The 72,089-nt window shown below is 39.1% G+C and overlaps 3 protein-coding genes across 7 annotated transcripts; all 3 read right to left on the reverse strand.

Annotated features, from left to right (window-relative positions):
• Window positions 1-8,422: 8,422 nt before the first annotated feature.
• Window positions 8,423-18,397, reverse strand: LOC110779046 (RNA exonuclease 4). 5 transcript variants are annotated; one of them, XM_021983576.2, is made up of 7 exons: window positions 18,171-18,397; window positions 11,110-11,261; window positions 10,866-10,999; window positions 10,531-10,757; window positions 10,235-10,441; window positions 9,204-9,284; window positions 8,423-8,906 (listed from the first exon to the last, which is right to left on the reverse strand). In XM_021983576.2, the coding sequence occupies exons 1-7, from the start codon at window positions 18,380-18,382 to the stop codon at window positions 8,612-8,614; spliced, it is 1,308 nt and encodes a 435-aa protein (XP_021839268.2). In that variant the 5' UTR covers window positions 18,383-18,397; the 3' UTR covers window positions 8,423-8,611. The 5 variants fall into 5 exon arrangements, with proteins under 5 accessions (XP_021839268.2, XP_056699476.1, XP_056699477.1 ...); XM_056843498.1 differs by lacking the exon at window positions 18,171-18,397 and adding an exon at window positions 17,641-18,084; XM_056843499.1 differs by lacking the exon at window positions 18,171-18,397 and adding an exon at window positions 17,036-17,498.
• A 1,246-nt stretch (window positions 18,398-19,643) lies between these two features.
• Window positions 19,644-42,766, reverse strand: LOC110780128 (peptide deformylase 1B, chloroplastic/mitochondrial). The gene is made up of 6 exons (XM_056843500.1): window positions 42,473-42,766; window positions 42,212-42,350; window positions 40,427-40,619; window positions 23,444-23,554; window positions 22,008-22,070; window positions 19,644-20,108 (listed from the first exon to the last, which is right to left on the reverse strand). Exons 1-6 carry the CDS (start codon window positions 42,702-42,704, stop codon window positions 20,007-20,009), a joined length of 840 nt encoding a protein of 279 aa, XP_056699478.1. The 5' UTR covers window positions 42,705-42,766; the 3' UTR covers window positions 19,644-20,006.
• LOC110787102 (uncharacterized) lies at window positions 23,561-40,417 on the reverse strand. Its single transcript, XM_056843496.1, has 2 exons — window positions 34,269-40,417; window positions 23,561-34,156 (listed from the first exon to the last, which is right to left on the reverse strand). Exons 1-2 carry the CDS (start codon window positions 36,576-36,578, stop codon window positions 33,485-33,487), a joined length of 2,982 nt encoding a protein of 993 aa, XP_056699474.1. The 5' UTR covers window positions 36,579-40,417; the 3' UTR covers window positions 23,561-33,484.
• Window positions 42,767-72,089: the final 29,323 nt, after the last annotated feature.

Below are 72,089 nucleotides of genomic sequence, written 5' to 3' on the forward strand. Positions count from 1 at the left end.
ATGTTCTAAATTTATTCAAGCATGTTCTAAATTTATTCAACGATGTTCTAAATTTGTTCAACAATGTCCTAAATTTGTTCAAGCATGTTCTAAATTTGTAAGCTCGTGTTCTAAATTTATTCAAGCATGTTCTAAATTTATTCAATCATGTTCTAAATTTATTCAACGATGTTCTAAGTTTGTTCAACCATGTTCTAAATTTGTTCAACCATGTTCTAAATTTGTAAGCTCATGTTCTAAAATTATTCAATCATGTTCTAAATTTTTAAGCTCATGTTCTAAATTTATTCAAGCATGTTCTAAATTTATTCAAGCATGTTCTAAACTTATTCAAGCATGTTCTAAATTTGTTCAACCATGTTCTAAATTTATTCAAGCATGTTCTAAGTTTATTCAAACATGTTCTAAATTTATATTTCGAAGCCACCAAATTGAACTCGATTTTATTTTTTGGAATTGAGAAATCAATTGAAATCGATTTTAATTGTTGAATTCAGATTTCGAAAATCGATTGAGAATGTCGATTAAAATTCGATTTTGAAACCTCCTAACAATCAATTGACTGATATTAGAATCAAAGAAATCAATTTAGAACATGAAACTGGATAAATTTCGGATTAATTTAGAACATGAATTCGGATAAATTGACTGATATTAGAATCAAAGAAAGCAGTTGATTTAGAATCTCAGAAAAACGAAATCGATTGATTTAAAATCGAAATCGAAGAATCGAAGAATCAAAGAAACCTAAATCGAAGAATCAAAGAAACCTGAGAGTTCGAACTCCGATTCGCGAACCACAACCACCGCGACCGGTGACGAATTTCTGCGAGCAGCGGCGAGCGGCGTGAGGAAAGTAGAAGCGGCAGCGAGAGGAGAGAAGAAGCGGCGGCGTAGAGGAGAGAAGAAGCGGCGGCGTAGAGGAGAGAAGAAGCGGCGGCGATAGGAGAAAGAAACAGCGGCCAGAGGAGAAAGAAACGGAGGCGAGAGGAAAGAAGAAGCGGCGGCGAGAGGAGAGCACAATCGGCGGCGAGAGGTAAGTAGCGGCAGTGGCTAGCGGCGGCGGCGATTGGTGGTGGTGTTCGAATAGGAGAGAGAGGGGAGTTGAAGAGAGAGGAGAGTTGAAGAGAGAGAACGTGAAAATCAGAAATATTGAAAAGAAAAACGTGAAAAAACAATTATATTGGTTTATTTGTTTATAAAAATCACGAAAATGCCATTATAGAAAGTGTTCTCACCGTAAGGAAGTGTTCTCACCGTAGGAAAGTGTTCTCACGAGAGCCTTCCTCTATATATATATATATATATATATATATATATAGGGGAGGGATCCGGTAAGAACACCTCCTTATGTAAGAACACTTCTTACGGTAAGAACACTTTTACACTCTCCATGTTCTAAATTTGTTCAACCATGTTCAAAATTTGTTCAACCATGTTCAAAATTTTCAAGCTAATGTTCTAAATTTATTCAACCATGTTCTAAATTTATTCAACGATGTTCTAAATTTGTTCAACCATGTTCTAAATTTATCGAACCATGTTCTAAATTTATTCAACGACGTTCTAAATTTGTTCAACCATGTTCTAAATTTATTCAAGTATGTTTTAATTTTATTCAACCATGTTCTAAATTTTTAAGCTCATGTTTTAAAATTTTAAGCTCATGTTCTAAATTTATTCGACGATGTTCTAAATTTGTTCGACAATGTTCTAAAATTGTTCAACCATGTTCAAAATTTATTTAACGATGTTCTAAATTTGTTCAACCATATTCTAAATTTATTCAACCATGTTCTAAATTTTTTCAAGCATGTTCTAAATTTAGAACAAGTCAACACATATACATATATAAATGTTCTAATTTTTTAAGCCCGTGTTCTAAATTTATTCAAGCATGTTCTAAATTTATTCAATGATGTTCTAAATTTGTTCAACCATATTCAAAATTTATTCAACCATGTTCTAAATTTATTCAACCATGTTCTAATTTTATTCAACCATGTTCTAAATTTTCAAGCTCATGTTCTAAATTAATTCAAGCATTTTCTAAAATTATTCAACCATGTTCTCAATTTTCAAGCTCATGTCATAAATTTATTCAACCATGTTTTAAATTTGTCCAACAATGTTCTAAATTTAGAACATGGAACCTAGTCAACACATATACATATGTACTTGTTCTGAAATTTCAAGGCTCATGTTCTAAATTAATTCAAGCATGTTCTAAAATTATTAAACATGTTATAAATTTATTCAACCATGTTCTAACTTTATTCAACCGTGTTTCAAATTTATTCAAGCATTTCTAACTTTATTCAAAAGTGTTCAAAATTTATTCAAGCATTTCTAAATCCAGTCAAGCATGTTATAAATTAATTCAAACATGTTCTAAAATTATTAAACATGTTACAAATTTATTCAAGCATGTTCTAACTTTATACAAGCATGTTCTAACTTTATTCAAGCATATTTTAACTTTATTCAAGCATATTCGAACTTTATTCAAGCATTTCTAAATTTAATCAAATATATTCTAAATTTATTCATGCATATACTAACTTTAGTCAACCGTGTTCAAATTTTATTCAAACATGTTCTAACTTCATCAGACAGTGTTCTAAATCCCGATATACGTTCAAACGGAGATCTGATTCGCGGCCACCAAAATTGAAATCGATTTTAATTTTTGAATTGAGAGATCGATTGTTTTTAGAATCGAAGAAATGGATTGATTTTATAATCGATTGATTTTAGAATCTCAGAAAATATCAATCGGCTGATTTTAGAATAGAAGAAATCAGGCAGAAATCGAAATCGAAATCTTAATCGAAATCTTAATCGAAGAAATCTTATAGAAATCGAAATCCAAATCGAATTACCAGCAGTTAAATCAATTGATAAATCAATTTCGATTTTCCGGTTTGGCGACTGCGATTAGAATTGCAGCGAGTGGCGGTGAGTGGAGATCAGAGGGCGGCGGTGAGTGCAGATCAGAGAGCGGCGGCGAGCGGAGATCAAAGAGCGGCGGAGAGCTGCGGTGAGCCGGATGTTGGTGGTGGCTACGAACGATTTCGAACACCAGATTTCGATTTCAAACAACAGCGACTTGCTGCCACCGACGGCGATTGAATGAGAAGACGCGACGGCGAGAGGAGAGAAGAAGAAACGACGAGAGGTGAGCAGCGGCGGCGGCGGCTAGCGGTGGCGGTGGCGATCGGGGAGGAAGTTGTTGGTGGTGTTCGAATACGAGAGAGAGAGGGGATTGAAGAGAGAGAAAGTTGCCCAGAAATAATGAAAATTAAAAGTGAAAAAAGGGAAAAAACAATTAAATTGGTTTATTTGTTTATAAAAATTACGAAAATGCCATTATAGAAAGTGTTCTTACCGTAAGAAAGTGTTCTCACCGTAACAAGTGTTCTTACGGGAGCCTTTCTCTATATATATATATATATATATATATATATATAGAAACACTTCCTATACCGTTGGATTGTTTCTAATCTGACCGCCCAAAATGAATCGATTTTAACAAATCTGGACCTTTAAATATTTTAAATGTTACATTAAAAACAAAAAAAAAACAAAAAAATCAGATTTTTTTCTCTCTCCTTTCTCTTTCTTTCTCTCTCTCTTCACTTCCTCTTATAGATTCAGATTTTTCTCTCTCCACCACCAACAGTCGCCGGTCGTTCGTAGCCACCACAACTCTGGCCGCCACTTCTCGCCTCTCTCCACCGCCTCTTTTCTCCTTTCGCCGTCGCCGGTCACACGTAGCCAGAAATCGCCGCCGGTCGCACGTAGCCAAAAATTGCTGGTGTTCGGAATCGCGTGTAGCCACCACGAACATCCGGCTCGCCGCCGCTCTGTGATCACCGCTCTCCGCCGTTCTGTGATCGCCGCTCGCCGCCTCTATCTCCACTCGCCTCCTCTCTCCGATCTGCACTCGCTGCAATTCTATCGCAGTCGCCAAACAAAAAATCGAAATCGATTTATCAATCGATTTAACTGCTGGTAATTCGATTTTGATTTCGAATTCTGTCTGATTTCTTCGATTTCTTCGGATTCTAAAATCAGTGGATTGATATTCTCTGAGATTCTAAAATCAATCGATTCTAAAATCAATTGATTTCTTCGTTTCTAAAATCAATCGATTCTTCGATTCTTACATCAATCGATTTCTCAATTCAAAAATTAAAATCGATTTCAATTTAGGTGGCTGCGAATCAGATCTCGTTTGAGCGTATGTCGGAATTTGGAACACTGTTTGATAGAGTTAGAACATGTTTGAATAAAATTTGAACACGGTTGAATAAAGTTAATCATTTCTCGTTTGAGCGTATATCGGGATTTGAACACTGTTTGATGAAGTTATAACATGTTTGAATAAAATTTGAACACGATTGAATAAAGTTAGTACAGGCTTGAATAAATTTAGAACAAATTTGATTAAAGTTAGAAAATTTTTGAATAAAGTTAGACATGCTTGAATAAAGTTAGAACATAACATGCTTAAATAAATTTATAACATGTTTAAAAATTTTAGAACATGCTTGAATTAATTTATAACATGTTGAAAGGATTTAGAAATGCTTGAATAAATTTTGAACACTTTTGAATAAAGTTGAATAAATTTTGAAACACGGTTGAATAAAGTTAGAACATGGTTGAATAAATTTATAACATGTTTAATAATTTTATAACATGCTTGAATTAATTTAGAACATGTTTGGATAAATTTAGAAAGCTTGAATAAATTTAGAACATGTTAGAATAAATTTAGAACATGTTAGAATAAATTTAGAACATGCTTGAATGAGTTTAGAACATGTTTAATAATTTTAGAACATGTTTGAATTAATTTTGAAACACGGTTGAATAAAGTTAGAACATGCTGAAAGCTTGAATAAATTTATGCTTGAATAAATTTATAACATGATTAATAATTTAGAACATGCTTGAATTAATTTAGAACATGAGCTTGACATTTTAGAACATGTACATATGTATATGTGTTGACTAAGTTCTAATATTCTAAATTTAGAACATTGTTGAATAAATTTAGAACATTCTTGAATAAATTTAGAACATGGTTGAACAAATTTAGAACATCGTTAAATAAATTTAGAACATGAGCTTGAAAATTTAGAACATGCTTGAATTAATTTAGAACAAGAGCTTAAAAATTTAGAACATGGTTGAATAAAATTAAAACATAATTGAATGAATTTAGAACATGGTTGAACAAATTTAGAACATCGTTGAATACATTTAGAACATGGTTTAATAAACTTAGAACATGGTTGAATAAATTTAGAACATAGTTGAACAAATTTAGAACATGGTTGAACAAATTTAGAACATGTTTGGATAAATTTAGAACATGTTTGAATAAATTTAGAACATGAGCTTGAAAATTTAGAACATGGTTGAACAAATTTAGAACATGGTTGAACAAATTTAGAACATGGTTGAATAAATTTAGAACATGAGCTTGAAAATTTAGAACATGGTTGAATAAATTTAGAACATGGTTGAACAAATTTATAACATGATTGAACAAATTTAGAACATGGTTGAACAAATTTAGAACATGGAGAGTGAAAAAGTGTTCTTACCGTAAGAAGTGTTCTTACATAAGGAGGTGTTCTTACCGGATCCCTCCCCTATATATATATATATAGGGGAGGGATCCGGTAAGAACACCTCCTTATGTAAGAACACTTCTTACGGTATATAGGGGAGGGATCCGGTAAGAACACCTCCTTATATATATATATATATATATATATATATATATATATATATATATATATATATATATATATATATATATATATATATATATATATATATATATATATATACATATATAGTTGCTGAAAAATAGAAAACGAAAAAATAGGAATTAGAATCAAAGAAGAACAGAGAAGGAGAAAGGAAAAATTATTTAAGAGTTTATAACGAGAACTGTGCACGTGTTTTTATTTCTTTTTACAGAATATTATAAAAAGAACAAATGAAAAGACTAAAATAACAAATAGAGAGACTAAAAGAACATGTCAAGTACCTTATCCCACAATAACATATGACTCCATCATTAGCATCATTCTGTTATGAAATATCGAGCACATTATTCATAATATCTGAAAAAATAATAAGTTAACATGTATAATAACAAGAAAAGGAACGCAATCAAAAGAACAAAGTATAAATAAAAAGTAATACGAAAAATAACACAATAAAATAAAAAGAACAAATTATGAAACGTAAATGAAATGAAAAATAATAAAAAAGAAGAACACAATAAAATAAAAGAACAAATTATGAAACGCAAATGGTCTATTTTTCTACTATAATGAAATTGTTCTTTTAATACGAGCGTATGTTCTTTAAATACGTTAAACTATTCTTTTCTGGAAAAAAATCGTAATGACATAATAAAAATCTTCAAAATCAACAATTTCAACGAAATTAGTGTGTTATTACATAATTTGATTCATTAAAATCATCAAAATCATCAAAACACGATTATTACAAAATCAAAATAGTCAAAATCATCAAAAACACGATTATTACAAAACCAAAATCATCAAAACATACAATTTATTATTACAAAATTGAAAAATTACCTCCCAAAATCTGATTATCAGCTGCAGAGTTCAGATTTGAAGAAGAAAAATCAATTTAATTTGATGTTGAAGCAGAAAAATCAGCAATATTTTGGGAATTTTCGTTACTTTCTCTCTCTACAATCATTTTAGAAAACCTATCACACTTTTTCTCTCTTCTTCACATTTTGAATTCAAAACATAAAATCCAGAAGATTATATATCGCATGAATAACAACGAATCAAATAAAAATGCGAAAAACATAACCGAAAAGAACAGAGCCTTTAATGTTATTTTGTTCAAGGGAACTAGCATTTTGACCCGTGCAATGCACGGGAGCAATATATACTCCCTCTGTATTTATTTAAGGGATACACTTGCCTTTTCCGGCCGTATTTATTTAAGAGATACATGCACTTGCCATTTTTAGTAACTTATCAACCCCGCCATCTAATTAAATAATATATCTACACCCTATCCCCACCCCCCATCCCCTAAAATGACATGGTCCCCACTTGTTTTACTTATTAAAATATCCACCCAACCCCACTTTTTTTATTACTTTATTTCATTTAATTATTTTTCTTAATACCCGCGCCCGACTAAGTGTATCTCTTAAATAAATACGGAGGGAGTATATATATATATAAAGTGTGAAAACTTTCATCGCTCGACATACAATTTTTAGGTATCATAAAATATAATTTTTTATGGCGCATTCACAAATATTTGATTAGTGTAAGATATAAATAAATAGAAACACTTTATGTTTATTACTCTTTTTCTATTTTAAGGTTATTATAAAGTCAATCTAAACAAAATTCAGGAGTAAAAATTAACTGCAGTGATAACATGATATACAATATAATTTCTTCTAATATAGCAATGAAAAGTGATTATTAATTAAAATAATAAAATAAATGGAAAAAATTAAGACATAGTCATTGAAAAGGTGGAAAATACATAAAACATCTTACCTTTGAAAATGTATGTTGATATAGTTGATCGTGTGAATGATATAACAAAAAATGGTTGGTAGTCATATTTATTTATAGGGGGGCATGAGAGATGAGAGGTTCATATAACTCTTATTATTTTCTGATGTTAAGAATTAAAAATGATTATTAAGTTATAAGTACTAATGTTTATTGATTTGTGGTTATTTATCTCTATGTTTTTATTACGGGTGTCTTTTGTGTTGTTTATTGTTTCCATATTCAAGGGTGTCTTTTGAGTTGCCATAATTTTAATACAAGTACTAATATTGAATACATTTTAATGAATCAATTAAAAAAAAAATTAAGGAAAAAAGATGGAGATGATAGGAAAATGGACACATGTCTTGTCACACATGTCACTATGGTTTGAGTTTTTAAATACTAGGTATAAATCGTTCTTTTTTTCTCGAAATTTAATAAAAACGCGCGTTTTGTGTTTAATGTGGGTCATTTTGATCCCGGTGCACCTAGAGCTACGTGCACACGCCAGCACCATCAAAATTGCGCCAAATTACTACCTTCTCTGGACTTGACATGACAAGAGTTCCCCTACTAGTGCTATATTCAATACCTCTAATTTGGTAATGGATGTGCCAAACTCTTAAGATTTCAAGTTCCAACCGTCAACAGATACTCCCTCCGTTCCTAAATAAGTGTCACTTTTGGGCCTCGGCACGGTGCTTAAGAAAATGGTAAAGTGTGTAAGAGTTAATGATTGAGAATATTTTTTTTGGGTAAAAGATAAAGTAGATAATTGTTTAATTGAATAAAGTACAAATAAAAGTATATGTGGGGATTGAGAAGTGGAAAAGTGTAGAATGTGTAAGTAAAAGCAATTATGATTTATAGAAAAGTGGGCAAAGTGTATGGAAAAGTGTATGTAAAAGTGTGAAAAGTACATGTCCAAAAATAGAAATGTGACACTTATAAGAGAATGCCAAAAATGAAAAAGTGACACTTATTTAGGAACAGAGGGAGTACTATACTAATAAAACCTTTCACTAGTATTCACAAGCTTTCAACCTTTTGACTCTGCAAAGTTGGGGCGGGACTTTGTGCACCATGTCCAAACACCAACAGCGATACTTTGACCTTGACATTTCAAATAGCTCATCAGGAGTCAGCTTCTCAAGATCTTTCATTTTGCAACACTCAAACTCATTGGTTTGAAATTCAGTAGCATGACACGCTCCAATAAAATCTTTGAGATGATCTTGTTCACGCATTCTCTTGTACAACCTCATTACAGAGACGCAGTCTTCAAATGGATCATGTATTCCCATCTGAATATCGTAACTGTATTTACAAAGTGCACAACCAAATTCCCATCAGAAACCAATTCAACTTTTGGTTTTAATATCTGTCTACTCATTTTCACTGGAACCCCTTATATAATAACATGTATCCGCCAAAAGGGCACTTTAATCAACAACAGTTGTCCACAGTCAGTGTGTCTGTGTTCATACAGCAAATAACAGCTTGGAGAAAACATCACGGAAAGGAAGCTGTGTCCAAATACCTTATATCAGACAGGAAATAAAAACATGAAAATAACTATGCAGTCAACACACAATCCCGTAGATGTAGACTTACCCAAGATACATTTTCGTCAGATATTTGAGTGAGTGGCTGACCAAATTTGTTTTCATGAGTGGATGATATTTGGCAGTATCCCTGCATTGCAAGGAAAATGATAATGCATTTCAAAACAATGCAGCAGGAAGGATTTATGAAAAAGAACCAGATGAAGAGGGATCATATACTTAGGTTCAGAATCTATATTTATTACAGCCCGTTGTGCTATAAGCATATATCAGAGACAGCAAACATGTTGCCTACTAACAAACAGAACTAAACTGCACAGCGCCGTGTGATTTTCTCATTCTGTGATGTCAATAATTATAAGAAAATGAAGAAAACAATACAAAAGATTTGAGATACATATTTGTTATGAATTGCGTATTTTGGTGGAGAGGCCATAAATAGGACCACGAAGAGACTTAAGCCCACATAGGAAGACCTTCTTCAGGTAGGACTAGGGCAATGTAGGACCTCAAAGAGACTTCAGCAAGCACCCATGTACAAAGTCATATCACATCCCCTATTTGGTAGAGAACACTACAGGCAGCATAATCTGCACATTTTGCAGTACCTCATGAATCTAAAAGAAACCCCACTTATTAAAATCTAGGGGGTAATACACTAATGCTTCATACATCTGATCCCAAACCTACTCCTTAGCCAGGAAGGAACTTTGTCAGGTGCACTTGGGGAAATTTTACATTATGATAAGGTACACATCATGAGTTGTCATATGGAATACAGATATAATTTGAGACTTGTGAGAAAATTTCCCTTCCATATCCAAATTTTAACTCTGCCAATTCCATATTCACTGTTCATACAGAACACAAAGGAGAACGAGGAAGATCGTAGACATAAATAGAAAACCAGATTTCCTAAGCAGCTACGACTATCCATGCAGGTAACAATAAATCTAATGATAAATAAAGAACTCCATAAGTGACAGCATTGGTAAGTCTGAATAAGTCAGCATGTATCATATTCTATTAGAAACATTTCACCAGCACAAAATTACAGAGTGTCAGAGAAAAAGAGGTTACCTGATCAAGTGATCAGGATAACTCATGTTTAAACAATCCAAATCATGTTCCAGAGAGTGACCCACAAGAAGCTTAGCCTTGCCACCATCTACCCTTGCCATTCCTATGGACTCTCCATTATATAGGATTTCCAGAATCTTCTCCTGCACTTCTTTCAAAGGCATAGCATCTCTTAGATGCTCTTCACTTAAGCCAGTCAAATCGGATCTGCAGTATTTTGCAAGAAATGGTACTGTCAGAAAGATTTTTTTCACAAACATGGTCAAACAAACTGACATGAGGGATTACCTATTTACCTGTAATCAGTAACAGGCATTTGAGGCTGTACATAAGCATGAAATAATATATCCTCGTTTTCATCAATAAGGCAAACCCTACCACATAGATTAAGAGTTCCATCACTACCACCTCCAACCATTTCACAGTCCATCGCAATTGCTTCATGAATCTTCGGGACAATATCTCCATTGCTTATGTCAGGAATTGAGGTTTTCAGTTCCATGGACGGCAATGATATTGTACCCTGCAGCCATCAGGTACCAAACAAATTTTATCACGGATATACATTACAGAAAGCTGGTCCTTTGGAACTATCTAACAGAACTTTACTTTTAATCAAAGATAAACTTACAAGGCGAGTAGGTGGGATTAAATGACATGTCCACTTATGCTCACTTAAAAAAATGCTGCTTTCAAATACTTTCATGCAAAGACCACATCCCAGCTCATGAAAGATTTTACTGCAACTGTCTTTTGCCAACCAACCTGAACAGTTGGTGAAAGAGATTCTAAAAACTCATTTAACAAAATAAAAATAAATAAACCAAAAAGATCGCCTGTCAGGTTGTCTAGCTTTCAGTATATATATAACTCACCCTTTGAATGCTCCCTGAGAGATTCAAATGATCTGCAGTGTTTCTTACAAATTCCACATTTAGGTTGGTGCACCGAGTGGTATGAGACCTTCATGTGCTCCACGAGATGCTCCTTTTTGTTAAATTGCTTATAGCAAGCTGAGCATTTATGCCTGTATTTTGATAAAATAGCCAACACATATTACATTTACCCAAAACAATGTCAGGAGATCCAGCAGATCAGCGAATCACATTCCTACTTGAAGGAGAATGGATGAGAAATATCTAAATAAAAAGATGTCTAATTCAACACTTAATCAACCAGATCACTCAAACTTCCTCGACCTTTGGTAAACTACAGTGAACCTGATAGACAAGTTGACCAAGGTCTGACATCCATACAATAAAAGCGAAGAGCGGCCACAAGAGAAAGAAACTCCACCCCTCCCTTAAAGCACTAAGAACTGGGCATGTGCGCATTCACTGAAATATATACCAAACGGTCTCTTACTCTCTTAGTAAAGTAAGTCAATGTCACATAATGAGCAACTATATCAAAATTCTGTGAGTAAGAAGTCTCCGTATACTAAAATTATGACAGCTTAAGTTGATACTATGCCAAAGAATCAATCCCCATACATGAGCTTAGAAATCAAGGAATTCTCGATTTCTAACCCCCCCCCCCCCCCCCCCCCCCCACCCCGCCCACACACACACACTACTTTTGTGATGAAGTTCAAATTCCAGCAGCACGTTTTGGACAACTTATGGCCTTTAACCTAACAAGAAAAACTACTCAAAAGATCAACCACCACAATGAAAAGAAGAAAGATCCAAAGAAGCCACCTTTCATCAGGCCCTTCCTGGCCCTAAACCATCTTGAAGAATGGTCATTCACTAATATAGACAAACAAGTAGAAGAAGACCCCACACAACCTGAAAAACCACCTCAACCAAATACCTAACGATTCCTTTGGTAAATGGTCATAATAGTGGGAATGGTAATAAATTTATGTGCAATTTTGTGCAAAAAGCCCTGTGGAACTCTATCCAAGTTTGATTTTCCTTCAAAATTTTCCATTTTCAATCAATACAACCTCTAAAGTGTTAATGGATGGTAATGATAATTTATGAAGGAAATGAGGTATTTGAGGATTAACTCACATTCGTACATTACTATGGATATTTTTCATGAGATTTTCTTCACAAAAGTACATATAAATTTATTACCATCTACCAAACCGACTGTAAGTACTCTACCACCTCGCCCAAAAATCCCAATCTGATTCAGGCAGTAACTTCCTAAAAGCTAGCTCGAAGATAACACTTTTACAACCTTGAAGACAGCAGCTAGGTGTCAAAGTAGAAAGAAAACGGCGCAACATTCTACCAACTTGTCCTCTCATTCATTGATTTTGTGTTTGCAAGTTGGAGAAATGCTCCAATAAATAGTACATGCTAGCCTCTAAAATGCTGCCACCTTGCTCTAATGAAACTACCTAGGAAAGACCTCATTCTAATGAGTCCAAAAAGACAGCAAGGCAATCATTCTAGGATCATGTGCTAGCTAATACAACGGTTCTATTCTATTGGGCTTTAAGGCCTACACTACTGCTACAGATCTTAAGAAGCAACACCCCTTTCAACACCCCCCCTCAAGCTTGTAACTCCCAGCTTGGAGACTGATGTGTTGGTGTGTAGGCAAGATCTTTGTGAAGATATCAACAAGTTGTTCCAAGAAGAGACATAGGAAGACTTGATTTCTCCTGACAAAGCAATGGCAACATGATTAGCAGCTATAGCAATGGCAACTTGATTATCACAAAGAATAGGACTAGTACCAACATACTTGACTCCCAAATCCTAGGAGTAACTTCTTTAACCACATCACTTCACACACTGTAATGGCAATGATCCGTACTCTGCCTGCCTCAGCTATCGACCTAGCAATAACACTTTGTCTCTTTGCTTTCCAAGAAATAGGAGATTCTCCTAGTAGAATGCAGAACCCTGAGGTAGATCTGCTAGTGTTTGGACAGCCTGCCGATCACGGTCCCAGTATGCAGTCAGTGCTTCTGAATATGAAGCCAACAGTATACCTTGATCAACACTTCCGGAGAGATTTCTTAGGACTCTCTTAGCTGCTTGAAGATGAACACAAATAGAGTTGTGCATGAATTGACTAAACACATGCACAATATAAGCAATATCAGGTCTGGTAATGGTAAAGTAGATTAACTTGTCAACCAGCCTTTGATACTCTTCAGGATCAGTAAGAGGAGTCCCTGTTGACATTGTGAGTTTCACATGAGTGTCCATTGGTAGCTTGAGAAGGTTGAGTTTCACATGAGTGTCCATTGGTAGCTTGAGAAGGTTGCAATCATTTAAACTATACTGACTCAATCAGTAGTATACTTTCTTTGAGAAAGGAAGATCCTTTTGAGGTTCTGTCAGCTTCAATTCCCAGAAATTACCTTAATTCTCGCATATCCTTCATATGAAATTGAGAGGCTAACATCTCTTTGGCTGATGTGATAGCACTCAAGTTGTTTCCAATTATCACTAAATCATCTAAATACACCAGTATTTACCACTATCTTGGTGCCTGTTTTAGACCATACAGAGCTTTCAACAATCTACACACAAGTTGGGGTTTACCTTTTGTAGTTGGTAACTCCACCTCAAACTTATCTTTTTCCTGTGTACCAGGTGGAAGTTTCATAAACACAACTTCCTCTAGGTCTCCATGCAGAAATGCATTCTTTACATCCATTTGATGTCCATCCCATCCTTGAAGAGCATCAACGGCTAGTAAAGATCTCACAGTGGCAAAGTTAGTCACTGGAGCAAAAGTCTCTCCATAGTCAATGCAATGTTGTTGTCTATTACCCATGATTACCGATCTAGACTTGTGCCTGTCCAACCCAACCCACATCTGTATGATACTTGGTCTTGTAAATCCATTTTGATCCAATGGCAATCTTCCCAGGTGGTAGAGAAGTAATTTCCCATGTGTTGTTGCTCTCCAGAGCATCAAGCTCTTCATTCATGGCTTGAAGCCAATAGTTTCTTCACTGCATCTTTGGAGAAAATAGGATCACTCTAAGGAGCCAAGTGACTCATTAGATAGTAGTATTGTTGGCTCACATTAACATGTGTCTTCTCTTGTATTTCAGTAGGAGATGAGTTGCTTGTCATGTTTGTGATATGATAGTCTGTATAACAAGATGGTGGTCTGTTACCTCTTTCCGACCTTCTCACAGGTGGATCTAAAATAGTTGGAGGTTGAGGTGATGTTTGAGGTTGTGTTTGAGGCTGTGTTTGAGGTTGATGGTTTTCCAAGACAACTCTCATAGGTTCATCAGTGTCAACCCAAGTATGTGTTGTGTTGGAACTGTGTTTGAATTGTTGGTTTTTTGTGACTGAGAGGAGGCTTAATGGAATATATGATATGGATACATTATTTCATAGAATCTGATATCTCTAGAAACAAAAGTCACATGTGTGAGTAGATTATAGAGCCTATAATCCCTTCTGAGTATGAGGATACCCTAAAAAGATACAAGTTACACCTCTGGAGTTCGTCAGTTGTTATGCTATGATTGCTAGCCATGGCTAGACACCCAAATGCTTTCATATGGTATTTGGGTCTTTCCTTGTACAAGACTTCATAAGAACATTTTTAGCCAAGATCTGACTTGGTAACCTGTTGGTTATGTGTGTGGCATTTAACACACAATCACCCCAGAAATGGAGAGGCAACCGGCTTGAAATCTCAAAGCTCTTGACATTTCAAGTATGTTTTTGTGCTTTCTCTCCGCTCTGCCATTTTGCTGAGGTCTATTGACACAAGAAGTTTGATGAATCCCTAGTTTGTCAAAGAAAGGTCTGCACTGCCTGACATCAAATTCCAGGGCATTGTCTGATCTTATGATCTTCACACTCCTCTCAAACTGAGTTTTGGCCATATTGACAAAACTCTCAATAGCATCATAGGCATCAGATTTCTGTTTGAGAAGATTCACCCAACTCTACTGTGATCATCAACCATGGTGAGACTACATAAAGTTCTTTCTTGTAGAGACTTTATAAGGTCCTCATATATCTATATGCACAAGATCAAACACCTTCATAGCCTTTAATTCACTCACAGAGTAAGGCAATTTAGGACCTTTAAGTACTTCAATTTTGATAATTTTAGACATAGGTGCATGGCCTAGTCTGTGGTGCCATAAGGTTGACTTGCTCAACACTGGTACATCAGTCACAACAGTTGGTACCTCCATGCAGCTACTAGCTTCCATTGCAGATTTACTCCCACCTTTTCCAGTTCCCATAATCTGATAGATAGATAGTATATTTATGTTAAATAATTAATTGACACTGATTTCTAACCTTTTCCAACACTTGCTCAAGGTTCTCATTCATCGGGTAGTACAAGCCATTTCTGGCTTGACCAACTGCTCTTACTTTCCCACTCTTCACTTTTTGAATTATGCAGAAACCAGAGTAAAAAGATACTTCTTGACAGCTCATGTCTTGAGATAGCTTGTTCACAGAAATCAGATTATGTTTGAAAAACTAGGAACATATAACACATGCTTAAGACTTAAATACTAGATGTTTGACCAGTTGGCAAGTTAATATGAGGACTGTTCTTGCTTTCACAAACGTTGTTTAAGCAATCAAAACTACCAGTCATTGATCTGACGCACCAGATCAATTATCTATTCTTTATCTATACTTTTGACATAATTGCAAGACACCTACCTGCATAACTGGTGCCCATCTCCTCATCTGTGTCAGAACCTCTATACTTTGATGGTGTTGGAAGTAATTTCAGCAACTGCTCAATCTGTTGTGTTGAAATTGTGGGCACAATTGTACCATCTGAGTTGTTTGACACATTTGCAGTTGTTTTGGGTTTGTTCTTGTTCCATTTCTGTTGCTGGAACTCTTTCTTATTTCCTTGTAATTGCCTTGATTTTGAGTAGACTTTCCACTTGTAGATTTTGGATGCCAGGCTGAAATCCTACCAGAAACCAACACTTATCAGCTGAGCGTCCAGCTTTTTTCCACAGCAAGTAGATCCTTCACTTGAACATTTGCTGAACATGGCCAAACTCTCATGTTGTTCCTTCATTTGTCCCAAAACTTGTCTCTGGGATTCTTCTTGCTCAAGAAAGTTGCAAGCCACTTCCACACTTCCACAGTTGGTAGTGGGAATGTCATTACCAACTGACTCCTTTGAGTTCCATAGACATCTTCTAGTCCATTTAAGAACAAGAAAAGTTTATGCTCCCCCATTTTGCTAATTCAGAGATTTAAGGAAAGCAGTAATTTCTATTGTCATTGTTGTGATTGGAGGCAAGCAGTTTAAAGACTCCAAACTCTTCCCACAATCCTCTCATGTGAGTGTAATAGTCACTGATGGACCTGTTACCTTGTTTCATTTCACACAACTGTTTGTTTAGCTTGTATTTTCTTGAAATATTTGTGAGTGCAAACCTCTGGTCCAGTTGTTTCCAGATTTGTTCTGCGTTGTTCACACACATGAAAGATTTTTTGGTTGAATCAGACACTGATTGCATGATCCAAGAGATGATCGTGCTATTACAATTAACAAATTTCCAATGCTTCTGCTTTTACTGCATTTGTTGCATCCTTTTTCACTGCACCAGTCACAAATTCTAGCTTCCTTTTAGAGCTTAAGGCTATTTCCATGGTTCTTTCCCATGATCTATAATATCCAGACCCTTGGAGTTTCTCAACACTCAAAAAATTGCTCCCATCAGAGGGGTGCAAACATAGTGGGCTGGTTACTTCAATTGTTGTCATTTTCAGATAAAAATGAGAGGATACAAGCTGAATAAAGACTAAAGACAAATTTGTATTGCTAAGAAATGAAAGAACAACGTTGTTTTTACTAAAAGGATTAGAATTCTACCATTTTGGCTCTGATACCATGAACACAGCAGCAAGCCTTCAAAAAGAAAACGGCGCAACATTCTACCAACTTGTCCCCTCATTCATAGGTTGGAGAAATGCTCCAATAAATAGTACATGCTACCTCTAAAATGTTGCCACCTTGCTCTAAGGAAACTACCTAGAAAAGACCTCATTCTAATGAGTCCATAAAGACAGCTAAGGCAATCATTCTAGGATCATGTGCTTGCTATTACAACGGTACTGTTCTATTGGGCTTTAAGGCCTACACTACTGACTACTGCTACTGATCACCCCTTTCAACAAACCCTTCCATCCAGCACCTACCACCTAAATGGCCTAAAGGGAATCATCCAAAATCAAAATCTAGTCATTCACCATGAACACACTTTATCAAGATGTTGAAGATAAAAACAGTTTGAAGCCTATACCAAAAGACATAGTCAAGATCTCCGCCCATTAACCAAATACGACTACCAACATTTCAGACATTTCTTGAGAAGACAGTCAAGTCCCTAATACAAATCATTGAGAAAACAGCGAAGATTTAGGGGGGAAAAATAGCACATGAAAAAAAAGATATAACGCATGATTTTAATTACTTACATAAATGATAAATCGCACAGAAAACTAAATCCTTCAGACCATACGAAAATCATTCACCCATTTTTTAGGGATTCGCCGCCGATCAAATGTACACTAATGATTTAAGTGCACGCAAAGCTTACTCTTCCCCAAAAATGTTTTTTTTTTTTTTTGACAATTCCAAAATTGATTTTCAGACACACACAGTTACAAAAAATATACAACTTGAAGTGACATTATCAAACCTAAATGGAAAATCTTTAAACAGTAAAACAAGAATTCAGCATGTATGTAACTACTCATTTCTTCTGATTTACCCCAAAACATTTTCAGGTTTATGCAGGAACCCAAAGTACACTCTTTTCTCAACGTATTTACAACACAGGCTCCCTAAAGAGAGCGACTTTATAACTAAACAAAGGAACCCCATTTCATGAATTGCCAAAAAATTGTCAAAAATTGCAAGTATTTCTAAATTCTGTAAAAGGGCACATTGATTCCTATTGAATAGGAAAGACAGTAAATACAAGGGGGTAAGAGAGAGGAGAAACCTTGTTTTGACAGATTTTGGAGGGTTAGTCTCAGAATCCATGGAAGAGAAAAGGGTTCTTTTTCCAAATAAGGAAGTAGCAACAATGGCGGGAAAGAAGAAGGGAAAGAGCCAGAAACACCTGATCGCAATATTCGGAGTTTTAAGAGACTCTAGTGTTAGAGCGATTTCCCTACAAATAGCTAAATCGAAAATTAATTCCTTAATTTGCATTGGTTTAAAAACTAATTCCCATGGCACCGTTCATGCAGCATCGGGTAAGAGCTTCGTATATTTTTAAAAAAAAATTCAACATAAAACCGCTAACGATATTAGCGATTTATATATTAGAACCACTAACCGCGGTAGCGGATATTAGAACTACTAATCGCGGTTTATTCTAAAGAACCACTAACAGTGGTAGTGGTTCTTTATGTTAGACCGCTACCACTGTTAGCGGTTTATATTATTATGTCTTTCCAATAATATAAACCGCTAACAGTGGTAGCGGTTCTTTAGTATAAACCGCTATTGGTGTTACCGGTTCTAATATATGAACCGCTAATACCTTTGACGGTTTTATGAATATTTTTTAAAAAATTATACGAAGCTCTTTCTCGATCCTACGTGGACGGTACCATGGGAATTACATAATAGTTTTTAAACCAATGCAAATTAGGAATTAGTTTTCGATTTAGCTATTTCTAGAGAATTTGTTCCTGTAGTCTTCATAGTGTTGTGGCCTTGTTGGCGGTGGGGAGGCAAGGTGATATGAAGGGACCTATCCCTCTATGCTCTAAGGGGACTTGTGAGAAAGTGAGTCTGATGAGAATTAAATCCTAATATTTTGTCAACGAATTCGTATAGCCAAATAATAAATTTTGTTGGGGGATAAGTCATCTACAACCCCAATCTTTACTCTCATCCCAAGTTTTCATTAGCACTCAAGTAAGCACAATTAGCACTCAAGTAAGCACAATTTTCATTTGCACTCAAGTAAGCAAGGAATCGAACTTTTGACAATTCTTTTATTGGTAGTTCAATGAAAAGCCTTATTTTTTGTGTGCAAATGGACCACAATGCAGGGATGAGAATCGATCCTAGGATCACCTAGAATCGGGAGGGAAACTCTAACCAACTGAGCTATCCCCACTCTCAATAAAAAGCCTTATTTGATTGTGTGTTGTTAAATGTTCAAACTTAATTCATCCGTGAAATATATCAATACATGTTTCCCTGTTTCTATAATTTATAATGCATTTATGGCTCATCCGCACAAAAAAAAAAAAAAAAAAAGACATAATTTAAATATGTACAAGCTAACAAATGTGAACTCCTCACTCGTCATTTTAAGTATTCTTCATTTCTCAGTTACTAGCACTGGCCAAGTAATGGAGAAGTTAAAAAAAAAAAAAAAAAAAAAAAAAAAAAAAGGCAACCGCAACACTCCTTGTTTAATCCACAGTTGCGTTTCTAAATCAATCTGATTAGAGGATTAGCGACAATAACTCAATCATTAAGCAAGCTTAATTGCTGTGAAACGGCCAAAATAAAGCATTATTACTGTACATAGTACTTGAATCATTAAACAGAGCATTTCAAGGCTGAATGTGTACTCAATAGTTCTCCGTAAATCCTTGTTGAGATAGTAGAGTGAGGTAAATGAACTGACAAAGCCAACCAAGGTAAGCCTTGCCTCGCTATCAGTAATTGTGATTCTAGAGAAAAAACTATCAACACGACTGAACAGATAATAGAGGCTCGAATTGGTGCTCTCTTCAACAAGTCATTTACAATGTAATCTGTATTTGTAAAGGAAAAGGAGCTAAGGACACAACCCAGTCTCCTGTATCCATAATCAAGACTTTCCAAAGCCAACACCGGTCTTGCTTCTTTTCCGAGTTTCAATCTTTTCAGGTCTTGGCAATCCGGTGCTTTTCTCATACTTCGTCTCTAATCCCTGGTCAGAATTTGACAAAGAAGTTATTCTAAAAGAATTCAAGTCTCAATAACTTCAAACATAAAGGGAAAAAGGCGCAAAACTTCAACATGGACCTTCAATGCTTCCTAAAATAAGCTTTGGTATAAATAGTAGAAAGGTCGTACAAGCTTCAGTTAATTGAAATCTAAACCGAGTACATCCACGGAAACACAATGTGCTTGATTACTTGTTAAATCCCATGTCTTGGGACTTGGCAGTAGCTTAATTTCCTAAAGTTACCTCAAAAAAATTACGATGTAGATTTCAAACACTCCTAAAAAGTTGCATCAATATACATTTAAGAAACAAGACAAAGGTCGTCAGTTGAAATGTCATGCGAACAAAATTCCACAAAAAATGTATTATTATATCTTTATATGAGCTGTTGCATGTAATACAAGGATTATAAACCAGAACAACCAGTTCCACTTCAAGGACTCTACACTTCTTTTGATTAATCATAATCAAAAGAGTTTAACAACCGGTCGCATTTTATCAATTATCATTAATTAAAGGCAAATTTGCAAAAAATGACATTTTATAACCCAAATTTTGCGAGAAATGACCTTTTATATATTTTTTTGTAAAGTTACACCTTAAATGTCAACTTTTTTTGCGAAAGACAGCCAAAAGCAAGTTTCCGGCATTGACTGACCTTTTCCGACGGTTAACCTGCACGTGATTTTCACTTGTTGCTTTAATTTGCTAAACACACCCATTTTCACTTCCTCCCCTGTGTTCTTCTTCCCCACTACGACCACTACCACATTCTTCTCCCTCTCCTCCTCAAAACCCCTCTTCCGTTCTCTCCTCAAAACCAACACAAATCTCAATCATCTACTACGCAACATCAGTATAAGAATTGAATAATCAGAATCAGCAGCAGTGACACCTCTATATGGTGGTGGAATCAAACACGATACCGCCAGAGCTAAAGACGATGAAGAGCATAGGGGAAGTGTACTCTGTCCAGATTCAATTGAATTTACAGAATTTAGGGGAAAAACCCTAATTTTTTGACATTAAAGTTCCACAAAATTACAACACAATCTTACCCAATTCTTCCCGAGCAGCGTCGAATTATGATGGGGATTGAATGAATTTTGTTTCCTGGTTGAAGTTAGTTGCAGAGGGCATTTATATTTTTCGAATTTTTCTGGGTTTGGGGAGGAAGAACAGAGGGGAGGAAGGAGATTTTCGAATTTTTTTTCAACTTTAGGTTTTAAAGCTTAGAATTTTTGGAGGGAAATTGGGTGAGTTTAGCAAAATGAAGTCACACGTGAGCAGCACGTGGAAGTCAATGACCGGAAAAGATCAGTCAATGCAGGAAAATACCCTTTGGTTTTCTTTCGCAAAAAAAGTTAACATTAAGGTGTGATTTAACAAAAAAATTATAAACGGTCCTTTCTCGCAAATGTGGGCTATAAAAGGTCATTTTTCGCAAATTTGCCTTAATTAAACTACCAAGCTTCAATTACCAACTCTCCAAAGTCCAAAGTACACATAAATCCAGAACATTAAAATGTGAAATGACGAGCAGCAAGCAAAACTTGAAAATCTCTTCTTTAAGCAATCATTAACGAGGCCAACAGTATTTAGATGAAGCATCTATTGATTATTCTTTAACCGCTTATCGGATTCATTTCACTGCTAACCTCATCTATAAGTTAACCTATTTTATGTCATAAAAAAGGGATAAAAATTTAAATCCAAAGATGATTTTTATATTTAGAACTAAAGAATTTTAGAACTCCTGAGTCAACCAAAATGAAGGGGGTGGGGGAATAAAGCCAATCAAGTGATACTTCTGAGTGGGACAAGCCAGAAAAGCCCCATGAGCACAGTGAAATGTGGGGAACATTCTGATAGTAAGATTACCTGTAACCCGTCACGTATTTTGTCAAGTTCTTCGTCTGTCATTTTCTCAAAGAAAAGGATGCCCTGAAAGTTTGATTGAAAGACCATAAGATGCAAAGACACATTAGCATAATAACAAAATGAATACCCAAAGAACACAAATGCAAGTCAGGTTATAGTTGCTATCATACAAGAGACCAAACTGCCCTGTCTTCATTGCCGTTTATTGTTTGTCTATGATCTTGCTTATGTTCTCTTAATAAACAGAAAGGAGATGGAGCCCCTGGGTGTTTCACAAGTAAGGCTAATTTGCCAGGGGCTTCTTGAGAGTCAAAAGCAGCTGGATTTCTGCAGAAACCTAAGATTTATTCAAACTTATAGGCATTCCCAGCACGTGTTGTATAGTTTTTAACAAATCTATCATTGCAGCATTCCAATTTCAAACAATGTTTTGATTCAAGAATATGCGAAGAGATAAAAACAATGTTTTGATTCAAGAATATGATCTGTTATCCAATTTCAAACTGTAGGGGGATTCTTTTGTCTTAGTCATATGATAGGATAGTTAAAAACATAGAAGAGATTAATACTCAAAAGGCCGTTAGTGTGGAAGATAACAGATCATGTCCAACCAAGACTATATGAGGTACTCAAAATGCTTTAGTTGCTCAAAAGGTCTGCAGCACAGAGAGAAAAAACCAGGAGGCGGTGTGTGCTCCAAGTATGAAGTAAATGAAGTGGGTGAAATTGAACTTGAGGAACGAATTTTCGGATAACAACATGATGGTCTATTTAGCTTATCAGGATTTGAATGGTGGAAAGCTTTTCGTACCAGATATACTATGAAAGGGAAACTTGGATGTATCAGTAGCAAGAAAGAAGAGGATACATTTATCTGAAGTATGAAAGGGAAACTTGTCTGAAGTACGATGAAATTTGGGGAGTTGGATGTTGTATTGACAAAAAATATATATACATATATCTATACTTCGTATATGATATAAAATAAAGAAAAATAAATAAAACAGGTCGTTTAGAAAAACAGGAGCTATAATTGGTTAGAAACACAACAAATTTCCAAATGCTTTTTTCTTCAGATGAGTGATACAGCTGGAAGTGAGACTTGAAAATTCTAAAGAGTTCCATCAAAGAACCAGTCAACTATACATGGCAGCAGGGCACGGGACACAAAGCATAGTTGACTTTATATGCTCATTCATTTTAACCGGCGAGAAGATACTTCATCCAAATTCATAAAAAAATTAATTTAAACAATATTGACACAAAAATGTATTACTATATCTTAATGATTATTAAGATAAAATGTGGTCAATATTGACCGGCGAGAAGATTCTTCATCCAAATTCATAAGTCAAAGAAGGTCAACCCCAGAAAAATCCCCACACCCCAAAAAAAGAAACATGGCAGAGAGAGCAGTGACATATATTATGGTCTACCTGCAAATGATCAAACTCATGCTGGAATACACGAGCGGGAAGGCCTGATAAAGTAACTGTGAATCTTGAACCACGGATATCGTTGGCATCAATCTTGACAGATTCTGGTCTCTGCAAATGAAGATTTTAGATATTTAATTCACATTAACATGTCAGGCCAACCTCTACAAATTTGTTAACAGAAATATTCAGTACAGCTGAAAAAATATAGAGGCATATACATTTAAATATTTCATTCACAGGACATTTCCTTAAAAATGTGGTTTCCACAATCCACATTAGTCGTACAATTGTACAAGGATGCACAAGCTGGCCAAAAAAAAAAAAACAGAAGGGGAAAAGATCTGTGCAGTGCAATATTACTGTTGAAATGAAAACCAGTCCAAAAGCCAAAGTTATGGCGGCAGTTTTTGCTCAGGTTAACCATTAATGCTAACCTAAATTCCTATGGAGATACAAATGCTGCATCTGTAAACTTCTATTATTTTGTTCACAACTGAGTTAAAAACACCTTAATAATTGGGAATTATTCTAAAGTAACAAATTTCTCTTTGGTTGAGGTGGATTCATTATGCACTGGCCCCCTAAACAGGTTAAAAGTCCTGAGGTACTAGTTACAAAGATAATTAACCATCTCCAAGTGTCTCTCACACTTAAGAAAAAACAGGAAAAAGAACACTTAAAAGAGAAAACACAAAAAACAAAAAATTATCAAGAAGAAATCTAAGAAGATACATGTTTGTCATTTGACTTCAGTTTCATCAAAGAGAAGATGGCTGAATGGGTAAGTAATAGAAGTTCTACATTGATGTTAGACAGCACATCCCTTCCATTTATATTGCCCAACCACCACAATATTACCCCAGCATAGATCATAAGAAGTTGAGCCAGGCACCAATATGTGATTCCAAGTAGCTTTTACATGTTAATTCAACAAAACGTCTGGTAGATAATCACTGACCAGCGCATAAAATGGCTACAAGCACCGCACATGAATTATGGTCTGTATTGCAATTTGAATAAGCCAATATCCATCTCCAAAAGTAACCAAATTCCAGACAGGTATCAAATAAGATTATTTCTATGGTTTATTACCTTGCTCCGAGATAGTTGAGATAAACCTCTGATGGGGACTTCACTAATGCCTTAGTTTTTCCCATAACTGTCGTTTAGTAATTTCCACCCAGTCAACTCATGCCTTAGGTTATTCAGTTTCCTTCCAGACTAACTCATGCCCCTAAGTTTCCAGAGACCATCGAGGAATCAATTGTGAGCCCCCAGTGCTCATATTCTCATGTTAGAACTTTAGAGGAGCTGTTTTTTATTTTCTCTTTTGAAATTTCAAAAGAACTTTACATCAGTGGGACTTTTGGACCTAGAGCACCATCCCCGAGCACCGTGCTAAACCAAGACCAAATACTCGGTATGGGCCATGGGTGGTACGTGGGTGGGATGTTCCAACATGCTCAATGTTATTCAAGGTAGTTTTTCACATCCATATTGGTGCCTGAACCCCATCCATTCAGCTTTTGACACCAGAGAAAATCCTTGTAGAAAATTTACGAATCGTATGCCAAAGAAGAAGCATAAATTCACTACTTCATGTAATTTGTGTCAGCACAAGTTCTTAACCCATCTCAATGTTCTTAACACAAGGATTTATAATACTTGATTTAACACTTCTACATACTTTATTCTATTTTTGGTAAACACATTTTACCATCTTAACCACCATTTCCCCACAATATTTACACATTACCACACTCTCTCTCTTACTTTACCTACCTTTTTCTTACACCCAACGTCATTTTTACTACATCTCTCGTTTATCTTAATCTCACACTCACTCTCTTTTTCGAACTTACCTAGGTACAAGACTGTACACTAACTGAGTAGAATATTAAGGAATGGAGAGAATATTATATATTATATAGGATTCATTCTATTCACCCGATTTTCACTTACTTTGAACTTATCTTATCTGAACTTAATAGAACTTATCAAATCTTATTTTAGTTATAAATTGTACTTCGGTAACCCTAACTTTTCTTGTATTTAACTGAACTTATGACAAAGCCATACTCTCTCGTCAGTTCTAAATAAGTGCATCACATGTGAAAGCAGATAGCTTTCAAGAGTTTATAGCTAGGATGCTCGGACTCGGGTACGGTGTCCGACTCGGGTACGGGTCCAAGGGTCGGATCCTGAAATGTCTAAAATTAAGGACTCGTGGACTCGTTCTTGAAGGGTCCAAAATATGAATTTGGACTCGGGGACACGGGTCATTATTTTAATTTTTGTACATGAATATTTACAACTACCAAAATTAATTAATTTGACGTTTTTAAAAAATGCAGTAAAAAGGGAAAAGAATGCAGTGCTGCTATAGAAAACGTAAAATAAAAAAAGCCTTGCTGTGAAAGTAAAAGCCTTTGAAAACGTGCTGCTTCTTAGGGAAAAGAAAAAACCCTTGCAGTAAACAGTTAAATACATCTCATCTCATTGAATGGAGCTATGGAAAACGTGTAGATTCTTGTAAAATAAAGAGCAGTAAACAGTTAAATACATCTCATTTAATTTAATGTAGCTATGGAAAACCTGTAGATTCACAGGGGCTTGTTTTTTTTTTTTTTTTTGAAGAAAAAGGAGAATTACAGATTACAATACAACTGTCAATAAAACAGCTGTCAACTTCTGGTCCACATTCCTTTTAATGAAGATAAAATTACCAAAAGGCCCAAAAAAATTGATAAAAAAGGCCAGCAAATTAGAATTTGGAACGACTGATCTATCCATGGAGTCTCTTCCATTCCGCAGCAAATGACGAGTCCGTTTTCTCTCCCAAGAGTCCGGTCCAGATTCCGCACCCGCGTCGTGTCGTGTCGACACCGGTATGGCGGGGTGTAGGGGCGAGTCCAGGCATCCCAGGTTTACAGATGGTAATATTATATTGTTGTACGGAGTAGAAGTAACCTAGCAGATCATCCATGTCACAGCAGACCATCGGACATCTGATAGGACAGATCAAGCAAAACAACCGCAGGAAGTACCTATTGAAAGTACCACAAGTCCTCAAGAACCTCACAGACCCTCAGGTCTGCGGGGAAACGACCTGCTAGACGACAACATAGATACGTCGTTAAGCAAAAGGACAAACAACAAGTACATCACTAGCGTACACGCGGCAGCATCTGAATAGGCCAAAGTACTGAATAGTACGCCTATAAATACTGCCGTCCCCATTCATTTGCGGACACGTTCAATACAAGTACAATTCTTAACCCTCTCTACTTTCTCTCTCTAGAGCATTATCTCATTTGCTGACTTAGGCATCGGAGGGGGTTTCCTCGGTTAAACCCCCGAGGTTAGCTTACGTTCGTTTTGTCTGACAGGACAGCATCACCAGGCAGGGCTCCCCCAGTTCCACACTCGGAACAAGTGGCGCTAGAAGGAGGGGGACTTCCCAGACCTTGCTTCTAAAAGACCTACCCTCTCACACAATGACTGAGTCAAGCGAACCGATAATCCAGCAGATAGAACCACCCACCTCAAAAAACAACCAGAGAACCACAAATGTACCCTTGTTCGGCATGCCTCAGAGTCTTGGTCCGCCAAGAGAGACACCACAATCCAGAGCTATGGCAACCCCTAGCCAGGGCCAGGGTATCCCAATTCCAACCAGTGCCTCACTAGCACGATTGGGGGCACAGTTCTCACCCGACCAGATGCGCACAGCAATAGAAGTCCTGACATTCCTTACTCAAACAACCCCACAAGCCCAGGTCATGAGAACAGCCCCAGAGGTTGAGGTTGAGCAGAGGAGAAAACGTCCCAGACCCCAACATAGTCCGAATGTTTGGAGGAGGAATCTGCAGCAGGACATGGAAGGGGCTGATAATCAAGAGTATGAAGCAGAGAGTATCACACCAAGCAGAGCCCAACCCCGGGCAAGGACTGAACAAGCACCCAGTCATAGACACCACTCCGTGTCAGGTACGCCCAATCCCATCCGAGCAGTAGTTAAGCCTGATAATTCTCCCTTCTGCGATGAAATACTCTCTGAAAGAATGGAAAAGATAAAAATGCCCACCTGCAAATACTCCGGAAAGACAGACCCAACGAATCACCTCTCTGCCTTTGGGGGACACATGATGCTATATACCAACACAGACTCTATGTGGTGTAAGGTCTTTCCTTCCACTCTAGAGGGGATGGCACAGAGCTGGTTTGGTAAAATACCCAAAGGCACCATAACATCTTTCCGGCAGCTAGCTATCTTGTTTCGCACCCAATACGTGGCAAACATTGCCAGAGAAAGGATGACAGGGGAGCTGATGTCAGTCATCCAGGGGCCTCAGGAATCTCTGAGGGAATACATATCCAGATTCAATATGGAGGCGTCGAATATACCCAAGTTGCAGCAAGGGGTAGCAGTCCTGGCCATGATGACTGGTCTGCGGGATGGAGAGTTCAAGAGTTATCTGGGCAGAAAATCATTCACAACCCTGGCAGAGGTACTGGGAAAGGCAAATGAATTTATAAAGAGTGAAGAAATTGGCAGAGCAACCTCACGTCGATATGCGGCAAGTGAGAACAATTACGGTAGTCAGAGCAAGAAAGAGCCATACAAAAAAGAGTACCCAGACAGAAGAGAAAACCCACAGCCAAGAAGAGACTGGTAGGGACCAGGCAGAGGCAAAGGTAACGAGTTTAAAACTGAGAAAATGGGGAAGTTTAATGAGTATACCCCCTTAGTGGCATCCAGAACTCAAATTTTTGCCATCAGCAAAGAAGACGAGAAGTGGCAGAGACCTCCCAAAATGTACAACAAGTACAGGGACCCAAAAAAGTACTGTGACTTTCACAGAGACCATGGCCACCTCACAGAAGAGTGCACTCATTTGAAGGATAATATCGAAGATCTGATCCGGAGGGGATACTTGACTCAATTCAAAGCAAAAAGCTCGTATAGCAGGACCTATGAGAACAGAGATAATGATAATAGGTCCGACAATAAGAAGGCGGAACCCAAGCAGAGCTACCCAGCAGACCAAAAGAGAATGGGCGACATTTTGGTCATAACAGGAGGGCCAGTTTACGCAGGAACCACTGTTAGCGGGGCCAAGGCCAGTGTGAGCGAATTCAAACACCAGGTTAATTACCATAATTCTGGCAGGTGGCCCGCCCCTCCAAAAATCCCGCAGTGCACTTTCACAGAGGAGGACTGTAAAGGCATAATATACCCCCATGACGACCCCATGGTACTAGCCCTGAATGTAGCAAACAGAACAATCCACCGTATTCTGATAGACGGAGGTAGCTCTGCGAACATCTTGTTCTGGCCTGCTTTCCAAGAGTTGCAAATTGATGAGAAATACGTAAAACCAGTCAATTACCCAGTAATCGGATTCACAGGAGCCACAGTGATACCAGAGGGGATAGTCAGTTTGCCGGTGCAGATTGGCCAAGGGAAGGATATCAAGGACATCATGGTAGACTTCATGATTGTGAAAGTCCCCGCAGCCTACAACGTCATTCTTGGCAGACCATTCATCCATGACGCAGGGGCTGTAGTCTCCACTTATCACCTTACCATGATGTATACGACAAATGATGGCCGCTCAGCCAAGGTAAAAGGCAGTCAGGAGCAGGCCAAGAAGTGCTACCACACTGCGCTAAAACAACCACCCAGACCCCCACCACTGGCAGAAGAAGAACTTCCCCAATCTCGAAAAAGAAAGAGAGCAGAGCGCAAAAAAGACAAGTTGTTAAGCATGGAAAACTTCGAGCATCGGGAGGAAGGTCTGTTGGAACCCACGCCAACTGACGAAACTGAGGAGATAGAATTAGAGGAAGGGTTGACAGACCGGACGGTTCGAATTGGCACAGACGTAGACCTATCCCTCAGAGTGAACCTCATCGGTCTGCTGAGAGAGCACGCAGACATATTTGCTTTCTCAGCGGACGAAATGCCAGGGATTGACCCCAGTGTCATGGTCCATAGACTGAATGTCAGCAGAGAAGTTAGGCCAGTGAAACAGAAGAAGAGAAATTTTTCGACAGAGAAGAATGTGGCCATCCAAGAAGAAATCAACAAATTGCTAGCAGCCAAGTTCATAGAAGAGTGCGATTACCCAGAATGGCTGGCTAACGTTGTGATGGTAAAGAAAGCAAATGGTCAATGGAGGATGTGTGTAGACTTCACGGACCTAAACAAGGCCTGTCCGAAGGACTGTTACCCATTGCCCAGAATAGACCAGCTGGTTGATTCCACCAGTGGACACGCTCTCTTGAGTTTCATGGATGCATTTTCCGGCTACCATCAGATCAGCTTACTCGAATCAGATCGTAAGAAAGCTGCTTTCATCACAGACGCTGGAGTTTATAACTACAAAGCTATGCCATTCGGCCTGAAAAATGCGGGTGCAACCTACCAGAAGCTTGTAGATAAGATATTCGCACAGCAAAAGGGTCGGAATGTGGAAGTATATGTGGATGATTCCATAGTCAAGAGCAAAAAAGAGGCCAATCACATCGCAGACCTGCGAGAAACATTTGCTACGTTGAGACAATACGGCATGAAACTAAACCCAAAGAAATGTGTGTTCGGTGTTAAGTCAGGAAAATTCCTGGGATTTCTGGTCAGTGAAAGGGGAATAGATGCCAACCCAGAGAAGGTGGAGGCCATACTCAACTTGCCAGAGCCAAAGAACATACGAGATGTGCAGAGATTAACGGGAAAGATGGCAGCACTCACTCGTTTTATCAGTAAATCTGCAGATAGATCCCTCCCATTTTTTCAGGTACTGAAAGGCAACAAAACATTCAAGTGGGAAGCAGAGCAAAAAAAGGCATTCGCAGAGGTAAAGAATCACCTAAAGAGCCTCCCAACAATAGCCAGACCAGAAGTAGGAGATGTTTTGCAGTTGTACATCTCGGCCTCCAAAAAGACTGTAGCAGCAGCCTTAATAGTGGAAAAGGACAAAGCCCAACAACCAGTATATTTCGTCAGTCACATTCTCAACCCCGCAAAGCAGAGGTACCCCCTGATCGAAAAAATGGCCTTCGCAATTATGATAGCTGCCAGGAAGCTGAAACCATACTTCGACGCTCACAAGGTACAAGTATTAACAAATCAGCCTTTGGAGAAATCATTGCGAAGGCTGGATACCTCAGGCAGACTGCTGAAATGGGCGGTAGAACTCTCAGAGTACGATATTGAATACAGGCCAAGAACGGCCATAAAGGCACAGGCATTAGCAGACTTCATAGCTGAGGCATCTTACGAAGAAGAAGAGGAGCCTCTGGGGACCTGGCAGATATATGTAGATGGCTCAGCCGCAGTAACGGGGTCAGGAGCAGGCATTATAATGACTTCACCAGAAGGTAATGTCTTTGAATATGCCATAAAGTTCAAATTCAAAGCCTCAAATAATGAAGCAGAGTACGAAGCAGCGATCGCAGGCATTCAAATGTGCAAGGCAGCGGATGCTAAGAAAATCGTGTTGAAAACAGATTCCCAGTTAGTGGCCAGTCAGTATAAAGGCGAGTATGAAGCTCGAGAACCGTCCATGCAGAGGTATCTGGCACTGATGAAAGAAGCAGTAGCCCAGTTGGAAAGCTTCGAGATCCAGTTGGTCCCCAGGGCAGAGAATAGCCAAGCAGATGCTCTCTCAAAATTAGCAAGCTCTTCGCTGCAAGACCTGGAAAGAACAGTGATGGTGGAAGTACAGGAAGAGAAGAGTATCGATAAGAGGCCTATGGTAAATGCCATCAGCACAGAGCCTCAGTGGTACGACAGTATAGTATCATACAAGCTTGGCAGGGGTCTCCCTACAGCAGAGCCAGAACAGAAGAAGATAAAGCGAAACGAACACTGGTTTGTGATCTACCAGGACAGATTGTACAAAAAATCCTTCTCCCTACCCCTGCTGAGATGCGTCTCAACTGAGGAATCACAGAGAATCATTGAAGAAATTCATGAGGGCATATGCGGTAATCATATTGGGGGTAGAACACTAGCTTTGAAAGCTCTCAGAGCAGGGTACTATTGGCCAACTATGGTGAGTGACTCGCAGTCATACGTGAAGAAATGCGACAAATGCCAAAAGTTCGCTCCAGTAATCAATCAGCCCTCAAATGATCTGCAACCAATCATCAATCCCATACCATTCGCTCAGTGCGGAATGGATATCCTGGGTCCGTTTACAGCCGCGAGTGGAGGAAGAAGATACTTGATCGTGGCAGTGGATTATTTCACCAAATGGATAGAAGCAGAGCCCACAAAAAGCATAACAGCGAAACGAATGAAAGACTTCATCTGGAGAAGCATCATCACAAGATTTGGCATCCCAGAAAGTTTGGTCTTTGATCACGGGACACAATTCGATTGCATACCGATAAAAGATTATTGCGCAGAGCTAAGAATCAAGTTTGCTTACGCATCAGTATGCCACCCACAGAGCAATGGACAGGCCGAGGCGGCGAACAAGCAGATCCTTGGAGCTCTGCGAAAGAAAATCGAGGATTTTAAGGGTGCATGGGCAGACCTCATACCAGAAATTTTGTGGTCCAATAGAACAACTGAGAAGGAGGCGACAGGAGAAAGTCCCTACAAGTTAGCCTTTGGAGCAGAAGCAGTATTACCGGTGGAGGTTGGCCTGCCCAGTTTCAGAGTGCAGTACTATGATGAAAGCACCAATGAACAACTCATGAGGGAATCATTAGACCTCCTGCCAGAGGTAAGGTTGCTAGCAGAGCTGAGACTCACAGCAAACAAAGAGAGAATGAGCAGAGCTTACAACAAAAGAGTCAAGCACAGGCCTATGCATGTGGGAGACCTGGTACTTAGACGAACAGCAGCTACAGGAAAGGGCAAGGCAGAGGGGAAATTCACTGCAAATTGGGAAGGACCATACCAGATCACAAGGGAGATAGCCCCCGGCTCATATCATCTCATGACAATGGATGGAAAAGAGCTAAAGAATAGTTGGAACGCCAACATGCTCAAAAAATACTATGTTTAGTACAAGTGACCTATACAATGATAAGGCAAGATAAGCCAAAATTATCCCTTTTTGTACTCCTTCTTACAGAATACATATAATAAAATGAGCTTGGCGGTTCCAAGAAAAGATAAAGTGATAAGCAAAGCACGACGTAACTTAGAAATACGCCATGACACACACATTCAACAGATGACTTGACTTGATCACTCAAGTCAGCTGAAGAACAGTGTCATGATGAATTTCTAAGTTAGAATATCGCAGAGCAATTTCTGAGTTTTGCCTTGGCTAAAACCAAGACAATTCAAAATTGGAAAACAGCCCAAAAGGCTAGTTAGAATATCGCAGAACAATTTCTGAGTTTTGCCTTGGCTGAAACCAAGGCAATTCAAAATTGGAAACAGCCCAAAAGGCTAGTTAGACTATCGCAGAGCAATTTCTGAGTTTTGCCTTGGCTAAAACCAAGGCAATTCAAAATTGGAAGCAGCCCAAAAAGCTATTTAAAATATGCAAAACAATTTCCGAGTTTTTGCCTTGACCAAAGCCAAGGCAATTCAAGGTTGAAGGTAGCTCAAAAGGCTAGCTAGAATACCGCACAAATGTCACAGAGCAGTCCCTAAGTTTGCCTTGGCAAGAGCCAAGACAATCCAAAAGGGGAGGTAGTAATAAAACATGCTATAAAGCTTGACTCTGATCAAGGCTAGAACTTTCAAAAGGCAAACAAGATATCAAAAATTGGCTAAGTACCTAGCAAAAATATGCATATCAAATGCCGGCGGCTATACCTTCATTAAAACCAAGGAAATAGATAAAGTACAGCCCTACAAAATGGCTCTGAGCAGTAAATACACCAGCCAGCTCAAAAATATCTAAGAAGAAAGGCAGAAATAAACTAACTGTAAATTGTTCCAAAAACAGAATGGCACAAACGCCACCACCCAACAGGGCAAACCCTAAATAATATTGTTTAAAAACTAAACTATTACATAACAGGCCCAGTCACACAAGAAGAACATGGGGATAGCCGCCACACCCATTATTCGTCATTGCCTGCAACATCATCTTCATCTGAGAAAGGCAAATCTCCAGGGTGAATGTTCTCGACGCAGAAGTCGGGCACATCACTAGGCTCTATGGCATGACCCTCAGCAGCTTCAGCCTCCCGCAGTTCCTTAAGAATGGTAAGGTGCAGGCCAGCAAGCCAATCCTCTTCGATCAAGCTCCAATCAAACTGCAGATATTTGCGCTTGATTATGAGAGAGGCCGCTTTCCACCCGCCATCATACCTCTGCGTTAAAAGGGCATACTGAGCGTCAGAGCGACAAAATTCTCGCATAGCAGCAGCCACCTCCTTCTGCACAGAAAGGCGAAGGTCTGCCAGCTCATCAGCATGCCTCTGCTCAACAAAGCTTAGCTGCTCCGCCAAATCCTCAGTACGTTTCCTCTCCGCCTCCACCTCCGCCTGAGCCTTAGCTAAATTCTCCCCAGTTAGGCGCAGAGCTACAACCTCATTAGCCAAGTTGTCTCTTTCGACGGATATCGTTTGAACATTGGCATTGGCAATAGTGAGGGAGGAGGATGCTCTTTCGTTTTCCAGGGTCAGGTCTCGGATCTGCCTGTCCTTTTCTTCAAGAAGAGCAAGATGTTCATCATGCTTCCTCTGATAGAAGAAAAAGAAGTCGCAGAGCTCCTTCACAGCAACCCCAGCCTGTAAAAAAAAAAAAAAAAAAAAAAAAAAAAAAAAAAAAGAGATGGCTAAGTACAAAAACACACAAAAAATGGCTAAGTATAAAAACAGCATAGATTCAAAAGCTTCTTACCTCTAGCACCTTCTGGCAGGCGTTAGCCCCATGGGTATACACACGCTCAAGAGGGCGGTCAGCTGGCAGTGTTAACCCCTTCAACATCCGGTACGCCAACGTTCCGCCTTTCTCTGGGAAGCTGGCATACAAAGACTCGTTAGCTCTAACATCCCAGTGAGGAACGAAGATGTCATCGCTAATCGGCGCAGGGGAGAAACAGGCAGCCAACTCAAGGTTCACCGCAGGGCGAACATCAATGGCCTCCTTCTCCAGAAATTCCCTGTTCCTAATGTTCACAAAAGCAGGAACAGAAGACTCAGGCAACCTCAGTTGCTCCTCCAAGTAAGCAGCAAGAGCAGCAGATGAAGTAGGAAGAGAAGCGGTGCTTTGGTTAGCAGGGGCAGAAGCTTGGGCCTGCTCCTGCGAGCGAGAACCCTCCCCGGTGCAAATGCGCTTACCTGGGCGCTGCACAAAAGGGACGTCCTGCTCCTCAGTCACGATCTCCACCTGCTCGGAGATAGAGGAATTCACGACTTGGTCAGGGTGAGCAGATCGCAATTGATCTGCAGCAGTTCGCGTAGCGTCAACAGAAACGCTTTCCGTCTCAGGACGAGGCCGACGTTGGCCCGCAATATTACCCCCTCCATGAGTGGTCTGACCACGCCGAGCAGAGGCAGATATAGAAGGGGTAGCCCGAGAAACAGGGGCAGAACGTGGCGTTGAGGTGCTCGCCCCAGCGGTTATTCCTGCAGAGCCTCCCCCTCTGCTAGTGCGGCTAGCCACAGAACCCCCACCTCTAGCAGTACGACTAGCAGCAGAACTCCCCCCTCGAACAGTTCGTCGAGAGCTTGCTCTGCGTCCGCCAACAACATCAGCTATGGTACGATAAGCGTTGGCGGGGTCTTCAGCTGGCTCGTTAGTCTGGGGGGTTCCATCAGCAGTTAAACCCAGGGAGCTCATATCAAGGTGTTGACGACCTAGCAGGACAAGGAAACATAAGAAAATGTTATTTAAACCCAGGGAGCTCATATCAAGGGGTTCCATAAAAAAAAAGCCAAGTACAAAAAAAAAAAAAAAAAAAAAAAAAAAAAAAAAAAAAAAAAAAAGAAAGAAAAATGTACCATGAGGATGAGTGTTGCACAAGTGCATAGCGGAAAGAACATCATTCCGCAGAATATACATCGACTGAGGCAGCCAGTTCTTGGGGGCACGGCCGACGTCCTTTCCGTTCGCGTCGCGCTTAATTACTGAGTCAAACCACTCATAAGCAGCGTCCTCCAAGTTATGACCAACCAAAACCTCCACACCCTCCATCTTGCCATTTGGAGAAACAAAGGTACGAGGCAGAGGAAAGTCAGCGGGAACTCGAAGCCAGAAGAATCGACCCTTCCAATCCCTCTGCCCAGTGGGGTTGCCCAAGCAGGTCATTTTGCCCCGAGCAGTGTAGGTGGTAAACCAACCAATGCTTCCCTCCTTGTTATCGCTGCTTCGGACACAATGCAGCCGTTTGCATAAAGAAAGGGTCTCAGGGAAACCCTTGAAGCGCACCACCCAGAGATAGCAAATTAGGGTCCTCACAGCGAAAGGATGCAGCTGCGCCAAGCAGACATTGAATGCCTTCAGAAACTTGACTAAGGTTGGATCAAGGGGAAAACGCAGACCGAAGTCCAGATGGTATGAGTACAGCCCAATATGACCAGGAGGAGGAGCGGTAATACGAGCATCATCTGCAGGAACAACCAACTCATACCCAGGAGGAAAGGCATAAAGCTCCCTTCCAACGCCAGGATAGTCATGCTGGCGAGCGGCCTTGAGCCAGTCCGTATCTGGCGCAGCGTTTAAAGGACCAAAAGAAACCTCAGGGCTCAGATACTCATCGGTCGGACCAACGGGCACATCCTCCTCAACATACAGGGGAAAGGGACGCAGATTCTCCACCTCCTCGAGGATGGGGTTTTCTACATAACGCTCTGCGTCACCAGAAGCACTGCCGGAACCAGTTGCCATCGGAGAACGTCTGCGGTAAACATGCAACGACCCATCAGTACTCCCAATAAAAGGCCCGTCTAGTTGATCAAAACTGTCCAACCAAGCTACTTCTGCCAGGGGTTGGATGTCTAGCCCAATAGGGGCATTAGGGGGAGGGTTCAATCGAACCGCACTGGCCAAATGCTCATGGCGCAGTTCTCTAAGACGTTGACGAAGGGCAGGAGTAGGCCCTGACACAACAGGCGTAGCCCTGCCAGCAACGGGGGACACGCCCCCAGAGGAAGAACCACTGGAGATAGATATCACCGCGGGCTCAGAACGAGAAATGGTATCATGCATAGACTTAGTCCTATTCTCTGCTATTGTCCTAGCCTCTTCATCAGAGGGTAAAGAGACAGAGGAAGGGGAAGAAGGAGAGTATGGCTCGGAGAATCACTCATATACCCAGGACTACTAGGGTTGGCACTATCAGAGGTATCAGACATGTTGACTGAAAGAAAAAAGAAGAAAGAAAGAAGAATAAACAAAGGGTAGAAGGAGAAAAGTCAAGACAAAACGACAGAGAAAAAAGAACAAAACGACATAGAAACATACATGTAATATAAAAAAAAAAAAAAAAAAATAAAAGAGAAAAGGAAGAGGAAGACGAAAAGCTCCAAGAAGCGCAGAAATGGCGAAGCCAAGAAAACACAAACACTCCCACATTTCATTCAAAGAACACATACCACAAAAAACTCACAAAAACTACTAAAACAGTTGAAGGTACATGCAAAACCAAAGAAGACAACAAAGGAAAAGCAAAAGAATTACCCGGAAAAGAGAAGGGCGAAGAGAAAGGTTCAACAATGGCGGACTAGAAACCCTCGAAGAAAAACGCGAACCCAAAGAACCTCGACAATTTCAAAAGAAAACACCACCACCAACGGATGCGCAATCACCGGAATAACAAGAAAACACAAGAAAGCAAAGAGCTTGGAGTTAGAGCGCTCGAAAAATGGCGAAATTGAGTTCGCAGCAAAGTGGAGTTAGAGGAGAGTAAGAAAATGAAGAAGGTAAGAAAGAGGAGAGAGAAGAAGAAAATGATTGAGACTCGTATTTAAAAGAAGAAATAAACGGCCAAGATTTGAAGACCCTTCGAGTCACCCACCTGGATGAAGGACACGTGGGGCGCAATAAACCATGACGGTTTATTTTCCTTTCAAAATGCTAACTACAGTAAAACCACGACGGTTAAAAAAAAAAAAAAAAAAATAAAAAAAATAAAAAAAAGATACGTACAGCCACTCACGCAGGTTATGACCTGAAAGAGCAGGTCTAACTCCAAGCAGTCAGCCCTACTCTCGGGGACTAGTTGTACAGGATGCAGCCAAAAAACACTGAAAGAGCAGGTCTAACTCCAAGCAGTCAGCCCTACTCTCGGGGACTAGTTGTATAGGATGCAGCCAAAAAACACTGAAAGAGCAGGTCTAACTCCAAGCAGTCAGCCCTACTCTTGGGGACTAGTTGTACGGAGTAGAAGTAACCTAGCAGATCATCCATGTCACAGCAGACCATCGGACATCTGATAGGACAGATCAAGCAAAACAACCGCAGGAAGTACCTATTGAAAGTACCACAAGTCCTCAAGAACCTCACAGACCCTCAGGTCTGCGGGGAAACGACCTGCTAGACGACAACATAGATACGTCGTTAAGCAAAAGGACAAACAACAAGTACATCACTAGCGTACACGCGGCAGCATCTGAATAGGCCAAAGTACTGAATAGTACGCCTATAAATACTGCCGTCCCCATTCATTTGCGGACACGTTCAATACAAGTACAATTCTTAACCCTCTCTACTTTCTCTCTCTAGAGCATTATCTCATTTGCTGACTTAGGCATCGGAGGGGGTTTCCTCGGTTAAACCCCCGAGGTTAGCTTACGTTCGTTTTGTCTGACAGGACAGCATCACCAGGCAGGGCTCCCCCAGTTCCACACTCGGAACAATTGTGAAAGTGGGGTAAGTGGATGAATTCTTATTTTAGTAAAAGGAGTCCATAAGAGATAAACAATAAATAAATAAATCTGAGTGGGGACTGGGACCATGTTAGGGGAGAGAAAAAACAAAATTGTATAAAGGTCAATAAAATTTAGAAGTGATAGACTTATTTAGAAACGGCTGAATAATGCAAGTGTTGCACTTACTTAATACAACATAGACGGGAATAATGTTAATACTCCCTTCGTCACAATTTAATCGTCGTAAACTTTTCACGGAGTTTTATGCAACAAATTATTGTAAGTTTATCTATTATACGGAGTAGTTAAATAGAAAACGGTGGGAGAAAATGGAAGAATTTTTTTAATTGAATGTGGGCCCATAACTTTTGGTAGTGAGAAGAGAGGTAATAAAATATTAGTGGGTCTATGACATAAAAGGAAGTATGATAATTCAATTGGGAGGACAAAAAAGGAATTGTAACGATTAAAAATTGGGACAGAGGGAGTATATGGCAGAAATAGGGCCAAAGTTGTTATGCTTTAACTGTTGCCATTATTTGGTTTTAAAAATAATTGGGTCAAAATGGGTCATAACATTTTTTTTGTTAAGGAAGGGAAGGGGTTTGGACAAAAAGGGGAAAAACGTTAACAAAATATATTTGAATTAGACAAAAAGGGAAGGGGTTTGAACAAAAAGGGACAAAAGGGGATTGGATACAACAACAACAACAACAAAGCCTTAGTCCCAAAATGATTTGGGGTCGGCTAACATGAATCGTCGTAGAATATCGTCATTGTCACCAATCAAACAAAAAAGGAGCAAAAAGTAATAAGAAAAACAAGGAAGAGAAAGTGGAATTAATGAAAGTAAGAAAGGGAAAAAATGTATATATATTATAGAAGAAATATTGTAAGAGATAATAAAAAATAAGTAAAGTTTAAAATAAATGAATAAGTAAAATAAGTATATTTCAAAATAGCATGTAAATTAAAAAAAATAAAAAAGAATTCTAAAAATAAAAAATAATAAAAAATAATAAAAAAAAATAAAATAATAAATAATAAAAAAAGAAAAAAAAAAGGAAAAAAAAAAAAATAGAAAGAAACAAAAACATGAAAGCTGTATAAATCAACTGAAGTCATCAATGTATATTCTCTCCCTCTACACTGTCCTATCCAACGCCATATTTTCCTCAATCCCAAGAAAGCTCATATCGTGCTCAATTCAATCACCTTCCTCCAAGTATTCTTAGGTCTTCCCCTACCCCTTGCAGTTCTATCACTTTGCCACCCTTCTATCCTCCTAACCGGGGCATCACTTGATCTTCTGCTTACATGTCCAAACCATCTTAAACGATTTTCCATCATCTTAAACTCAATCGGTGCAACCCCTACTTTCTTCCTAATAATCTCATTCCTCAAACGATCCTTTCTTGTATGCCCACACATCCAACGTAACATGCGCATCTCCGCCACATTCATCTTGTACACGTGACAATGTTTCACTGCCCAGCATCTGTGCCTTATAACAAAGCCGGTCGAATTGCCGTGCGGTAAAACTTTTCCTTCAATCTTTGGGGCATGCCTGAATCACTTAGGAACCCCGTGTCACCTTTCCACTTCAACCAACCTGCTTTAATTCTATGGGCCACATCGCCATCCAAGTCTCCATCATTTTGGATAATAGATCCTAAATAACGGAACGTTTCAGAGCCTTGGACAATTTTCCCATCTAAGGTAATCTCCCCTGTCCCTCTATCTTGGACTCCACTAAACTTACACTCCATATATTCCGTCTTGTTTCTACTCAGCCTAAAACCCCGAGATTCCAAAGTTTGTCTCCATAACTCCAACTTACTTTCCATTCTCTATCTTGGATCTTAAGAAAATATATTTTCATTAGGTTGGAGTTGGAGTAAACTTGCGATAAGTTTGGATCGGATTTGGACATCAATTTCTGACTCAAAAACACATTAAATTGCATATTGACTTGGTAAATTCCAATTTAATCATCCAATTAACATGCCTATACACCATGGCCTAACACTCCTATATTTATAAGCATTGACCCACAGCACATCAGCAATTTTAATGCGTGATTTAACACACTCAATTACATTCGATCCTTCACAAGAAACAATGTAAGCCGCAAATGCATCACTAGCATATAGCAGAACAGTTGTCATCTAAGGTTGTAGAAAGTACCTGTACGTCAGCGTATAGTCCAGGAAATGACAAACAGCCTTCATTAAAAAGTGTCGTCTTTTGCGAATGCTTGCTCACTCTTGGATTTATAAGAACAATTTCTTCCCCCTCACCGCGTTCACCAACAGGATTAAATACCATAAGCTGGACATTAATGCCTACTTGAGGAGCTGCGAGTCCAATCCCCTCAGTTCTGCGGAAAACGAAGCCAACAAGTATTGTTCACAACCCTGTCAATAAAATTCAAGACCTAGAATTATTGCTCACCTCCTAAGAAAAATATTTTGCAAGTTCTATCACAAGTTAAATGGCAGCATACACTGGTGGTGAAATAGAAGTCATGAAGGATTATATTGTGCCTCCTGATTTTTCTCTAATCATCATATATTAGCAGTGGCAAAGTAGTAACTCCCATGAGACGCAAAAGGTTGGAGCTCTAGACAGCAATATAATCATCTCTCAATCAGCAATTAAAAAATTAGTCCATCTATAAATGAAATGTAACAAATCAAATTTTACCACTCCCCCCGGATTTGGTATTGTCAGGTTCTACTATTGAGTTTAACAAATACGAAGTACATTTGATTATCACATGTCCATGTCTATGATAGCAGACTATGTCCTGCATCCTGTTATCCTTATGGTCCTCTTTCCACCCAACCCAACCTTGTAGTATAAGAGTAGTAAGAGTAAGAGTGTAAGAAGTATATCCGACACACGTACATCTTGGTTATTAAGTCATACAAAAGACCTATGACGAACCCCAATATAAGCCATCTCCTCTCGAGATGCACCCATATCCAACATATTAGTTCGCAAGTTCAAGCTACATAATAGCAAGTTCTTCACTCCATAGTCCATACTAAGAACATGTTTATCAAACACCAATATTTTGGTCTTTAACCTAATAAAATATAATATTTTAACTTTTCTCTCTCCCCAACACCAAACCGTACACTAACAACATTTAACAACATTTATCAAACACCAAAAATATCATCTATTTCCTACATCATCCAAACTCACCTACATTTATTTAACAAAACAAATTTAGGTCAATGAAATCATTTTCCAATTAAAAGAAAAAAATAATAAATATTTTTGGTCCCCATATGCCACATGGCAAACTCTCCAATCAAGATATTGGTTTTCCACTTGGTGTTCATGAACACCAATTTTTCTTTGATTTCATTCTCTCTTCCTTTTTCACTCATCTCTCTACCTATTTTATTACTTTTTATTCACTTCTCTCTCCTAAACACCAAACCAAGGTGTTTAATAAACATGCTCTAAGGGAACACCAAAAACCAATACATCTAAATAAATTTTTAAATGAACTACCCCAAGCAAAGCGCAAACTCTATCTCAAAGGGCATTGTATCTTCCAATACTTGTATTGAATCTTCATAAAGACTACATTTTGCCATTTCAGAAACTTATCACATTGAAAACTCTCAGAATAACTCATGACACCTAATTTAAGATTCTAAACAGACCTCTACCTCTAGGTTATTAGGTATTTCAGACCTAAAGACACAAACATCACTAATACTATTGATTTTCATCAATCAATCTTTTACTGGTTAAATTATACTAAAGTGTCAAATTCTAAACAATAACTATTATCTGCATCACTAGATTTTATATCATAAATCAATAGGCAGCCTGAATAATACAAACAATCAAGCCAAATAATCAAATTTCATATGAAATTCATCAAAAACTTATAGATATTACCATAATTTAACAAGCACAAATTATAGCAATTCATCCAAAAAAACTTACTTGTACATAACATCAAACATTTCATCAACCAACTTCTTCAAATTATCATCAAACTTATCAATTGGCTTGTTCTTGGCTCTAAGCCTTGGGTCTGGATATTCCACTATTTTCAATGGTGACTCAAACTGCAAATCAGCACCTTGAAAGCCCACAAAAAGTAACAAATTAATTACCAAAAATGACAGTTCAAAATAATTAGTACTAAAAAGGGGAAGAAAACCCACAAAAGATAACAAATTGAAGTGGGAAATTCAAGCTTACTTGAAGCAAAATCATTGTCTTTGGTGGGGAAACTTCTTTTTGCCATGGCAAGCACTTTGGTGGCGGTGGTTTTGACGGCGGCGGAGTGAAGTGTGGGTAGTGGGTTAGAAGAAATCAGAAGGGTAGAGACGGAATAATTGGGGAAGGAGAGACGCGATGAAGGGGAGGAGAGAGAGGGGTGTTGATTCCATTGAAATGGATGATGGTGCAGAGGTCTGCTTGAGGTATGCATTCTTTGCTTGCTAGCTTGTGTGTTACGGAGTAAGTACGGAGTGAGTATTAAAATGTGTTACGGAGTATGACTGTATGAGTGGGACTTATAGCTTGTGTTTTGAACAGATGCTAAACATTAAGTGGCTTGGGTTCAGGTTGGAATGTTGGATACCAGTCATCCAATACAACTATACATGTTAAAAATGACTCGAATTTGAATCAAAAATATTGGGTCTTGAACAAGATTTTATTAAAATGTGTTACATTCAGCAATATTTTATATACCGCCGCACTCTTTATAGTCGCGACTGTTGTCATGGAAAAAAATCGATTTTCTGTCAAAGAATCATGCTTAACACAGCCTATAGCGTAAATTCGAACCGCGTCTAAACTAAATTAAGGGTAAGGCCCGTATTCTCTCTTCTGTAGATACGCTATCCTTTCTGGCTATGGGGGTATGAAGTCGCTAAAGCGAAGCTTTTGGAAAGGAAGTGATATCTACAGATTGATTTGATATTAGATTAGCGATCGTACTATGATCGTTCGGAAGACATGGCCCCGCGCGCTACACACAAGAATGAATTGTTATGCGATCGCTATTTCTGCAGGCAGCCTATCAAATCGGATCTGATCGTAGCTTCGAGTTCAGGTGCCGTACCGCGGCCGGACCGGAAAGGAGGGGGACACCGAACCTCCTGCCAAGAGGCAAAGGTTGCTTGCTAACTCTCAGCCACTTGTTAGAAGGAAGTGCAGCTTGATTGTCGAGGAAAAAAAAGAAGGCAGCCAGGCTGTTCGATTCAAGCACTAAGCAAGTAAACTACCATACTTGTTCCAAGTAAGTGAATTGCATTACCATGCTCTATCAAACTTTGCAGGAATAGGTATTCCATCGCTTAAGCGACTACGTACCTTTAACCAGACATGAAATCCTCAGCCTCAGATGAAAGATATGAGGTCATTGCCTCTCTTTTCTGGATAAAGGGGGTCCCGTAAACCTAGCTCGAAAATTTGCCAGAATAGAAACTCCAACTTTCGCTCAACCCGATGGTAATGAAGGGCAAAAGCATAACAAGCCCACCTAGAATTTCAAAGCAAGCCCGCGCAAGAAGGGAAAGGAGCAGGATCATTAAAGCTTTCAACATTCGCTCTTCGTGCTTGAAAGCACTCTCCTATTTTTTGTTCTACCTCGTGTCAGAAAGAGTTGACTGAATCGAAGCACACGAGAAGGCAAATAGACCCCTTCACCAGCAAGTCTTGCAATTCCCGCGAACCCAAAGCACTTCATGAAATTGGGATTGGCAAAAAAAGACTAATAAGGTATTTTTTTTCGGTAGGAGTGGTTGGATTTCATCCTTCCTTTCCTCGTTCTTCTTCAAGTTGTAGGCATAGATAGCTATTATTAATTATAAGGCAGGTTAGGTTCAATAGAGGAGACTGCTATGACCGGTACAGTTCTGTCCTGTAATAGAAATTATATTGATTATTCTATCAACGAAGAAAGACAAATAGTGAGTAGAGCATAGAGACTTCCTTGACTCCATTCTTAGAATTTGGAGAGAAGAAGCATTTAGATATAGGCGTATACTTAACACATGGTGTTCGAAGTCCTCATTCACAACCTACATGCTAAAATCAAATCTCGGGGGACGAAGCCGCTCCTGGAGAAAGCATGAAGCTTGCTGGAGACATCGATACCACTAACCAAATCCTAATAGCTTTCGATGTTGGGATCGGGTGGTTCCCATTCCAGCTCTGCCCATACCCCTAGGACAAGGCTGTTAGGTTATGATACATATGACAATTCATAAATCATGCGGAAAAACCATTTAGCCAGGAATACATATTATTTACACATAATCATATAGCATACTTTAGATGCATACTCTTTGTTGCGTGCCTTCCCTAGCTGCGCCCGAACCGAACAAGAACAAGCCTTTAGGACTCCAAGTGTCGTCCCTCCGTAGATAGTCCACAGTACGTCCGGATCCGCCTTAAGATTGACCAACTAGAATCGCCCTTAAGGTACTAAAGATTTCGGCACTTTTGAGCAAGGAATGTGTCTGAATTTTTCTCTCAAAAACTCATTTTGAATACTTGAAAAAACTTGTTATAAATTGTGAACCCAGGCCACATATTTATAGGGGTATGGAAAGAGAATTGGAATCGAATTAGGATACGAATTAATTAAATTAGAATCACAATAAAACTCTTATTTAATTAATTTATCAAATAGAATTAGGAATTTAATCATTAAACGAATCCTGTACGTTTTAGGTTTCGTATGTGAACACAAACACCCACGCACACACAGCAGCCCACGAGGGGCGCTATGCGTGCGCGCGCACAGCCCGAGCATCGCAGCCCACGACTGCCGCAGCCTTGGGCGCGCGCTGGGCCTGCCTTGCGGTGGGCCTGGCGCAGCCTTGGGCTGGCGTGTTGTGGCGCGCGTTTCCTTTGCTGGACGTGGGCCTGGCTTCGTGCTGGGCCTTCGTCTAGCAAGCTCGTCCGATGCTAATTCGTACGACGCGCTTCCGATTAATTTTCCGATTCCGGAATTCATTTCCGATACGAACAATATTTAACATTTCCGATTCCGGAATTAATTTCCGTTTCGAACAAATATTTAATATTTCCGTTTCCGGAATTATTTTCCGATTCCGATAATATTTCCGATTCAGACAATATTTCCGTTTCCGGCAATATTTCCGATTCCGGCAATATTTCTATTTCCGATAATATTTTCTGATACGTACCATGTTTCCGTTTCCGGCAACATCTACGACTTGGATAATATTTATATTTCCGATACGATCCATATTTCCGTTTCCGGCAATATCATCGTTTCCGGGGTATTCATTTCTTGCCTGTGACGATCTCAGCTCCCACTGAAACCAAGATCCGTCGATTCCGAATATCCATAGATGGAGTATTTAATGCCATTAAATACTTGATCCGTTTACGTACTATTTGTGTGACCCTACGGGTTCAGTCAAGAGTAAGCTGTGGATTAATATCATTAATTCCACTTGAACTGAAGCGGCCTCTAGCTAGGCATTCAGCTCACTTGATCTCACTGAATTATTAACTTGTTAATTAATACTGAACCGCATTTATTAGACTTAACATTGAATGCATACTTGGACCAAGGGCATTATTTCCTTTAGTCTCCCACTTGTCCTTAGGGACAAGTGTGCATTTCCTAATTCCTTTGTCGCTCGATGCTTGCTCTTGAACATAAGGTAAGAGTTGTCATCCTTATTATGTCCAGAGGTGTTCCTCGGTTTCAGAGTTCAACTGATCAAATAAACAGATAATCATAGCCTATGATTCATCCGAGCACGGCCATGCATTTCACAGTTTCTAGCTCTCCGAGTGGCCTTGTACAACTTTTAAGCATCTCATCCCGATTTATGGGAGGACAATCCCAATCTTGCGATCTTGAGATTAGACTTCGTTTGATAGGTGATTACCTGAGCGTTGCCTTTATAGCCTCCTTTTACGGTGCGACGGTTGGTCAACGTCAAAGTAACCAGTTCTCAAACAAGTAATCTCAAATCACTCAGGTATTGAGGATTTAGTGTCTAATAATTTTAATGAAATTTACTTATGACAGATTTTCATCTCTTACAGTAAAGTTTCATAGGTCTTGTCCGATACTAGTCTTCCCAAAGTAAGTATCTATGCAAATGATTATGACATTGCCATGTCCACATAGTTCAAGAAACAGAACTACTAGTCATCTTGCATTCTAGTCGTCTAACATTTTCTATGCGTCCATTTTTATAGAAAACTCCGACTATGGACCTTTTTCAACCTTTGACATTCAAGTTCACTTGATAGACATTTCTTAGTCACAGGACTGGTCCTGACAGTCTATCTTGAATATATCGTCAAATTGAAGGGACTCATCATTTAATAAACCACAAATTAAATGGAAAATGAATTCTCTTCATTTATTGTGAATGATTAACCAATAATGTTTTACAAAGATTTAAACTCTAAAACTTTAAAACATTAAACAGAGACATCAAAGCCATTCTTCAATATGCTTGATTCCCATAGCTGCAGTGTGCGAGTTGTGCTTCGCCTGCGGCAGAGGTTTAGTCAATGGATCTGATATGTTGTCATCAGTTCCAATTTTGCTTATCTCGACTTCTTTTCTTTCAACGAACTCTCGTAGAAGGTGAAATCTACGAAGTACATGCTTGACTCTCTGGTGGTGTCTAGGCTCCTTTGCCTGTACAATAGCTCCGTTATTATCACAATACAGGGCTATTGGTCCTTTAATGGAGGGGACTACACCAAGTTCACCTATGAACTTCCTTAGCCATATAGCTTCCTTTGCTGCTTCATGTGCAGCAATGTACTCCGCTTTAGTTGTAGAATCCGCAATGGTGCTCGTGATCTGAAATTATCTTTGTCGGTCTGGAAACTTGCGTCCGTATAGCCTTTAACAATTAATTCATCATCTCCACCATAGACCAGGAAGTCATCTTTGTGCCTTTTCAGGTACTTCAGAATGTTCTTGGCAGCAGTCCAATGCGCCTCTCCTGGGTCTGACTGGTATCTGCTCGTAGCACTGAGTGCATACGCAACATCCGGGAGTGTACATATCATAGCATACATTATTGAACCAATCAATGATGCATATGGAATCCCATTCATTCGTCTACGCTCATCAAGTGTTTTTGGGCACTGAGTCTTGCTTAGAGTCATTCCATGAGACATGGGTAGGTAGCCTCGCTTGGAGTCCGCCATCTTGAACCTATCAAGCACCTTATTGATATAAGTGCTTTGACTAAGTCCAATCATCCTTTTAGATCTATCTCTGTAAATCTTGATGCCCAATATGTACTGTGCTTCTCCTATATCTTTCATCGAAAAACATTTCCCAAGCCAAATCTTGACAGAGTTCAACATAGGAATGTCATTTCCGATAAGTAATATGTCGTCGACATATAATACTAGGAAAGCAATTGGTTGCAACTGGTGAAAAGGTTTCATCGTAATCCACACCGTGGACTTGCCTGTAACCTTTTGCAACCAATCTAGCTTTGAAAACTTCAAGTTTCCCATCCTTGTCCTTTTTCAGTTTGAAAACCCATTTGCTTCCAATGGCTTGGTAGCCATCTGGCAAATCGACCAAATCCCATACTTGGTTTTCAGACATTGAGTCTAATTCAGATTGCATGGCTTCTTGCCATTGCTTGGAGCTAGGGCTCGTCATAGCTTGTTTGTAAGTCGCAGGTTCATCACTTTCAAGTAATAGAACGTCATAGCTCTCGTTCGTCAAAATACCTAAGTACCTTTCCGGTTGAGATCTATATCTTTGCGATCTACGCGGGGTAACATTTCTAGATTGACCATGATTCTCACTAGATTCTTCTAAAGATCTCTGAGTTTCATCCTGAATGTCATCTTGAGCATTCTCTAGAGTTTGTTGTTCGACTCGAATTTCTTCGAGGTCTACTTTTCTCCCACTTGTCATTTTGGAAATGTGATCTTTCTCCAAAAAGACACCATCTCGAGCAACAAACACCTTGTTCTCAGATGTATTGTAGAAGTAATACCCCTTTGTTTCCTTTGGATAGCCCACAAGGATACATTTGTCAGATTTTGGATGAAGTTTGTCTGAAATTAATCGTTTGACGTATACTTCACATCCCCAAATCTTAAGAAAAGACACATTTGGAGGCTTTCCAAACCATAATTCGTATGGAGTCTTTTCGACAGCTTTAGACGGAGCTCTATTTATAGTGAGTGCAGCTGTATTTAGTGCATGTCCCCAAAATTCTAATGGAAGTTTGGCCTGACCAATCATTGACCTGACCATGTCTAGCAAGGTTCTGTTCCTCCGTTCCGACACACCGTTCCATTGTGGTGTTCCTGGAGGAGTCAATTTTGATAGAATTCCACATTCTTTCAGATGGTCATCAAATTCATAGCTCAGATATTCACCACCTCTATCAGATCGCAGTGCCTTAATCTTCTTGCCTAATTGATTCTCTACTTCACTTTGAAATTCCTTGAATTTGTCAAAGGATTCAGACTTATGCTTCATTAGGTAGACATAACCATATCTACTGAAGTCATCAGTGAAAGTGATAAAGTAGCTGAAACCTCCTCTAGCATTTGTACTCATTGGTCCACATACATCTGTATGGATTAAACCCAATAGTTCATTTGCTCTTTCTCCAATTTTAGAGAAAGGTTGCTTTGTCATTTTGCCAAGTAAACATGATTCGCATTTACCATAATCCTCTAAGTCAAATGGTTCTAGAATTCCTTCCTTTTGAAGTCTTTCTAAGCGTTTCAAGTTTATATGGCCTAATCGACAATGCCACAGATAGGTGAGATCTGAATCATCCTTTTTGGCCCTTTTGGTATTTATGTTATATACTTGTTTGTCGTGATCTAATAAATAAAGTCCATTGACTAATCTAGCAGATCCATAAAACATCTCTTTAAAATAAAACGAACAACTATTGTCTTTTATTAAAAAGGAAAATCCCTTAGCATCTAAGCAAGAAACTGAAATGATGTTTTTAGTAAGACTTGGAACATGGAAACATTCTTCCAGTTCCAAAACTAGCCCGGAGAGCAACGACAAATAGTAAGTTCCTACAGCTAATGCAGCAATCCGTGCTCCATTTCCCACTCGTAGGTCGACTTCACCCTTGCTTAACTTTCTACTTCTTCTTAGTCCCTGTGGATTGGAACATAAGTGTGAGCCACAACCAGTATCTAATACCCAAGAAGTTGAATTAGCAAGTATACAGTCTATAACGAAAATACCTGAAGATGGAACGACTGTTCCGTTCTTCTGATCTTCCTTTAGCTTCAAGCAATCTCTCTTCCAATGCCCCTTCTTCTTGCAGTAGAAGCATTCGGATTCAGAAGTGGGTTGACTGACCTTCCTCTTTACAGATTTGGCGCCAGTTTGCTTAGTTGGGCTGGCCTTGTTGCCACCTTTCTTAGCATTCCTCTTCTTTCCAGATTTCTTGAACTTGCCCCCACGCACCATAAGCACATCCTGCTTATCACTTTAGAGCGTCTTTTCAGCGGTCTTCAGCGTACCGTGAAGCTCAGTGAGCATTTTGTCCAGAGTATTCATACTGTAGTTCAGTTTGAACTGATCATACCCGCTATGAAGAGAATGGAGGATGGTGTCTATAGCCATTTCCTGAGAAAATTGCTGATCCAGCCGACTCATATTCTCAATGAGTCCAATCATTTTGAGAACATGTGGACTTACGGGCTCGCCTTTCTTAAGCTTGGTCTCAAGAATTTGCCTATGAGTCTCGAATCTTTCGACTCGAGCCAGATCTTGGAACATGTTCTTCAACTCACTGATGATTGTGAAAGCATCTGAGTTGATGAACGTTTTCTGTAGATCCGCACTCATGGTGGCGAGCATTAGACATTTCACATCCTTGTTGGCATCAATCCAACGATTGAGGGCTGCCTGAGTGACCCCGTCGCCTACGGCTTCGGGCATCGCCTCTTCTAGGACATACTCCTTTTCTTCCTGCATAAGAACTATTTGCAAGTTCCTTTGCCAGTCAAGGAAGTTCTTCCCGTTCAACTTCTCCTTTTCGAGAATTGATCGAATGTTGAATGAATTGTTGTTTGCCATATTAAAAACTACAATTGAAAAGAATAAACAAATAAATAACCATTCACAGTTTCTCTTAATAAACTTAAATTCTAGCATACATGCATAATTCAATGTTTATTAAGCATTTTATTCAAGTTATGTGTTCCGGCAGGTGTGAATAAAATGATTCCAAGATCCTAAAATCATTGAAGAACTAAGCACAGTTTGTCGACTTAATCCTAAAACATCTTAGGTAAGCAAAAGCCTTTTGCTAATAGTCTAGAAACTATTCTTGGTTGATAGGTACGTCTAAGAACTTATTAGGTAAACCTATCGATTTTGCCACGACATAAAAGGACTCCTTACTTATATCGTTGAGTTTCACCAAAACTAACATGTACTCACAATTATTTGTGTACCTTGCCCCTTTAGGACCAATAAGTAACACCTCGCTGAGCGAAAACTATTACTAGATTGATGTAAAGGATATCCAAGCAAGTGTATATTTTGGCATGGCACCTTATAACTCAATTTTTAAGTTTGGAACTTAAGGCTCTTACTATGTTGGTTAGATTTTAAGTGAACTAAAATCCTTAATCATGCAACATAATCAAGCTTTTGATCTCATGCATTTTAAGACATATTTAAAAGCAACTTAAAACATGCATAAGATAAATGTGATCTAGTATGGCCCGACTTCATCTTGAAGCTTTAACTTCAAAGTCCGTCTTGAAAATCTCCGTGGGAGGCACCATTTTCTTCAAACAGGATAAGCTATAATTAAAACTAATTACAACTATTTGATGGTACGCAGACCATATTTGAATTGATAAACAACTTTGGTACTTTAGACTAATTACATTCAAATTAATGGTACGCAGACCATATTTTCTATCCTATTTGGGCCATACTAGTCACTTCATAACCTGCAAAACAGTACATATACAATATATACCATTCACCCATTCATTATCATGAATGGCCCACATAGCTGGTTAGTAAAACACATTATGCATCACGTAAACATTTGCAGCAATTAATCAAGGGCACCAATAATCTACCAATTATTCAGTCCTTATTAATTCTAATCAAGTTGTTTTAACCTTAAGGATTTGTAGACCTAATCAAGAGTTTTATGACTAAAAGGGGCTCCCACTCAAACCAATAAGTTCATATGCTTTACTAATTTTAAACATAAAAATGTATTTCTAGTCTAACCGGAAACATATAAATTTAATTAAAATTTAAAGCTCATATAAATTTATAATTGAATCCAAAAAGTTTAATTTAATTTCAGTCGTATTTAAATTAATTCATGATTTTAATTTTAGTAAAATAATTAGAATAAATAAAATTTATTATAATTACAATATTCAAAATTAAAATCCAAGAAAATAATTTAAATTATTAATTTTAAAATTAATTAAAATTACGTAAACTGAAAATTTCAAATTAAACATTCAAAACGATCTAATCGCAACGCAAACACCCTACGCATCTCACGCCCATGGGCCACACGCACACAACCATCGCTGGCCATGTGCGCGCAGCCCATGCGCTCGTCGCATAGCTGCTGCTTCTACCCTTCGCAAGCCATCGCACGAGTTGGTGCTTGCTGCGCGCGCGCCAGCGCTCGATGCACGCGAGCCATCGCTCGCTGTGCGCGCTCGCCAGCGCTCGCCAGCGCGCTCCAGCGCTCGATGCACGCGAGCCATCGCTCGCTGTGCGTGCTCGCCAGCGCTCGCTGTGCGCGAGCCATCGCTCGTTGTGCGCGAGCATCGACGCTGGGCGCAGCAATCGTGGCACGCGAGCTTGCGCTCGCTGCGCGCGAGGCTGCGCGCGCTTGCACGAGGCAGTGCGCGTTGTGGCGCAGCTCGCTTGCTGCCCACACGCGACTGCCGTGGCTTGCCTTCGCCCATGCCCATTCGTCCAGTGCTCGTAGCCCACGACACAAGGCAGGGCTGCTGCCTTGTGCTCGTGCACCATGCCCTTGCTCATTGCATTCGTGCCGCACGGGCGACGAGCTCCCTTGCTCGTCGTCGCATGCCCGCACTATACAACACCCCTTAAGGGTAACACGTAGCGTCCATTGCTTTGTGCGTGCAAGTTATATGAACGAATCGCATAAAATTTAAAAAATTTATATTTAAAATTAATGACAAATTAATAAATAATATTAATTTCATAATTTTAGGGCGAAAAATCGAAAATTTATTCAATTGATTTCCGATTAACATGGATTCAAGTCTAGGTCATAAAAATTTAAAATTTATCATAAATTTACAATTTTTATGGTGGTTTTTAATCATAGGTATCTAATTAAATTATAATTAATTATGAAAATCAAATTAATTCTAAATTATTCTAATTTTCAACAAATTAATCATAATTACAAATTAGATTGCATAATTAACAAGGCTAGGCATTCAAACTTGTTAAACATATACAGTAGGTCAATCAAAAATTCAAGATTTATCAACAAGAATTGCAAATATTTAATTTAACATCTTAAATTTACGAAATTTTGCATTCGAAAAACTAAAACCTTTGAAAAGTCATAGTTAGGCTTCGAATTTGAGAATTCTGGGTTCGGCAGAAAATTACTATTTTTGTCAAAATTTTAGAATGCCTTTTACATGCGGAATTGACACAAAAATCACTCGATTCGGAAGAGTAACGAAAAAACTGCCGAAAAACTGCGTACGTATAATTAAATAAACGCAATTTGCAATTAATTAACAATTACGAAAATTAATCACCCCTTTTAATTCTTGCAAATTTGTAATATTTAACCATGTTCATGCAATTTAGATTATGAAAATAATAAGAGGCTATGATACCACTGTTAGGTTATGATACATATGACAATTCATAAATCATGCGGAAAAACCATTTAGCCAGGAATACATATTATTTACACATAATCATATAGCATAGTTTAGATGCATACTCTTTGTTGCGTGCCTTCCCTAGCTGCGCCCGAACCGAACAAGAACAAGCCTTTAGGACTCCAAGTGTCGTCCCTCCGTAGATAGTCCACAGTACGTCCGGATCCGCCTTAAGATTGACCAACTAGAATCGCCCTTAAGGTACTAAAGATTTCGGCACTTTTGAGCAAGGAATGTGTCTGAATTTTTCTCTCAAAAACTCACTTTGAATACTTGAAAAAACTTGTTATAAATTGTGAACCCAGGCCACATATTTATAGGGGTATGGAAAGAGAATTGGAATCGAATTAGGATACGAATTAATTAAATTAGAATCACAATAAAACTCTTATTTAATTAATTTATCAAATAGAATTAGGAATTTAATCATTAAACGAATCCTGTACGTTTTAGGTTTCGTATGTGAACACAAACACCCACGCACATGTTAGGTTATGATACATATGACAATTCATAAATCATGCGGAAAAACCATAAACCCAGGAAAACATATTATTTACACATAATCATTTAGCATAGATTAGATGCATACTCTTTGTTGCGTGCCTTCCCTAGCTGCGCCCGAACCGAACAAGAACAAGTCTTTAGGACTCCAAGTGTCGTCCCTCCGTAGATAGTCCACAGCACGTCCGGATCCGCCTTAAGATTGACCAACTAGAATCGCCCTTAAGGTACTATTATTTTCGGCACTTTATAGGCAAATGTGTGACTGAATTTTTCTCTCAAAAACTCACTTTGAATACTTTGAAACTTGTGTTATAAATTGTGAGCCCTAGCCTCATATTTATAGCGGTATGGAAAGGGAATCGAAATCCTATTCAGATACAAATTAATTAAACCTAGAATCCTACAAGAACTCTAATTTAATTAATTTATCAAATAGAATTAGGAATTTAATCATTAACCGAACTCTGCATGTTTTAGGAAACGTGCACGAACACAAACACTTGCACACACACGCACGGCAGCCACGATGGGCCCCATGCGTGCGCGCGAGCAGCAGCCCACTCAGCGCCCGCGCGCGCTGCGCGCTGCGCGTGCTGTGCGCGCTGCGCGCTGCGCGCAGCCTGCTGGGCCTGGCCTTGCGCTGGGCCTGGCGTGGCTGTTTGTGCGGCGCGCTTGGCTTGCTGGGCGATGGCCTGGCTTCGTGCTGGGCCTCGTCCGGCAGGCCTCGTCCGATGCTTATTCGTACGATGCGCTTCCGATTAAATTTTCCGATTCCGGAATTCATTTCCGATACGAACAATATTTAATATTTCCGATTCCGGAATTAATTTCCGTTTCGAACAAATATTTAATATTTCCGTTTCCGGAATTATTTTCCGATTCCGGTAATATTTCCGATTCTGACAATATTTCCGTTTCCGGCAATATTTCCGATTCTGGCAATATTTCCATTTCCGATAATATTTTCCGACACGTACCATGTTTCCGTTTCCGGCAACATCTACGACTTGGATAATATTTATATTTCCGATACGATCCATATTTCCGTTTCCGGCAATATCATCGTTTCCGGAGTATTCATTCCTTGCCTGTGACGATCTTAGCTCCCACTGAAACCAAGATCCGTCGGTTCCGAATATTCATAGATGGAGTATTTAATGCTATTAAATACTTGATCCGTTTACGTACTATTTGTGTGACCCTACGGGTTCAGTCAAGAGTAAGCTGTGGATTAATATCATTAATTCCACTTGAACTGAAGCGGCCTCTAGCTAGGCATTCAGCTCACTTGATCTCACTGAATTATTAACTTGTTAATTAATACTGAACCGCATTTATTAGACTTAACATAGAATGCATACTTGGACCAAGGGCATTATTTCCTTCAGTCTCCCACTTGTCCTTAGGGACAAGTGTGCATTTCCTAATTCCTTTGTCGCTCGATGCTTGCTCTTGAACATAAGGTAAGAGTTGTCATCCTTATTATGTCCAGAGGTGTTCCTCGGTTTCAGAGTTCAACTGATCAAATAAACAGATAATCATAGCCTATGATTCATCCGAGCACGGCCATGCATTTCACAGTTTCTAGCTCTCCGAGTGGCCTTGTACAACTTTTAAGCATCTCATCCCGATTTATGGGAGGACAATCCCAATCTTGCGATCTTGAGATTAGACTTCGTTTGATAGGTGATTACCTGAGCGTTGCCTTTATAGCCTCCTTTTACGGTGCGACGGTTGGTCAACGTCAAAGCAACCAGTTCTCAAACAAGTAATCTCAAATCACTCAGGTATTGAGGATTTAGTGTCTAATAATTTAATGAAATTTACTTATGACAGACTTTCATCTCTTACAGTAAAGTTTCATAGGTCTCGTCCGATACTAGTCTTCCCAAAGTAAGTATCTATGCAAATGATTATGACATTGCCATGTCCACATAGTTCAAGAAACAGAACTACTAGTCATCTTGCATTCTAATCGTCTAACGTTTTCTATGCGTCCAATTTTATAGAAAACTCCGATTAGGGACCATTTTCAACCTTTGACATTCAAGTTCACTTGATAGACATTTGTTAGTCACAGGACTGGTCCTGACAGTCTATCTTGAATATATCGTCAAATTGAAGGGACTCATCATTTAATAAACCACAAATTAAATGGAAAAATGAATTCTTTTCATTTATTGTGAATGATTAATCAATAATGTTTTACAAAGATTTAAACTCTAAAACTTTAAAACATTAAACAGAGACATCAAAGCCATTCTCCAATATGCTTGATTCCCATAGCTGCAGTGTGCGAGTTGTGCTTCGCCTGCGGCAGAGGTTTAGTTAATGGATCTGATATGTTGTCATCAGTTCCAATTTTGCTTATCTCGACTTCTTTTCTTTCAACGAACTCTCGTAGAAGGTGAAATCTACGAAGTACATGCTTGACTCTCTGGTGGTGTCTAGGCTCTTTTGCCTGTGCAATAGCTCCGTTATTATCACAATACAGGGCTATTGGTCCTTTAATGGAGGGGACTACACCAAGTTCTCCTATGAACTTCCTTAGCCATATAGCTTCCTTTGCTGCTTCATGTGCAGCAATGTACTCCGCTTCAGTTGTAGAATCCGCAATGGTGCTTTGCTTAGCACTTTTCCAGCTTACTGCTCCTCCGTTGAGGCAGAAGACAAACCCAGACTGTGATCTGAAATCATCTTTGTCGGTTTGGAAACTTGCGTCCGTATAGCCTTTAACAATTAATTCATCATCTCCACCATAGACCAGGAAGTCATCTTTGTGCCTTTTCAGGTACTTCAGAATATTCTTGGCAGCAGTCCAATGCGCCTCTCCTGGGTCTGACTGGTATCTGCTCGTAGCACTGAGTGCGTACGCAACATCCGGGCGTGTACATATCATAGCATACATTATTGAACCAATCAATGATGCATATGGAATCCCATTCATTCGTCTACGCTCATCAAGTGTTTTTGGGCACTGAGTCTTGCTTAGAGTCATTCCATGAGACATGGGTAGGTAGCCTCGCTTGGAGTCCGCCATCTTGAACCTATCAAGCACCTTATTGATATAAGTGCTTTGACTAAGTCCAATCATCTTTTTAGATCTATCTCTGTAAATCTTGATGCCCAATATGTACTGTGCTTCTCCTAGATCCTTCATCGAAAAACATTTCCCAAGCCAAATCTTGACAGAGTTCAACATAGGAATGTCATTTCCGATAAGCAATATGTCGTCGACATATAATACTAGGAAAGCAATTTTGCTCCCACTGACCTTCTTGTATACACAAGATTCGTCCGCGTTCTTGATGAAACCAAAGTCACTGACTGCTTCATCAAAACGTATATTCCAGCTCCTGGATGCCTGCTTCAATCCGTAGATTGACTTCTTTAGCTTGCATACCTTTTTAGCATTCTTTGGATCCTCAAAACCTTCAGGCTGTGTCATAAACACAGTTTCTGTTAAAACGCCGTTTAAGAAAGCAGTTTTGACATCCATCTGCCATATTTCGTAATCGTAATATGCAGCGATTGCTAACATTATTCGAATAGACTTTAGCATTGCAACTGGTGAAAAGGTTTCATCGTAATCCACACCGTGGACTTGCCTGTAACCTTTTGCAACCAATCTAGCTTTGAAAACTTCAAGTTTCCCATCCTTGTCCTTTTTCAGTTTGAAAACCCATTTGCTTCCAATGGCTTGGTAGCCATCTGGCAAATCGACCAAATCCCATACTTGGTTTTCAGACATGGAGTCTAATTCAGATTGCATGGCTTCTTGCCATTGCTTGGAGCTAGGGCTCGTCATAGCTTGCTTGTAAGTCGCAGGTTCATCACTTTCAAGTAATAGAACGTCATAGCTCTCGTTCGTCAAAATACCTAAGTACCTTTCCGGTTGAGATCTATATCTTTGCGATCTACGCGGGGTAACATTTCTAGATTGACCATGATTCTCACCAGATTCTTCTAAAGATCTCTGAGTTTCATCCTGAATGTCATCTTGAGCATTCTCTAGAGTTTGTTGTTCGACTCGAATTTCTTCGAGGTCTACTTTTCTCCCACTTGTCATTTTGGAAATGTGATCCTTCTCCAAAAAGACACCATCTCGAGCAACAAACACTTTGTTCTCAGATGTATTGTAGAAGTAATACCCCTTTGTTTCCTTTGGATAGCCCACAAGGATACATTTGTCAGATTTTGGATGAAGTTTGTCTGAAATTAATCGTTTGACGTATACTTCACATCCCCAAATCTTAAGAAAAGACACATTTGGAGGCTTTCCAAACCATAATTCGTATGGAGTCTTTTCGACAGCTTTAGACGGAGCTCTATTTATAGTGAGTGCAGCTGTATTTAGTGCATGTCCCCAAAATTCTAATGGAAGTTCGGCCTGACCCATCATTGACCTGACCATGTCTAGCAAGGTTCTGTTCCTCCGTTCTGACACACCGTTCCATTGTGGTGTTCCAGGAGGAGTCAATTCTGATAGAATTCCACATTCTTTCAGATGGTCATCAAATTCATAGCTCAGATATTCACCGCCTCTATCAGACCGCAGTGCCTTGATCTTCTTGCCTAATTGATTCTCTACTTCACTCTGAAATTCCTTGAATTTGTCAAAGGATTCAGACTTATGCTTCATTAGGTAGATATAACCATACCTACTGAAGTCATCAGTGAAAGTGATAAAGTAGCTGAAACCACCTCTAGCATTTGTACTCATTGGTCCACATACATCTGTATGGATTAAACCCAATAGTTCATTTGCTCTTTCTCCAACTTTAGAGAAAGGTTGCTTCGTCATTTTGCCAAGTAAACATGATTCGCATTTACCATAATCCTCTAAGTCAAATGGTTCTAGAATTCCTTCTATTTGAAGTCTTTCTAAGCGTTTCAAGTTTATATGGCCTAATCGACAATGCCACAGATAGGTGAGATCTGAATCATCCTTTTTGGCCTTTTTGGTATTTATGTTATATACTTGTTTGTCGTGATCTAATAAATAAAGTCCATTGACTAATCTAGCAGATCCATAAAACATCTCTTTAAAATAAAACGAACAACTATTGTCTTTTATTATAAAGGAAAATCCCTTAGCATCTAAGCAAGAAACTGAAATGATGTTTTTAGTAAGACTTGGAACATGGAAACATTCTTCCAGTTCCAAAACTAGCCCGGAGGGCAACGACAAATAGTAAGTTCCTACAGCTAATGCAGCAATCCGTGCTCCATTTCCCACTCGTAGGTCGACTTCACCCTTGCTTAACTTTCTACTTCTTCTTAGTCCCTGTGGATTGGAACATAAGTGTGAGCCACAACCTGTATCTAATACCCAAGAAGTTGAATTAGCAAGTATACAGTCTATAACGAAAATACCTGAAGATGGAACGACTGTTTCGTTCTTCTGATCTTCCTTTAGCTTTGGACATTCTCTTTTGTAATGGCCTATTCCATCACAATAAAGACAGCTTGATGTGGACTTGTCCTGCTTTGATTTAGCATTGCCCTTGGACTTTCCACCTTTCTTGAATGGTCTCTTTCTAGCCTTGAGTAAATCTTTGGCTTCACAGTCCAGTACTATTTCAGCCTTTCTGACAAGGTGAATAAATTCTGCAACTGTTTCTTCTCTTGGTTCACTTAGGTATAGTTGCTTGAAGCGACCAAACCCACTGTGTAGTGAATTGAGCAAGACAGAGACTGCCATCCTTTCGCTTATTGGTGTTCCTAGTAGACTTAGGCGATCAAAATATGAACACATAAGATCCACATGGAACCTCAGTGGGACGCCTACCCTTTGTTTAGTGCGAAGGAGCTGAACATGTGTTTCTTGGACCTCCATCCTATAACACCTGTTGGGAGAACTAACCTTTAGACCAGACATTGATTCAATCAACTCATGGACGTTCAGGTCCCTGTCCTCCGTACTTCCACGACAGATATCCCTCAGATTCTTGATGAGCGTAAAAGGTTCATAGGCTACAAACCTTCTAGCCCAATCATCAGGGATATTGTTCAGCATGAGACTCATAACCTTTTTGAGATCCGCATCCCAGGCGTAAAATCTCTCAGGGGTCATGTCTCTGGCATAGTAGCTTGGCATGGGATGTGACAGTACATACTCAAGTCCATTGAGTTTGACTATTTCAACTAGCTTAGCTTCCCATTCAAGAAAATTTGTCAGGTTCAGCTTGACCATAAGCTCAGAACCCATGATGATGTTTTGATTGTTGTTTGCCATATTAAAACTACAATTGAAAAGAATAAACAAATAAATAACCATTCACAGTTTCTCTTAATAAACTTTAAATTCTAGCATACATGCATAATTCAATGTTCATTAAGCATTTTATTCAAATTATGTGTTCCGGCAGGTGTGAATAAAATGATTCCAAGATCCTAAAATCATTGAAGAACTAAGCACAGTTTGTCGACTTAATCCTAGAACATCTTAGGTAAGCAAAAGCCTTTTGCTAATAGTCTAGAAACTATTCTTGGTTGATAGGTACGTCTAAGAACTTATTAGGTAAACCTATCGAATTTGCCACGACATAAAAGGACTCCTTACTTATATCGTTGAGTTTCACCAAAACTAACATGTACTCACAATTATTTGTGTACCTTGCCCCTTTAGGACCAATAAGTAACACCTCGCTGAGCGAAAACTATTACTAGATTGATGTAAAGGATATCCAAGCAAGTGTATATTTTGGCATGGCACCTTTTAACTCAATTTTTAAGTTTGGAACTTAAGGCTCTTACTATGTTGGTTAGATTTTAAGTGAACTAAAATCCTTAATCATGCAACATAATCAAGCTTTTGATCTCATGCATTTTAAGACATATTTAAAACAATAAATAACTTAAAACATGCATAAGATATTTGTGATCTAGTATGACCCGACTTCATCTTGAAGCTTTGACTTCAAAGTCCGTCTTGAAAATCTCCGTGGGAGGCACCATTTTCTTCAAATAGGATAAGCTATAACTAATTACAACTATTTGATGGTTCGCAGACCATATTTGAATTGAAAAATAACTTTGGTACTTTAGACCAATTACATTCAAATTAATGGTACGCAGACCATATTTTCTATCCTATTTGGGCCATACTAGTCACTTCATAACCTGCAAAACAGTACATATACAATATATACCATTCATCCATTCATTATCATGAATGGCCCACATAGCTGGTTAGTAAAACACATTATGCATCACGTAAACATTTGCAGCAATTAATCAAGGGCACCAATAATCTACCAATTATTCAGTCCTTATTAATTCTAATCAAGTTGTTTTAACCTTAAGGATTTGTAGACCTAATCAAGAGTTTATGACTAAAAAGCGCTCCCACTTAAACCAATAAATTCATATGCTTTACCAATTTTAAACATAAAAATGTATTTCTAGTCTAACCGGAAACATACAAATTTAATTAAAATTTAAAGCTCATATAAATTTATAATTGAATCCAAAAAGTTTAATTTAATTTCAGTCGCATTTAAATTAATTCATGATTTTAATTTTAGTAAAATAATTAGAATAAATAACATTTATTATAATTATAATATTCAAAATTAAAATCCAAGAAAATAATTTAAATTATTAATTTTAAAATTAATTAAAATTACGTGAACTGAAATTTTCAAATTAAACATTCAGAACGATCTAATCGTAACGCAAACACCCTACGCGTTGCACGCCCATGGGCCGCACGCACACAGCCATCGCTGGCCATGCGCGCGCAGCCCATGCGCTCGTCGCATAGCTGCTGCATCCCTATCGCAAGCCTCCGCACGCATTGGTGCTCGCTGCGCGCGCCAGCGCTCATCGCACGCGGGCTATCGCTCGCAGTGCGCGCGCGACATCGCTCGCTGGGCGCGCGACATCGCTCGCTGGGCGCGCGACATCGCTCGCTGGGCGCGCGACATCGCTCGCTGGGCGCGCGAGCCATCGCTCGCTGGGCGCGCGACATCGCTCGCTGGGCGGGCGACATCGCTCGCTGTGCGCGCGAGCAATGCTAGGCGCAGCGCTCGTGGCACGCGAGCTTGCGCTCGCTGCGCGCGAGGCTGCGCGCTCTTGTGCGAGGCAGCGCGCGTTGTGGCGCAGCTCGCTTGCTGCCCACACGCGACTGCCTTGGCTCGCCCTACGCCCATGCCCATTCGTCCATTGGTCGTGGCACACGACACAAGGCAGGGCTGCTGCCTTGTGCTCGTGCACTACGCCCTTGCTCATTGCATTCGTGCCGCACGGGCGACGAGCTCCCTTGCTCGTCGTCGCATGCCCGCATTATACAACACCCCTTAAGGGTAACACGAAGCGTCCATTGCTTCGTGCGTGCAAGTTTTATGAACGAATCGCATAAAATTTAAAATTTATATTTAAAATTAATGACAAATTAATAAATAATATTAATTCCATAATTTTAGGGCGAAAAATCGAAAATTTATTATCCAATTGATTTCCGATTGTTATGGATTCAAGTCTAGGTCATAAAAATTTAAAATTTATCGTAAATTTACAATTTTTATGGTGGTTTTTAATCATAGGTTTCTAATTAAATTACAATTAATTATGAAAATCAAATTAATTCTAAATTATTCTAATTTTCAACAAATTAATCATAATTAATAATTAGATTGCATAATTAACAAGACTAGGCATTCAAACTTGTTAAACATATGCAGTAGGTCAATCAAAAATTCAAGATTTATCAACAAGAATCGCAAATATTTAATTTAACATCTTAAATTTACGAAATTTTGCATTCGAAAAACTAAAACCTTCGAAAAGTCATAGTTAGGCTTCGAATTTGAGAATTCTGGGTTCGGCAGAAAAATACTCTTTTTGTCAAAATTTTAGAATGCCTTTTACATGCGGAATTGACACAAAAATCACTCAATTCGGATGAGTAACGAAGAAACTGCCGAAAAACTGCGTACGTATAATTAAATAAACGCAATTTGCAATTAATTAACAATTACGAAAATTAATCACCCCTTTTAATTCTTGCAAATTTGTAATATTTAACCATGTTCATGCAATTTAGATTATGAAAATAATAAGGGGCTCGTGATACCACTGTTAGGTTATGATACATATGACAATTCATAAATCATGCGGAAAAACCATAAACCCAGGAAAACATATTATTTACACATAATCATTTAGCATAGATTAGATGCATACTCTTTGTTGCGTGCCTTTCCTAGCTGCGCCCGAACCGAACAAGAACAAGTCTTTAGGACTCCAAGTGTCGTCCCTCCGTAGATAGTCCACAGCACGTCCGGATCCGCCTTAAGATTGACCAACTAGAATCGCCCTTAAGGTACTATTATTTTCGGCACTTTATAGGCAAATGTGTGACTGAATTTTTCTCTCAAAAACTCACTTTGAATACTTTGAAACTTGTGTTATAAATTGTGAGCCCTAGCCTCATATTTATAGCGGTATGGAAAGGGAATCGAAATCCTATTCAGATACAAATTAATTAAACCTAGAATCCTACAAGAACTCTAATTTAATTAATTTATCAAATAGAATTAGGAATTTAATCATTAACCGAACTCTGCATGTTTTAGGAAACGTGCACGAACACAAACACTTGCACACACACGCACGGCAGCCACGATGGGCCCCATGCGTGCGCGCGAGCAGCAGCCCACTCAGCGCCCGCGCGCGCTGCGCGCTGCGCGTGCTGTGCGCGCTGCGCGCTGCGCGCAGCCTGCTGGGCCTGGCCTTGCGCTGGGCCTGGCGTGGCTGTTTGTGCGGCGCGCTTGGCTTGCTGGGCGATGGCCTGGCTTCGTGCTGGGCCTCGTCCGGCAGGCCTCGTCCGATGCTTATTCGTACGATGCGCTTCCGATTAAATTTTCCGATTCCGGAATTCATTTCCGATACGAACAATATTTAATATTTCCGATTCCGGAATTAATTTCCGTTTCGAACAAATATTTAATATTTCCGTTTCCGGAATTATTTTCCGATTCCGGTAATATTTCCGATTCTGACAATATTTCCGTTTCCGGCAATATTTCCGATTCTGGCAATATTTCCATTTCCGATAATATTTTCCGACACGTACCATGTTTCCGTTTCCGGCAACATCTACGACTTGGATAATATTTATATTTCCGATACGATCCATATTTCCGTTTCCGGCAATATCATCGTTTCCGGAGTATTCATTCCTTGCCTGTGACGATCTTAGCTCCCACTGAAACCAAGATCCGTCGGTTCCGAATATTCATAGATGGAGTATTTAATGCTATTAAATACTTGATCCGTTTACGTACTATTTGTGTGACCCTACGGGTTCAGTCAAGAGTAAGCTGTGGATTAATATCATTAATTCCACTTGAACTGAAGCGGCCTCTAGCTAGGCATCCAGCTCACTTGATCTCACTGAATTATTAACTTGTTAATTAATACTGAACCGCATTTATTAGACTTAACATAGAATGCATACTTGGACCAAGGGCATTATTTCCTTCAGCACACACAGCAGCCCACGAGGGGCGCTATGCGTGCGCACGCACAGCCCGAGCATCGCAGCCCACGACTGCCGCAGCCTTGGGCGCGCGCTGGGCCTGCCTTGCGGTGGGCCTGGCGCACCCTTGGGCTGGCGTGTTGTGGCGCGCGTTTCCTTTGTTGGACGTGGGCCTGGCTTCGTGCTGGGCCTTCGTCTAGCAAGCTCGTCCGATGCTAATTCGTACGACGCGCTTCCGAATAATTTTCCGATTCCGGAATTCATTTCCGATACGAACAATATTTAACATTTCCGATTCCGGAATTAATTTCCGTTTCGAACAAATATTTAATATTTCCGTTTCCGGAATTATTTTCCGATTCCGATAATATTTCCGATTCAGACAATATTTCCGTTTCCGGCAATATTTCCGATTCCGGCAATATTTCTATTTCCGATAATATTTTCCGATACGTACCATGTTTCTGTTTCCGGCAACATCTACGACTTGGATAATATTTATATTTCCGATACGATCCATATTTCCGTTTCCGGCAATATCATCGTTTCCGGAGTATTCATTTCTTGCCTGTGACGATCTCAGCTCCCACTGAAACCAAGATCCGTCGATTTCGAATATCCATAGATGGAGTATTTAATGCCATTAAATACTTGATCCGTTTACGTACTATTTGTGTGACCCTACGGGTTCAGTCAAGAGTAAGCTGTGGATTAATATCATTAATTCCACTTGAACTGAAGCGGCCTCTAGCTAGGCATTCAGCTCACTTGATCTCACTGAATTATTAACTTGTTAATTAATACTGAACCGCATTTATTAGACTTATCATAGAATGCATACTTGGACCAGCGAGCGCTGGCGAGCGCGCACTGCGAGCGATGGCTCGCGTGCGACGAGCGCTGGCGCGCGCGCAGCGAGCACCACAGCGTGCGATGGCTTGCGATTGGTAGAGCAGCAGCTATGCGACGAGCGCATGGGCTGCGCGCATATGGCCAGCAATGGCTGTATGCGTGCGGCCCATGGGCGTGCAATGCGTAGGGTGTTTGCGTTACGATTAGATCGTTTTGAATGTTTAATTTGAAAATTTCAGTTCACGTAATTTTAATTAATTTTAAAATTAATAATTTAAATTATTTTCTTGGATTTTAATTTTGAATATTGTAATTATAATAAATGTTATTTATTCTAATTATTTTACTAAAATTAAAATCATGAATTAATTTAAATAACAACTGAAATTAAATTAAACTTTTTGGATTCAATTATAAATTTATATGAGCTTTAAATTTTAATTAAAATTGTATGTTTCCGGTTAGACTAGAAATACATTTTTATGTTTAAAATTAGTAAAGCATATGAATTTATTGGTTTAAGTGGGAGCGCTTTTTAGTCATAAACTCTTGATTAGGTCTACAAATCCTTAAGGTTAAAACAACTTGATTAGAATTAATAAGGATTGAATAATTGGTAGATTATTGGTGCCCTTGATTAATTGCTGCAAATGTTTACGTGATGCATAATGTGTTTTACTAACCAGCTAAGTGGGCCATTCATGATAATGAATGGGTGAATGGTATATATTGTATATGTACTGTTTTGCAGGTTATGAAGTGACTAGTATGGCCCAAATAGGATAGAAAATATGGTATGCGTACCATTAATTTGAATGTAATTGGTCTAAAGTACCAAAGTTATTTTTCAATTCAAATATGGTCTGCGAACCATCAAATAGTTGTAATTAGTTATAGCTTATCCTATTTGAAGAAAATGGTGCCTCCCACGGAGATTTTCAAGACAGACTTTGAAGTCAAAGCTTCAAGATGAAGTCGGGCCATACTAGATCACATTTATCTTATGCATGTTTAAGTTATTTATTGCTTTTAAATATGTCTTAAAATGCATAAAGATCAAAAGCTTGATTATGTTGCATGATTAAGGATTTTAGTTCACTTAAAATCTAACCAACATAGTAAGAGCCTTAAGTTCCAAACTTAAAAAAAAATTGAGTTATAAGGTGCCATGCCAAAATATACACTTGCTTGGATATCCTTTACATCAATCTAGTAATAGTTTTTGCTCAGCGAGGTGTTACTTATTGGTCCTAAAGGGGCAAGGTACACAAACAATTGTGAGTACATGTTAGTTTTGGTGAAACTCAACGATATAAGTAAGGAGTCCTTTTATGTCGTGGCAAAATCGATAGGTTTACCTAATAAGTTCTTAGACGTACCTATCAACCAAGAATAGTTTCTAGACTATTAGCAAAAGGCTTTTGCTTACCTAAGATGTTCTAGGATTAAGTCGACAAACTGTGCTTAGTTCTTCAATGATTTTAGGATCTTGGAATCATTTTATTCACACCTGCCGGAACACATAACTTGAATAAAATGCTTAATAAACATTGAATTATGCATGTATGCTAGAATTTAAGTTTATTAAGAGAAACTGTGAATGGTTATTTATTTGTTTATTCTTTTCAATTGTAGTTTTTAATATGGCAAACAACAATTCATTCAACATTCGATCAATTCTCGAAAAGGAGAAGTTGAACGGGAAAAACTTCCTTCACTGGCAAAGGAACTTGCAAATAGTTCTTATGCAGGAAGAAAAGGAGTATGTTCTAGATGAGGCGATGCCCGAAGCTGCAGGCGACGGGGTCACTCAGGCAGCCCTCAATCGTTGGATTGATGCCAACAAGGATGTGAAATGTCTAATGCTCGCCACCATGAGTGCGGATCTGCAGAAAACGTTCATCAACTCAGATGCTTTCACAATCATCAGTGAGTTGAAGAACATGTTCCAAGATCTGGCTCGAGTCGAAAGATTCGAGACTCATAGGCAAATTCTTGAGACCAAGCTTAAGAAAGGCGAGCCCGTAAGTCCACATGTTCTCAAAATGATTGGACTCATTGAGAATATGAGTCGGCTGGATCAGCAATTTTCTCAGGAAATGGCTATAGACACCATCCTCCATTCTCTTCATAGCGGGTATGATCAGTTCAAACTGAACTACAGTATGAATAGTCTGGACAAAACGCTCACTGAGCTTCACGGTATGCTGAAGACCGCTGAAAAGACGCTCAAAAGTGATAAGCAGGATGTGCTTATGGTGCGTGGGGGCAAGTTCAAGAAATCTGGAAAGAAGAGGAATGCTAAGAAAGGTGGCAACAAGGCCAGCCCAACTAAGCAAACTGGCGCCAAATCTGTAAAGAGGAAGGTCAGTCAACCCACTTCTGAATCCGAATGCTTCTACTGCAAGAAGAAGGGGCATTGGAAGAGAGATTGCTTGAAGCTAAAGGAAGATCAGAAGAACGGAACAGTCGTTCCATCTTCAGGTATTTTCGTTATAGACTGTATACTTGCTAATTCAACTTCTTGGGTATTAGATACAGGTTGTGGCTCACACTTATGTTCCAATCCACAGGGACTAAGAAGAAGTAGAAAGTTAAGCAAGGGTGAAGTCGACCTACGAGTGGGAAATGGAGTACGGATTGCTGCATTAGCTGTAGGAACTTACTATTTGTCGTTGCCCTCCGGGCTAGTTTTGGAACTGGAAGAATGTTTCCATGTTCCAAGTCTTACTAAAAACATCATTTCAGTTTCTTGCTTAGATGCTAAGGGATTTTCCTTTTTAATAAAAGACAATAGTTGTTCGTTTTATTTTAAAGAGATGTTTTATGGATCTGCTAGATTAGTCAATGGAATTTATTTATTAGATCACGACAAACAAGTATATAACATAAATACCAAAAAGGCCAAAAAGAATGATTCAGATCTCACCTATCTGTGGCATTGTCGATTAGGCCATATAAACTTGAAACGCTTAGAAAGACTTCAAAAGGAAGGAATTCTAGAACCATTTGACTTAGAGGATTATGGTAAATGCGAATCATGTTTACTTGGCAAAATGACGAAGCAACCTTTCTCTAAAGTTGGAGAAAGAGCAAATGAACTATTGGGCTTAATCCATACAGATGTATGTGGACCAATGAGTACAAATGCTAGAGGTGGTTTCAGCTACTTTATCACTTTCACTGATGACTTCAGTAGGTATGGTTATGTCTACCTAATGAAGCATAAGTCTGAATCCTTTGACAAATTCAAGGAATTTCAGAGTGAAGTAGAGAATCAATTAGGCAAGAAGATTAAGGCACTGCGGTCTGATAGAGGCGGTGAATATCTGAGCTATGAATTTGATGACCATCTGAAAGAATGTGGAATTCTATCAGAATTGACTCCTCCTGGAACACCACAATGGAACGGTGTGTCGGAACGGAGGAACAGAACCTTGCTAGACATGGTCAGGTCAATGATGGGTCAGGCCGAACTTCCATTAGAATTTTGGGGACATGCACTAAATACAGCTGCACTCACTATAAATAGAGCTCCGTCTAAAGCTGTCGAAAAGACTCCATACGAATTATGGTTTGGAAAGCCTCCAAATGTGTCTTTTCTTAAGATTTGGGGATGTGAAGTATACGTCAAACGATTAATTTCAGACAAACTTCATCCAAAATATGACAAATGTATCCTTGTGGGCTATCCAAAGGAAACAAAGGGGTATTACTTCTACAATACATCTGAGAACAAGGTGTTTGTTGCTCGAGATGGTGTCTTTTTGGAGAAGGATCACATTTCCAAAATGACAAGTGGGAGAAAAGTAGACCTCGAAGAAATTCGAGTCGAACAACAAACTCTAGAGAATGCTCAAGATGACATTCAGGATGAAACTCAGAGATCTTTAGAAGAATCTAGTGAGAATCATGGTCAATCTAGAAATGTTGCCCCGCGTAGATCGCAAAGATATAGATCTCAACCGGAAAGGTACTTAGGTATTTTGACGAACGAGAGCTATGACGTTCTATTACTTGAAAGTGATGAACCTGCGACTTACAAACAAGCTATGACGAGCCCTAGCTCCAAGCAATGGCAAGAAGCCATGCAATCTGAATTAGACTCCATGTCTGAAAACCAAGTATGGGATTTGGTCGATTTGCCAGATGGCTACCAAGCCATTGGAAGCAAATGGGTTTTCAAACTGAAAAAGGACAAGGATGGGAAACTTGAAGTTTTCAAAGCTAGATTGGTTGCAAAAGGTTACAGGCAAGTCCACGGTGTGGATTACGATGAAACCTTTTCACCAGTTGCAATGCTAAAGTCTATTCGGATAATGTTAGCAATCGCTGCATATTACGATTACGAAATATGGCAGATGGATGTCAAAACTGCTTTCTTAAACGGCGTTTTAACAGAAACTGTGTTTATGACACAGCCTGAAGGTTTTGAGGATCCAAAGAATGCTAAAAAGGTATGCAAGCTAAAGAAGTCAATCTACGGATTGAAGCAGGCATCCAGGAGCTGGAATATACGTTTTGATGAAGCAGTCAGTGACTTTGGTTTCATCGAGAACGCGGACGAATCTTGTGTATACAAGAAGGTCAGTGGGAGCAAAATTGCTTTCCTAGTATTATATGTCGACGACATATTACTTATCGGAAATGACATTCCTATGTTGAACTCTGTCAAGATTTGGCTTGGGAAATGTTTTTCGATGAAGGATCTAGGAGAAGCACAGTACATATTGGGCATCAAGATTTACAGAGATAGATCTAAAAGGATGATTGGACTTAGTCAAAGCACTTATATCAATAAGATGCTTGATAGGTTCAAGATGGCGGACTCCAAGCGAGGCTACCTACCCATGTCTCATGGAATGACTCTAAGCAAGACTCAGTGCCCAAAAACACTTGATGAGCGTAGACGAATGAATGGGATTCCATATGCATCATTGATTGGTTCAATAATGTATGCTATGATATGTACACGCCCGGATGTTGCGTACGCACTCAGTGCTACGAGCAGATACCAGTCAGACCCAGGAGAGGCGCATTGGACTGCTGCCAAGAATATTCTGAAGTACCTGAAAAGGCACAAAGATGACTTCCTGGTCTATGGTGGAGATGATGAATTAATTGTTAAAGGCTATACGGACGCAAGTTTCCAAACCGACAAAGATGATTTCAGATCACAGTCTGGGTTTGTCTTCTGCCTCAACGGAGGAGCAGTAAGCTGGAAAAGTGCTAAGCAAAGCACCATTGCGGATTCTACAACTGAAGCGGAGTACATTGCTGCACATGAAGCAGCAAAGGAAGCTATATGGCTAAGGAAGTTCATAGGTGAACTTGGTGTAGTCCCCTCCATTAAAGGACCAATAGCCCTGTATTGTGACAATAACGGAGCTATTGCACAGGCAAAAGAGCCTAGACACCACCAGAGAGTCAAGCATGTACTTCGTAGATTTCACCTTCTACGAGAGTTCGTTGAAAGAAAAGAAGTCGAGATAAGCAAAATTGGAACTGATGACAACATATCAGATCCATTAACTAAACCTCTGCCGCAGGCGAAGCACAACTCGCACACTGCAGCTATGGGAATCAAGCATATTGGAGAATTGCTTTGATGTCTCTGTTTAATGTTTTAAAGTTTTAGAGTTTAAATCTTTGTAAAACATTATTGGTTAATCATTCACAATAAATGAAAAGAATTCATTTTTCCATTTAATTTGTGGTTTATTAAATGATGAGTCCCTTCAATTTGACGATATATTCAAGATAGACTGTCAGGACCAGTCCTGTGACTAAGAAATGTCTATCAAGTGAACTTGAATGTCAAAGGTTGAAAATGGTCCCTAATCGGAGTTTTCTATAAAATTGGACGCATAGAAAACGTTAGACGATTAGAATGCAAGATGACTAGTAGTTCTGTTTCTTGAACTATGTGGACATGGCAATGTCATAATCATTTGCATAGATACTTACTTTGGGAAGACTAGTATCGGACAAGACCTATGAAACTTTACTGTAAGAGATGAAAATCTGTCATAAGTAAATTTCATTAAATTATTAGACACTAAATCCTCAATACCTGAGTGATTTGAGATTACTTGTTTGAGAACTGGTTGCTTTGACGTTGACCAACCGTCGCACCGTAAAAGGAGGCTATAAAGGCAACGCTCAGGTAATCACCTATCAAACGAAGTCTAATCTCAAGATCGCAAGATTGGGATTGTCCTCCCATAAATCGGGATGAGATGCTTAAAAGTTGTACAAGGCCACTCGGAGAGCTAGAAACTGTGAAATGCATGGCCGTGCTCGGATGAATCATAGGCTATGATTATCTGTTTATTTGATCAGTTGAACTCTGAAACCGAGGAACACCTCTGGACATAATAAGGATGACAACTCTTACCTTATGTTCAAGAGCAAGCATCGAGCGACAAAGGAATTAGGAAATGCACACTTGTCCCTAAGGACAAGTGGGAGACTGAAGGAAATAATGCCCTTGGTCCAAGTATGCATTCTATGATAAGTCTAATAAATGCGGTTCAGTATTAATTAACAAGTTAATAATTCAGTGAGATCAAGTGAGCTGAATGCCTAGCTAGAGGCCGCTTCAGTTCAAGTGGAATTAATAATATTAATCCACAGCTTACTCTTGACTGAACCCGTAGGGTCACACAAATAGTACGTAAACGGATCAAGTATTTAATGGCATTAAATACTCCATCTATGAATATTCGGAATCGACGGATCTTGGTTTCAGTGGGAGCTGAGATCGTCACAGGCAAGAAATGAATACTCCGGAAACGATGATATTGCCGGAAACGGAAATATGGATCGTATCGGAAATATGAATATTATCCAAGTCGTAGATGTTGCCGGAAACGGAAACATGGTACGTATCGGAAAATATTATCGGAAATGGAAATATTGCCAGAATCGGAAATATTGCCGGAAACGGAAATATTGTCAGAATCGGAAATATTATCGGAATCGGAAAATAATTCCGGAAACGGAAATATTAAATATTTGTTCGAAACGGAAATTAATTCCGGAATCGGAAATATTAAATATTGTTCGGAAATG

The sequence above is a fragment of the Spinacia oleracea genome, chromosome 4 (assembly GCF_020520425.1).
Source record: "Spinacia oleracea cultivar Varoflay chromosome 4, BTI_SOV_V1, whole genome shotgun sequence".
NCBI classification, from domain to species: Eukaryota; Viridiplantae; Streptophyta; class Magnoliopsida; order Caryophyllales; family Amaranthaceae; genus Spinacia; species Spinacia oleracea.

What these genes read in the sequence shown, in the direction of transcription:
- LOC110779046 (XM_021983576.2), bottom strand. Translation starts at nt 18,382, where the DNA reads ATGCAAATTAAGGAATTAATTTTCGATTTAGCTATTTGTAGGGAAATC. An exon ending in TATCCTGATCACTTGATCAG is followed by an intron (nt 9,285 to 10,234) that starts GTAACCTCTTTT and finishes CTTGCAATGCAG; the next exon opens with GGATACTGCCAAATATCATC. An exon ending in CTGACGAAAATGTATCTTGG is followed by an intron (nt 8,907 to 9,203) that starts GTAAGTCTACAT and finishes TTGTAAATACAG; the next exon opens with TTACGATATTCAGATGGGAA.
- LOC110780128 (XM_056843500.1), bottom strand. Translation starts at nt 42,704, where the DNA reads ATGCATACCTCAAGCAGACCTCTGCACCATCATCCATTTCAATGGAAT. An exon ending in ATGTTTGATGTTATGTACAA is followed by an intron (nt 40,620 to 42,211) that starts GTAAGTTTTTTT and finishes CGTTTTCCGCAG; the next exon opens with AACTGAGGGGATTGGACTCG. An exon ending in AAATACGTGACGGGTTACAG is followed by an intron (nt 20,109 to 22,007) that starts GTAATCTTACTA and finishes AATTCTGACCAG; the next exon opens with GGATTAGAGACGAAGTATGA.
- LOC110787102 (XM_056843496.1), bottom strand. Translation starts at nt 36,578, where the DNA reads ATGCATGATACCATTTCTCGTTCTGAGCCCGCGGTGATATCTATCTCC. An exon ending in CCTGCCAGAAGGTGCTAGAG is followed by an intron (nt 34,157 to 34,268) that starts GTAAGAAGCTTT and finishes TTTTTTTTACAG; the next exon opens with GCTGGGGTTGCTGTGAAGGA.